The following is a 72089-nucleotide window of genomic DNA, read 5'->3' as shown; positions in this document are numbered from 1 at the left end:
CAAAGATGGAGGAGGAAGACAACCAGATTTGTCTGTATAATTTGCAGGCAAGTGTTATAATTAAGGATGGCCTACCAGGGATTAAACTGTTTTTTTCATAATTTATTAGCTTTAGAATTACCTCACTTATCCAAGAAACTGGTGGAGCACTAAATTAGGTTATTTTAGACCAAAAATTTTTTATTTTTTTCAAAAATAGCGAAACCAAACGAAACGAAACCAAAACCAAAACCAAAACACGCAAGGGCGGTTTGGCAAAACCAAAACCAAAACACGACGGTAATCCAGATCCAAAATCAAAACCAAAACTTGGGGGTCAGTGAGCATCTCTAGTTGTTAGTGTGGATATGAATTACCTGCAATTGCTCTCATTGGTGTAATGTCTGTTTCTGGGCATGGGCAGTGTATAACGCAAGATACATTATGCAAACAGACTTCAATCCGTTACTAAGTTTCATTAAAGAGACTAAATTCTATTGTTTGTTCAATGGTACATAACCTTTTTTTTTAGATGGTGCCCCAAATCGAGCCATAATGTGGGTGATGTCGGACGTTCGACCACCCAGGGCGCATGGCCGAGAGAGGTGTAACGCCCACTATATGCAGCCCCAGATGGTCCCAACAGAGTCTCTGAGCTGTAATTTTTCAGTGACAGGGAACTGGCACAAAGAGAAAGGTGCCAGACTCCCTGCTCCCTGCAGTGTAGCTGCAAATGTGACGTCAGGACATAGAGAAGTCAGCACGGAGACAACAAGCAGGAAGAAGACAGAAGAAGACGACTACAGAGCAAGGAGAAGACAAAGCCAGGCGATTACAGAGCAAGGAGCAGACAGAGCAAGTCGAGGAACCCTAAAGTGAGTATTGCTGTAAGGATAGAGAGAACGGGGGGGCTGTAAAAAATGAGGGTGGAGGGAGGAGGTGGCTTTAAAAATTGAGGTTGGAGAGATAGGGGTCTGTAAAAAATGGGAGTGGGGATAGGAGGGGACTGTAAAGGGGAGGGAAGAGGGGGAGCTGGAGGTTGGAGAGTAGGGGGTTCTTTGGAGTACATAAATATGTACGACATTACTACAATAAAAATATAACACAGGTCTGCAACCAAAAAGCTGTTTTCATAATGTTATCTGATTCTTATGTTTTTTGGTGCGCTGAATTCGAAAATGACCAATGTTTTTTCCTGGGATGTCAGTTTTTTTCACAATCGAAATGTGCCTTGGTCAAACAGGTAGCTGAAAATCGCTAAATTTCAAATTCATCATACTTGGGGAAAAAAAACTGAACATGGAAAAACAAATTTATTTTCACTGCCAGTGCTCCAAAAAACATGAAAATACATGTTTATTGGTCCTGATGGTGATCACTGCATTGTTGAGTGTGCTTGCTAGAGGAGTTGATGGCTTTTCATTGACTCTTCTAAAAGCAGTTTTACTTCTCAATGGTGGCCGTTATGCGTCCATTCCTGTTGCTCATTCCGTGTACTTGAAGGAGACTTATGAGAACTTGGAGTTGGTACTCAAGAAAGTGGGTTATCAAAACCAAAACTGGTAGGTATGTGGGGATTTAAAAGTATTGTGTATGCTGCTGAGACAGCAGGCTGGATACACCAAATACCCTTGTTTTCTATGTTTATGGGACAGTAGAGACCGACAAAATCACTGGAAGCAAAAAAATTGGCCACCAAGAAGTATAGTTGTTGGTGAAAAGAATGTTCTCAGAGATACATTGGTACCCCCTGAGAAGGTTTTATTACCACCACTCCATATAAAATTAGGATTAATGAAGCAATTTGTTAAGGCACTTCCCAAAGATAGCGAATGCTTCAAGTACTTGGGATCCAAGTTTCCAGGTTTAACGGAAGCAAAACTGAAAGAGGGAGTTTTTGTTGGCCCAGATAATAGAAAACTCATATCCGACAAAGACTTCATCAGTTCAATGACTCCAACTCAAAAAGAAGCATGGGTTGCCTTTACTGTGGTCATAAAAAACTTTTTGGGAAACCAAAAGGACCCAAATTACAAGGAAATGGTGGAAACAATGTTGAAAGCGTTCCACAAGCTTGGTTGCTCCATGAGCTTAAAAGTCCATTTTCTCAACTCACACCTTGACTATTTTCCTGAAAATTTGGGAGCAGTGAGTGAAGAGCAGGGAGAACGTTTCCATCAAGATATAAAAGAAATGGAAAGAAGGTATCAAGGGAAATGGAGTGTTACGATGATGGCTGACTACTGCTGGATGTTGTACAGGGATCTTCCGGAAGCCACCTAGAAGAGGAAAAGCTCAAAAAGAAGGTTAGATTTTAAAAAAAGACGATTTCACAAGCAATCTACTTGAGTGTGGTGTTAATTTTGTCATCACCTGTGCAAATGAGTTAATATTTTTCATGTAAATAAACTATTTGCGTTAAGAGATTTTTTTAAACGATGACCACCTGTTTGTTCGAAAACCTGACGTCCCAGAACAAAACTGCTGTCATTTTTGGATTCAGCGCACCAAAAAAACGTAAGAATCAGTTAATTAAACCAAAACAGCTGTCCAAAAAGTTTTTTTTGCAGACCTGTGTAATATGTAATTAATTATATAAAAATAAATAAGTACTATATTCGAAAAGGTGGTGATGTGTTTATTAGTAATAATAATCTCTATTAAATGTGGTGGACATTTCTAAGCCATTAATTTGATTGTGGCGCTGGTGGGGGGTGAAATTAGTCAGTATATTAAATGTGAATTAATTTAATGTCAGGGTTGGGGAGGGGGGATATGTCTGTTTATTAGATGAGAATTCTATTTATTTAATGTCGGGAATGATGAGGGATGAGATTAGTCTGTTAAATAAATGGGAATGCAACTAATTTAATGTTGCAGCTGATGTGGTGGGGGTATATTTAATTTTGGGGATGATGAGGGGTGAAATAGGTCTGTTAATTAAGTGGGAATGTTATTCATTTATTGTTGAAGCTGGTTGGGTGCAAGAAGACCTGTTTATTGAACGAAAACTGCTAATGATTTAATGTCGGACTGGTTGGTGTTAGAGTAGCCTCTTGTTTAGTCAATGCTCGACTTTCTAAGAGGTAAATAATAACTCTTTTCCAAAGAGGCCCCAACTTTGGAGGAACTGGCCAAGCAGAGACTGTGATTAAGACACCGGCAATAGCACTAGGTAAGAATGCTCCCTCTGGTGGTGCGTTCCTGTGAGTTTGCGGGGGGCACCAGTGCTCTGTCTTGCCCAGGGCACTAAAATGTTTCATTACAGCTCTGCCGCAATTGTCAGTGTGCCATTTTTATGGGATCATAAGTTTCAAGGTGCTACTGTTCTGGGACCCCATGTGTTTGGATACCAATGTTTCTGGGACCCCTACTATCAGTGTGCCATTGTTCTGCAACCACATGTATCAGAGTGCCATCGTTCTCGAACACTAATTGTCAGGAAGATAAAATTCTAGGACATTGTTCTATGACCCCAAGTGTCAATGGCCCATTGCTTCGTGACCCCAAGTATCAGTGTGCCATTGTTCAGAAACCCCAAGTGTCAGTGTGCCATTATTCAGGAACACCAACTATTAGTCTGTCGTTTTTTTGGGATCTTTGGTGTCAGTGTGGCTGTTAGGTTTTCATCTGCCTTGTATTCTGCTTATTACTCAGATCTACTATACAGTTCACGTGTGTCTACCTCTGAGTGCTGATTGGAACGCTGCACTTTACAAACACTGACCTGTCCTGTACTATTTGCCAGTGATAGTGTTACACGCTAGCTTCCTGGTTCCTGTATTTGAGTCCTATTCACTTATTACCTTGCAGAGTTTTGTGGTTCCTGATATCTTGTTTTGCATCAGCACGATATTCATATATCTCTGCACAGTATCCTCAGGACTGAAGTAATTATCATTGCTTTCTCTACAGGGCATTCACAGTCATCCACAAAGACTGTATTATATACCTTTTTATGTAACATATGCAGTGCCGAACGATGCTTACACATGAACAATGTGTATGCCTAAGTCCCTATGCAGACTCAGACTCATCTTAGACTTACTATGGTGTATGGACAAGTCCTGTAAGGGCATGGTAACATAATTGTAGAACGTTCAGAGGGGGAAGCACGTGCGTCTGTCAGGAGGCGTACCTGTTGAGGGTGCTTAACCCCTGGTGCCAAAGTGCTTCCAACCCCAGTGCCCGTAGCTTATAGCAGGCTGTTAGTAGCAGTTGCAGGGGGGTCGAACAGCATGGGTGCCCTCTGCAAAAGTCAGTACCAGCACTAGGCCATGTGGGGTTTAGGCGCTATAAGGAACATTAATACAGTGTTCTTCATTCACCTGGCTACATTGGGCCCCGGATCCAATCACAATTACAGTGGTGCTGTCACTGTTTTATTTCCCTGTCTGTACTTTACAAAGCTGATTAACTATGGCTCATAACTCTACAGGGTACCAGACTTATAGTATCATCTTTATTTATCTCTAGTTATTTCTTAATAAACTTGTAGACAAAAATGCTACAGGCAAAATTACACTACCCAAGATATAGCCACATTTTCTGCAAGCTCCAAAGTAAAAAAAATATCCTTCAATTTGCAGACAAAATAACATGTATTGCTGTTGAAATGATCCTACTGAGTAGTCTAAACCTCTTCTAAGCTGATTATTTGTAAAGAATGATTTTCAAAATACTGTATACACTCCAGCAACACAATATCAAATTAATAATGCATAATGTTTCCGCTGCTTCAGCTTGAAAAACAGAAATTTTTCAGCAAAATAACAAAATAATGAAATAAATAATTCAAAGCAGTAGATGAAATGAGAAGATTTTGATGAAAGCGGAACATAGCTGTGAACAGGACAGCGAGAGGAAACAATTACCAGTGGGAGAGAGAAGTTACTGATATTACTGTCAGTAGAATGTTGTGATAAGCACTACTGTAGTCTAGTCAGGACTGCACTGCAGAATAAGAATAGAGTGCGGGCTCTGAAACAGTCAGTGCATGGTGCCTCTATCAGGGGATTGGGGTTGGGTGTTTGACAAAAAATATGTGCTCCCTCCTATAGCCTACTACAGTGTTTCCCAAATCCAGTCCTCAGGGACCCCTAACAGCGCCTGTTTTCCATATCTCTTTGCTGGAGCACAGATGTATTCATTACTGACTGACACATTGTAACACATCCACAGGGGTATAATAATCTCACTTGTCACCTGGAAAACCTGCGCTGTTAGGGGTCCTGAGGACTAGGTTATGGAAACACTGGCCTACTACCGGTAGCTCTTTCTGACACTCCTGGGCTGTGGCAGATAAAGTATAATGAAGATTTGGCTCCTGGAGTGGTAACTTTGCCACCCCAGTAATCCTTGTATAACAGATTAAAACCCCAGTCCATTATAAGGTAAATTAATTTAAAGAGTAAAACCAACTACACTCACACAATTTGGAAATAAACTTTATTTGGATAAAGACTCAACTCCCAAAACCATCCACAACTTTTTTCAAGCAGGTATTCCTCTTTGCCAATCCCAGGAATTTTGCCATGCTCTCCCCCTTCTGATTGGCTGCCTGATAAGGGGGCATTTCAGGGACTCTCATGCTTGTGGCCTCTTTGCATACTGGTAGCCAACCAAGGATATCTAGCACTGGCGCCAGTTGAGAATCACAATAGTCCGCAAATCGAGGAACAGTGATGACCTGCTCCATGCTTCTCTTGGTATTGGGTCTGCCCAACTTCTCCCATCTATCTGTGCAAATTGCTGCTCCCCCGCAAATGCGTCCATATTTGTACGCACACCTATGTGCTCTGGCGGAAATCTAGAAGCACCTGCGCAAATCAAGGTACACGGTGTGGCCAAAGCTATGTAAAAAGGGGTCCAGAATGGCTATGGGATTCTAACACTCATAAAATGTAAAAAAGTTAAATAACTCACAACCAGGCAAACAGGAACAATATTAAATTTCGTTGATTTCAATATCGATTCTGTGATTCGAGTGGATGCATCCCAATCAGGGCTAGGTGAGTTGTTCACTAAAGAAGGCAGTCAGTAGCCTCACTTGTCATGACACCAACACAGATTTGGTACAGGCAGATTGAGAAGAAAATGTTGGCCACATTAGTGGGATGTGAGACTTGCCATGATTACATTCCTGGTTGCAGATCAGGGGTTGAGACAACAGACCACAAACCACTGGAACACGTACTTCAAAAACCCTCACATCAGCTCCACCATTCCAGTAAAGATTGATGGTGATATTCCGAAATACAACTTGTCAGTAAACTAAACCCCAAAGACATCCTAGTGGCAGACACATGGTATAGGACATTCCCACCCAGAAAGGGTTAATAAAAGTGCAGGAATTATAACATAACTCTCAGTGAGAAGCATACAAAAGACAACAAGTGAGGTTGAAGTGCAGAAGCAACAGGCAAGGTATGGGGATGACCTGGAGGAAAGAGACAACATTCCATAACCAAGGACTCCTGGCACCAGTGGAAATTGTTGTGACACAAATGGGTGCATACATATGGGTGACAGGGCTATGATTCCCGAAATATCTACGCATCTCCACGTGCCACAGCCTAAGTTTACTTTGGTCTCCTTATCTTATGTGTCACTTTGTTTAAAGCTATGTCATTGTTGCATCATCGACCCAGTGCTGCCGTAGGCATGTGATTGACCACAGCCTGACAATCTAATAATTATAGTAACATGGAATATGTAGTTTTACTAATTGATCAAATAATCAATATTTAAATGAAAATTACTCACAAGAAAAACCCTAACAATATCATAAGATTAGCAAAATCACAATGTATTAATTATTATTAATTGGTATGTAGGAATTAATGTATAATTGTATTAATTTTGAATGGCTTCCCTCAACATCACGGATTGCAGAGAGGAAGAGGAACAATGGAGTTTCTTGCATTCAAAGGAAAACTAGAGATAATGGGCCTGATATATTAAGGAAAGTAAAGCAAACAAAAGGAGTAACTTTGCATCTGGCAAAACCATGTTACATTGGAGGAGGAAGTAAATTTAAAATGTGGGGAGAGATTTATAATTAAGGGTGGGATATGTCCTAGATCAACCTCAAAATTCAGTGTAAAAATACAAATATCAAGTATTTCTGTGCTACAGGAAAAAGCAGCCAGTATTTAACTTATGAGCAAAATAATAAACTAATTTGCATCCCTTGCATTGTAACATGCTTTGTCCCGGATGTAAAGCAAGGGGCATGGTGTATGGTGTTACAACCCCTTAATCTAATCCATACCTGAACTGCACTTTTTATCCATGTTGTTATCAGGAAGTATCAGTGATGGAACTATACCATTTCCTTGGAAAAGTACTTCAGGGGTGAAGTTCCACCTCCACAGGGAACACTCAGGAGTTGAGTGAATTAAGCTATCATTATTATTTCTGTTTGCTCCCTATTGTCCAGTAGTGAGCTCTACAGACAGCCAGGAGCCAGACCCAGCAGGGAAGACACCTGGGGAGGTAGGGGAGGGGACTGGACAGGGAGAGAAGCCCACCAATCGAGACCTTTTGCAACTCCCCTGGGCAGGCAGTTCCCAAGGTGGGATTATGAGGTGATAAAAGAGGCTATCCTGGGAGGTGAAATTGTATGTGACTGACTGTCACGGGCACTAGGAGTCTTTACCCAGGGATCACCAGGTGATGGACTTACCAGAGCAGTATAGATGGTAATATGGTACTCTGGTAGCGGGGTGATCACGGAACAGGAGACAGCAGATGGTAGAGAATGCTCGTGGAAAGTCTATGACTAGCAGCACTGGTAATATACAGGTAGTAGTACACGAGGAACTGAATGGACAAAGGAAACGTGAGGGTAGTCAGTGGTCTGCGGTAGCAAGTTGTACCACTGCTATAGTGAGGAGGAATGTCCAGCAGCAACGAGCAGGTGATGAGAGTCAGCGGTCTGCGTTTAGCAAGTTGTACCGCTGTCTATGTGAAGGAATGGAATCCAGGTGGAGGTATCCGGGAAGTCAGTGGTCTGCGTTAGCAAGTTGTACCACTGCTATGTGAAAGGATACTGGAAACAGGTGACATGGGAAACAGGGATCAGTGGTCTGCCTCTAGCAAGTTGTACCACTGAATATATATGTGAGGAGGAGCACGGGGAGAGAAATGCTATACAGAGTATACACGGGCACACTGAACTTGATCCCACGATGATATGCACAATATAGTAATGACTGAACAGCACTGCACAATAATACAAAGTCACAGGAACTATCCGGGCAAAAGGTAACACAGTCAAATGATGGCAATAGTCTCAGCAGATAGTAAACTCCAGAGGAGAACAACTCAGTCCAGCAAGATATGCAATACACCAGCACAGTCAATGAGAAGTATGCATACCGTGGTTCAGGAGCAGGCTGTCAGACAGGAGTGCAGAGATACCTGAACGGCTGGAGGCCGGCAGGATGCGAAGTCCCAGGAGGGTAGAAACGGTAATCAAGTAGGTGCAGCGCACAGGTAGGTAGACCAGCAGAGATAGGAACAAATACTCAGGAAGCAGTAGTATATAGAACTGGACACCTGGAGAACACTGAAGTGTAGAGATGGTCTAGACGAGATGAAAGCAGCGAGGCGTTGATCCGATGCAGACAGGCAAGTTGACACTGGCAGGAACACTGTAGAAGCACGGAGAGCGGATCAGCTGGCTGCAGACACGAATAGAACTGAAGGGTAGCGGCAAGCAGGACACTGCAGGTACACGGAGGTAGCGGATAGGAATCAGCAGGTGCAGTCTCGATGAAACACGGGAGAGTTGAGATGAGCTGGAACAGTTGAGCACGGAGGCAGCGGATAGGAATCAGCTGGTGCAGTCTCGATGAAACACAGGGGAGTTGAAGTGAGTTGATAACTGTAGTGCACGGAGGCAGCGGATAGGAATCAGCTGGTGCAGTCTCGATGAAACACAGGGGAGTTGAAGTGAGTTGATAACTGTAGTGCACGGAGGCAGCGGATAGGAATCAGCTAATACAGTCACAATCAAACACAGGAGAGTTGAAGTGAGTTGATAACTGTAGTGCACGGAGGCAGCGGATAGGAATCAGCTAATACAGTCACGATGAAACACAGGAGAGTTGAAGTGAGTTGATAACTGTAGTGCACGGAGGTAGCGGATAGGAATCAGCTAATACAGTCACGATGAAACACAGGAGAGTTGAAGTGGTCTGGAAACCACAGGAGAGTTGAAGTGGTCTGGAAACCACAGGAGAGTTGAAGTGGTCTGGAAACCACAGGAATCAGCAGAGCTGAATACACGAGGAAACACAGGAACACCTTCAGAGGCTCATGGGAATGAGACTCCAAGATCAGGCAACGAGGTATGGAACTCAGGTGCTTTAAATAGGGAGTGTTGCCTGATCAGCCAATTAACTAAAAGGAACATGAACAGAAGGTTTGAAAGGGCTGCACATGCGCAGACCCTCAGGATGGTGGACGGCCACGGTTCCTAAACACACGGGAAGAAGCACTCACAGTCTGGTGAGTGACAGTACCCCCCCTTTTAAAGGTGGGCACAGAACACCTGGAACCGGGCTTGTCCGGATTTTTGGAATAAAACTTCTTAAGAAGAGCTGGAGCGTTGAGATCTTCAGCTTTGATCCATGAACGCTCCTCAGGACCAAAGCCCTTCCAATGAACGAGGAAACGAAGAACTCCTCGCGAAAGTTTTGCATCCAATATATGAGTAATCTCGAAATCTTCCTCCTGATGAACTTGAACTGGCTGAGGTGCTGAAGGAGGGACCGAGAAACGGTTGATGATGAGAGGTTTGAGCAAGGACACATGGAAGGCGTTGGAAATGCAAAGATTCTTAGGAAGTAGAAGTTTGAAACAAACTGGATTTATCACTTGAATGATCCTATATGGACCAATAAAACGGGGAGCGAATTTCATAGATGGGACCTTCAAACGGATATTTTTGGTAGATAACCAGACACGGTCTCCAATTTTCAGTGGTGGAATAGCCCGCCTCTTCTTATCTGCAAAAGACTTATATCTGGCAGATGTCTTCTTTAAACAGGTTTTGACCTGAGACCAAATATTTTTGATGGTCTGACAAACAGTCTCTACAGAAGGAACTTGGGTGGGAGGGAGGGCAGGAAATTCCGGAAAAGACGGATGGTGACCGTAAACCACAGAATGGAGTTTTGGAAGATGACTCATGGTACATGAGCGAATTCAGCCCAAGGAAGCAATTCTACCCAGTTGTCTTGATTGGCTGATGAGAACATCCTTATAAAGGTCTCGAGATCTTGATTGACCCTTTCAGTTTCTCCGTTTGATTGAGGATGGTAGGAAGATGAGAGTGCTAATCGTATGCCCAAAGTCTTACAAAGGGCCCGCCAGAATCTGGAAACGAATTGTACAACTCTATCTGACACAATCTCAGACGGACATCCATGAATACGAAAGATTTCCTTGACGAAATGCTCAGCCAGAGTAGAAGAGGAAGGCAAACCAGACAAAGGGACAAAATGAGCCATCTTCGAAAATCTGTCTACCACTACCCAAATAGTATTACAATTTTTACTAGGCGGAAGATCAGTAACAAAGTCCATACTAATATGGGTCCAAGACTTGGATGGAATGGGTAGTGGTTGAAGCAAACCCGCTGGGGTTCTGCGGGAGCTCTTAAACTGAGAACACAATTCACAAGCAGCTACAAACTCTTTGACGTCTCTCCTCATCGAGGGCCACCAGTAACTTCGAGAGAGAATCTCAAAGGTCTTGCGTTCACCAGCATGTCCAGAAAAACGAGAAGAGTGGAACCACGAAAGGATTTTCCTCCTAAGAGTAGGAGGCACGAGGGTCTTCCCAAATGGTAGCACTTTAGTGGAAGAAGCAGCCAGCGAAATACATTTGGGGTCTAGTATAGAGTGGTTGGAAACCTCTTCAACGTCAGAGGACGTCACAAAAGCTCGGGATAGAGCGTCAGCTTTTTTGTTCTTGACAGCCGGTTTGAAGGTTATGATTAATTCGAAACGAGAAAAGAAAAGAGACCATCTTGCTTGACGAGGATTCAAGCATTGAGCAGACTGTAGATATGACAAGTTCTTATGATCCGTGAAAATCGTCACAGGGTGACGAGCACCCTCCAACAAGTATCTCCACTCTTCTAATGCTACTTTGATAGCCAGCAACTCCTTGTCCCCGATAGTGTAATTCCTCTCCGCAGGCAGGAGACCCCGAGAGTGAAAGGCACAAGGATGGAATTTTTGTTGCTCAGATCGTTGGGAGAGAATGGCTCCTAAGCCAACATTAGAGGCATCTACTTCTAGGAAGAAGGGAAGTGTCACATCAGGCTGTCGAAGAATGGGAGCAGAGGAGAAGGACTCTTTAAGAAATTGAAAGGCTTGGAGAGCCTCAGTTAATTGCTTAGTATTGGCCCCTTTACGAGTCAGGGCCACAATAGGAGATGCAATGGACGAGAAGTCTTGAATGAAGCGTCTATAGTAATTAGCAAAACCTAAAAAACGCTGAATGGCACGAAGAGTAGTTGGCTGAGGCCAATGTAACACAGCATTCACCTTTTCTGGATCCATTTAAAGGCCAACTCCGGAAACAATATACCCCAAAAATGGAATCTGGGGCAACTCGATTGAACATTTTTCTAGTTTGCAGAATAATGAATTTTTCCGGAGTCTGGAAAGGACCTCTGCCACATGATGGTGATGAGAAGGCAGGTCCTGTGAAAAGATCAATATGTCGTCCAGGTAGACAACGACACATACATATAACAAGTCCCGAAAGATCTCATTAATGAAGCCCTGGAAGACAGCGGGGGCATTACATAACCCGAAAGGCATTACTAAATATTCATAAGGCCCATCTCTGGTGTTGAAAGCTGTCTTCCATTCGTCACCGGACCGGATTCTAATTAAATTATAGGCACCACGAAGATCCAACTTGGTAAAGATCCGAGCTCCCTTAATGCGATCAAATAACTCAGTAATCAGAGGAATGGGATACCGATTTTTAATAGTAATGCGTTAAGTCCACGAAAATCTATGCAGGGGCATAGTGATCCATCCTTCTTTTTTACGAAGAAGAACCCGGCTCCAGCGGGAGAGGTGGAAGGTCGAATAAAACCTCGCTGGAGATTCTCTTGGATGTATTCAGATGTAGCTTGAGTTTCAGGTAACGAAAGTGGATACACCCGACCCCTAGGAGGAGTCTTGCCAGGTAGAAGATCGATCGGACAATCCCATGAACGATGAGGAGGAAGACGTTCAGACTGAGCTTTATCAAAAACATCGGCAAATGAAGCATACTGCGGAGGAAGTCCCGGTGAGGAAGATGAGATGGAAGATTGCTGTATTTTAAGAGGAATGACTTGGGAAAGACAACGATGATGACATTCAGCTCCCCAAGACGTAACTTGAGGAGTGCGCCAGTCAATCTGGGGAGAATGACATTGAAGCCATGGAAGGCCTAGAACAATCGGACTTGTAGTAACAGGAAGAATTAAAAACGAAATCTCTTCATAGTGTAGCACACCAATCTGAAGCGTTACTGGAGACGTACTCTGGGTGATGAGACCATTGATGAGACATGATCCTTCTATAGCAGTCACAGTAATCGGTGTTTTCAAAGTAATCACTGGGAGGGACCATTGATTCACTAGGGATTTAGAAATGAAATTTCCTGCTGCTCCAGAATCAATCAGTGCTTGGGACTCAAAGGATTTGGTAGCAAAGGAAATCGTAACATCAAAAGCGCAGACTTTTAATTTCGTAGAACATGGAGAGGACTCCAGGGACCCTAACTTCACCTCTCCAGAACTAGTTAGGGCCTGGCATTTCCCGATTTCTTAGGGCAGGAATTGAGCATATGTGTGGAATCAGCACAATAGATACAGAGTCTATTCTTTACTCTTCGGTTCCTCTCCTCAGAAGTTAATTTGGAACGTCCTATCTCCATGGGGATCACAGGAGATGAAGCTGGACGAAGTTGAGGGGTTGAGCGAAGAGGTGCTTTAACTGAAGTTGTTTTTTCAGATTCCCTTTCACGAAACCTCATGTCTACACGATGGCAGAGGGAAATCAAATCTTCTAATGACGTAGGTAGCTCTTGGGTAGTCAGTGCATCTTTAATTTTATCGGAGAGCCCCTGCCAGAAGGCGACAATTAATGCTTCAGTGTTCCACTGAAGTTCAGAGGCTAATATCCTAAATTGAATGACGTACTGGCCTACTGTACGAGAACCCTGACGTAAATGGAGAATGCTGGAAGCAGCGGAGGTCACAAGACCTGGTTCATCGAACACACTTCGGAACATAGAAATAAATTTGGCACTATCTTGTAATACTGGATCGTTCCTCTACCACAGAGGGGAAGCCCAAGCCAGCGCTTGTCCAGAAAACAATGAAATAAGATAGGCCACTCTGGAACGATGGGTAGAAAATTTTTGAGGTTGGAGCTCAAAATGAACTGAGCATTGGTTGAGAAAACCCCTACAAGATTTGGGGTCTCCATCATACTTTGACGGAGTAGGCAGGTGAAGCGTGGAAGCCGTAGACACCTGGGATGGCACTGGGGAAACGGAGGAAAGCACAGAAGCTTCAACATTAGCTGTAACATTTTGTCCAGATGTTCCTTGGGAGGCTAACGCCTGGTAACATTGTAGTAACAGCTGTTGGCGAGCATCCTGTTGCTCCACACGGGTAACCAGATGCTGCAGCATCTCTTTAGCTGTAGGTTCCGAATCTGGGTCTGTCATTGCCTGATCTTACTGTCACGGGCACTAGGAGTCTTTACCTAGGGATCACCAGGTGATGGACTTACCAGAGCAGTATAGATGGTAATATGGTACTCTGGTAGCGGGGTGATCACGGAACAGGAGACAGCAGATGGTAGAGAATGCTCGTGGAAAGTCTATGACTAGCAGCACTGGTAATATACAGGTAGTAGTACACGAGGAACTGAATGGACAAAGGAAACGTGAGGGTAGTCAGTGGTCTGCGGTAGCAAGTTGTACCACTGCTATAGTGAGGAGGAATGTCCAGCAGCAACGAGGAGGTGATGAGAGTCAGCGGTCTGCATTTAGCAAGTTGTACCGCTGTCTATGTGAAGGAATGGAATCCAGGTGGAGGTATCTGGGAAGTCAGTGGTCTGCGTTAGCAAGTTGTACCACTGCTATGTGAAAGGATACTGGAAACAGGTGACATGGGAAACAGGGATCAGTGGTCTGCCTCTAGCAAGTTGTACCACTGAATATATATGTGAGGAGGAGCACGGGGAGAGAAATGCTATACAGAGTATACACGGGCACACTGAACTTGATCCCACGATGATATGCACAATATAGTAATGACTGAACAGCACTGCACAATAATACAAAGTCACAGGAACTATCCGGGCAAAAGGTAACACAGTCAAATGATGGCAATAGTCTCAGCGGATAGTAAACTCCAGAGGAGAACAACTCAGTCCAGCAAGATATGCAATACACCAGCACAGTCAATGAGAAGTATGCATACCGTGGTTCAGGAGCAGGCTGTCAGACAGGAGTGCAGAGATACCTGAACGGCTGGAGGCCGGCAGGATGCGAAGTCCCAGGAGGGTAGAAGCGGTAATCAAGTAGGTGCAGCGCACAGGTAGGTAGACCAGCAGAGATAGGAACAAATACTCAGGAAGCAGTAGTATATAGAACTGGACACCTGGAGAACACTGAAGTGTAGAGATGGTCTAGACGAGATGAAAGCAGCGAGGCGTTGATCCGATGCAGACAGGCGAGTTGACACTGGCAGGAACACTGTAGAAGCACGGAGAGCGGATCAGCTGGCTGCAGACACGAATAGAACTGAAGGGTAGCGGCAAGCAGGACACTGCAGGTACACGGAGGTAGCGGATAGGAATCAGCAGGTGCAGTCTTAATGAAACACAGGAGAGTTGAGATGAGCTGGAACAGTTGAGCACGTAGGCAGCGGATAGGAATCAGTTGGTGCAGTCTCGATGAAACACAGGGGAGTTGAAGTGAGTTGATAACTGTAGTGCACGGAGGCAGCGGATAGGAATTAGCTGGTGCAGTCTCGATGAAACACAGGGGAGTTGAAGTGAGTTGATAACTGTAGTGCACGGAGGCAGCGGATAGGAATCAGCTAATACAGTCACAATGAAACACAGGAGAGTTGAAGTGAGTTGATAACTGTAGTGCACAGAGGCAGCGGATAGGAATCAGCTAATACAGTCACGATGAAACACAGGAGAGTTGAAGTGAGTTGATAACTGTAGTGCACGGAGGTAGCGGATAGGAATCAGCTAATACAGTCACGATGAAACACAGGAGAGTTGAAGTGGTCTGGAAACCACAGGAGAGTTGAAGTGGTCTGGAAACCACAGGAATCAGCAGAGCTGAATACACGAGGAAACACAGGGACACCTTCAGAGGCTCATGGGAATGAGACTCCAAGATCAGGCAACGAGGTATGGAACTCAGGTGCTTTAAATAGGGAGTGTTGCCTGATCAGCCAATTAACTAAAAGGAACATGAACAGAAGGTTTGAAAGGGCTGCACATGCGCAGACCCTCAGGATGGTGGACGGCCACGGTTCCTAAACACACGGGAAGAAGCACTCACAGTCTGGTGAGTGACACTGACTTTGGTCAAGAGGTGATGCTCTGCCAGAGATCGGCTCTTAACCCTATCTCCCTGGATAAGGAGACTGTGCTATACCTATCCCACTGGATTTATTTAAAATGATTTCCTCACTTGTTGGACCTGCTATCGTTAAGGGACCGTGCTGCATTTAATCCTGTTCTGCAGAATAAAACATCCTTCTATTTTTCCTCTAATACCATGTCTGAGTAATTTGGGAACCACGTATCATCACACCGGAGAAAATGTACTTCTTCTCCTTAATGAATCAGTCTCTCTGTCTTCTGAAGAAATTTACATTGTATAGCAGACAGGACTAAATATGTGTGTGTGTGTGTGTGTGGGGGGGGGGGGGGTGTCCAGATTTATAACATCTGACTTTGATCTAGTAAATGTAATGGAAACTTGTGCTCTCACCCTTACACCCTGCTAACATGACCCATTTTATCAGAGAGGCATTTAACTGGGCCAGTATTTCACATTTATTTATTGACCGAATTAACCTAGGCTCAGTTAATTAAGTGATGTATGACAAGCCATTTTACGTCAATTAATTAACCGATCCCAGGTTAATTCAGAGTTAAAGGGACACTATCAGTAAAACAACACACAAAGATCACATTTTTAATACTACACACAACACTAACTATTGCTTTTCTATATGGATTGTTTGTCCATTTATAGGGAATATTCTACAAAAGTGAAATACCTTTAAATGTTCTTAAAAACAGGTTTACTAAAGCTACTATGCAATTTTAGACTATGTTCTATTTACAGGTCTACTAAAGATGTAAACTTGCCCTTTGCATCTTTTTATATTTCTTAAAAAGTATTTTTTTCAATGCTTTCTTAAGAAAGACGTTTGTAACATGTAGTGCAGATTCAATAGGAAAGAAAGACATGATCAAATGACTGATAACGTACTCTCTAAAAGTGACATAGAGCTCTCACATCAGGGCTGCTTTAAAATAACTACAATAAGACTACCTTGTTTCCCTTCACTGCTAAAGATGTACCAGGTTAACCTGGAAAGGACATGTCAAGTACTAAGAGTTTGAAGAGGAAACAAATTATCTTCTGCTTGTCTGTATGACAAATTTGTAAGTGCAATATATTTGATATATTTTTCAATTAAACGAAAAAATCCCATGTGAGTATCTGTACAGCGCTGCGGAATGAGTGGCGATATATAAATAGCAGATGATGATGATGAACTACAACTTCATTTTACTGCAACAGGTGACTTACATGTAGCAGTGGCAAGAGATTAACCGACAAAAAAACATGGTGTCCACGTGGTTAGCACTTTTGCCCCACAGCACTGGTGTCATGAGTTCAATTCCCGACCATGGCCTTATCTGTGTGGAGTTTGTATATTCTCCCCGTGTTTGCATGGGTTTCCTCCCACATTCCAAAAACATACTAGTGGGTTAATTGGCTGCTATTAAAATTGACCCTAGTCTCTCTCTCTCTCTCTCTCTCTATACATATGTTAGGGAATTTAGACTGTAAGCTCCAATGGGGCTTAGCCTCCCTGCCGGTTATAGCTTCTGTTGCCAGCTTGCTGACCTGCTCTGTGCCTTGTTCTATCCTTTGGATATCGCGTTGGATTACCCGTGTATGACCCCTTGCCTGGATTTGGACCTTGCCCGTGTTTCTCGTGACCCCGACCTCTGGCGTGTTTATCTATCTTCCCGTTTGCTAGTGACCCTTGACCTCGGCTTGTTAATTGGATTTGCTGTCTGCTGCCGGCCCTTGACCCTTGCCTGGACTTCACTTGGCTTGCCTGGGTTCTCCCCAGCCGGTACACACTTCACGACCCTCTGTCAGTCTGCAGCCAAGTCTGTCCCCACCACCAGGGGCTCCAGTGAACACCTGACTGGCGGAGTAGACTCTGGGTTGTGCTGTTTCAGTTAGAGGGGTTCCTAACATTATAACCGGACCAAAAAACAGACGTTCCGGAGACGAAGTTGGGATGGAAGCGGAACCAAATCGTCTCCTTTTCAAGCCCTAGCGGGTCATGTTGAAACCCTATACCAAATGGTCCGGGGTTTGTTCCAGCGTTTGTCCACTCAAGAGGAGGACTCCCGGAATACACTAGTGAATCCCGATCCCGTTGATGAACCCAAGTCAAACTTGCCGGACCGGTTCTCCGGAAATAGAGCCCTGTTTCGGAACTTTAAAGAAAGTTGCAAACTCTACTTTCGGCTGAAACCTCGGTCTTCTGGTTCAGAACAGCAGAGGGTTGGAATTGTCATCTCCCTCCTGCAGGGTGACCCCCAGTCTTGGGCTTTCACCCTGCCACAGTCAAGTCCTGTCATGCAATCATTGGAAGACTTCTTTGATGCATTGGGTCTCCTCTACGATGACCCAGATCGAGTTGCCTCCGCTGAGGCTCACCTACGGGCCCTAAAGCAAGTCCGGCGTTTGGCAGAAGAATACTGCGCTGAATTCCGCAGATGGCCGCCTGACAGTGAATGGAATGACCCAGCGTTAAACAGTCCGTTCCGCCTAGGACTGTCAGAGGAGATTAAGGATTCACTGGTGCAGTATCCTTCCCCCACCTCATTGGAGAGCCTGATGCAACTCGCCATTAAAATTGACAGGAGAATCAAGGAGAGGATAGAAAAAGAGGCGTCTTCTTTTCCGTCTGCATTTATTCCAGCTTCCACGGACATTGAGAAGCTTACGAAGTCAGGGGCGTTTCGCCTCCCTCCTGAGGAAAGAGACAAGCGACGGTCACAAGGCCTATGTCTTTATTGTGGAAATAAAAGCCACTTCTCCTGCTCCTGTCCATACAAACCTGAAAGAGGAGCATGTTTGGGAAAGGTCCACTTAGGTTTGCAAATTGTTTCCCAAAAGAATGCTGTCCTGATTCCCGCACAAGTCACCTTTGGTGCCAGTTTTGTGACTCTGTCAGCCTTCATTGATAGTGGAGCTGCAGGCAACTTCCACGACATCGGGATTGCCCGTTCTGCTAGGATTCCTATGGTGAGGCTTCGTTCTGCAGTCACAGTTTGTGGCCTAAATGGGAGTCCTTTGCCTGGATGCAAAATTGTTTGGGAGACTCCACCACTACAACAGAACATAGGAGTCCTCCATTCAGAATCCATAACCCTCCTCCTTATTGTCCGTCAGTTCCGCTGATTCTAGGTCATCTGTGGCTATCCCGTCATAACCCTGTTGTGGACTGGGAGAAAGGAGAGATTATCCAGTGGAGCTCTTTTTGTTCACAGTCCTGTTTGACAGTGCCTCTGCGAATAATCCAGTCCATTCTGGAGCAACTTCCCTCACAATATCATGAGTTCTGGGATGTGTTCTCCAAAAAGTCTGCTGAAACCTTACCACCTCATCGTGACTTTGACTGTACTATTGAGCTTTTTCCTGGTTCCAAATTGCCCAAGGGACGCTTATACTCTCTCTCTGGTCCAGAGACCAAATCCATGCAGGAATACATTGATGAAAATTTGGAGAAAGGCTTCATCAGGCCATCCAAATCTCCCATGGGTGCTGGATGCTTTTTTGTATCAAAAAAAGACGGAGGACTAAGACCCTGTATTGATAACGTGGATTGAATCTCATTACAGTTAAAAACACTTATCCCCTTCCTCTCATCTCCGTATTATTTGATCAATTAAGAGGTGCTACAGTCTTCACCAAAATTGATCTTTGTGGTGCGTATAACCTCATCCGTATCAAAGAAGGAGATGAATGGAAGACGGCATTCAATATGCATTCAGGCCACTACGAGTATCTGGTCATGCCGTTTGGTCTTAGCAACGCGCCTGCCGTGTTTCAAGATCTGATTAACGAAGTACTACGGGAGTTCCTTGATCATTTCGTGGTCGTCTATTTAGATGATATCCTTATATATTCAAAATCCTTACCTGCACATCGGGGTCATGTCAGACAAGTTCTACAGAAATTATGAGAACACCACCTCTATGCCAAATTAGAAAAATGCGAGTTTGAGGTGCAGAAGGTATCTTTCCTAGGTTATGTTATCTCTTCTGAGGGATTTTCCATGGATCCATCCAAGGTCCAAGCTATCCTGGATTGGGTACAACTGAATAATCTCAAGGCAGTACAGAGGTTCTTGGGCTTTGCCAATTATTACAGAAGATTCATTCGCGGCTTTGCTGATATTGTGGCTCCTATTGTCACCCTGACTCGCAAAGGAATGGATCCAAACAACTGGTCATCCCAGGCAGTCACCGCATTTGAGACCCTAAAGAAAGCGTTTGTATCTGCTCAGGTCCTTAGACACCCTGATCCCGAAGTACCGTTTGTTCTTGAAGTCGATGCCTCCAACGTCGGTGCTGGCGCCAGCTTATCTCAAAAGGATCCCCACACTCACCATCTACACCCATGTGCCTACTTTTCTCATAAGTTCTCTTCGGCAGAAGCCAACAATGATGTGGGTAACCGAGAACTATTGGCAATTAAATGGGCCTTTGAGGAGTGGCGCCATTGGCTGGAGGGTGCTACTCATCAGATTTCCGTCATTACGGATCATAAAAACCTACAATATATTCAGTCGTCCAAACGTCTGAACCCCAGACAGGCCCGTTGGTCGCTATTTTTCACTCGATTCGACTTTGTGATCACCTATCGACCAGGTTCTAAGAATGTCCGAGCATATGCTCTGTCCAGAAGCTTCTTGGCAAATTATGTTCCAGTTACAAATCCGGAACCTTTCATTCCCTCTTCCATAATCCACACTGGGCTGACCCAAGGCCTGAGCATTTCACTTCAAAGGTTTCAAAGGTTAGCCCCTGATAATACCCCGGAGGGATGTTTATTTGTTCCGATTCATTTAAGGAAGGCGGTTCTTGCAGAAGCTCACAATAGTAAGACTGCTGGACATCCTGGAATCCGGAAAACGTTGGAAATCTTATCCCGTACTGTATGGTGGCCATCGTTACCTACTGATGTCAGGAGTTATTTTCTCTCTTGCGAGGGTTGTGCCATGAATAAAGTTCCCAGGAATCGTCTGGTAGGTCAGTTGATTCCATTGCCCGTTCCTTCAAAACCCTGGACTCACTTGTCCATGGACTTTATAGTCGATCTGCCACTCTCTGCAGGACATAACTCCATATGGGTTGTAGTAGATCGATTCAGCAAGATGTCTCACTTGATACCACTAACCAGGCTCCCTAGTGCTTGAAATCTGGCTGTCCTGTTCATCCAGCATATATTCCGTCTCCATGGACTTCCTTTTGACATTGTTTCGGATCGTGGGTCCCAATTCATAGCACAAATCTGGAAATCCTTCTGTTCCCTTCTTGGCATCAAGATCAGTCTTTCATCTGCATAACACCCTCAGTCTAATGGGCAAACTGAAAGGGTGAACCAGTCCTTAGAGCAGTTCCTGCGTTGTTACACTTCAGAATTTCACGACAACTGGTCCTCCTTGTTACCCTGGACAGAGTTTGCCTATAATAATTCGTGTCATGCATCCACTCAAATCTCTCCATTTTTCTGCAATTTTGGTTATCATCCCAGATCCAATTCCTTGTGCTCTCTCAAGTCCGCTGGTATTCCGGAAAATCGTTCCACAGCCAGGGATCTCAAGGTCATCTGGAGAAAAGTACAGTCATCATTGAGATGAGCCTCATTCTTTGCAAAAAAAAAATTCGGACCGTCACCGTACCACCTGCTCCCTCAAAGCGGGCCAGAAAGTGTGGCTGTCCACACGTGATATTAGGCTCCGAAAGCCTTGCAGGAAACTGGGGCCTAAATTCATCGGTCCTTTCCCCATTATCAAGCAGATATATGTTGTAGCTTTCAGATTGAAAATTCCTGCTTCATTGAGGATCCCCAACACGATCCATTGCTCCCTCCTTAAGCCTGTGTTATACTTTAATCTATCCCAGTTGTCAAGTTCGCCTGTGCAGAATAGGAACAAACTGCAGAGTTACACCATTCAGAAGATTCTCGATTTTAAGAGAGTACATGGGCAGGTGCACTTCCTAGTTCAATGGAAGAATCGTGGTTTGGAAGAGCAGTACTGGATTCCACGAAGACGGCTTCATGCTGCCAAACATTTAAAAGAATTTTTCAAAAAATTCCCTGGAAAACCTGATTGTCGGGGTTCCTTGACCCCTCCTCAAGGGGGGGGGGGTACTGTTATGAGCCGCGGCGGTGCCTCAGGCTGCCGCGACTCTCTCTGCCCAACAGGCAGTGTCCCGGCCGTCTCCATGACGACCGGGACGCGCTGTGGATGTAGCGCCGCGTCCCAGCATTAGGGGCAGCCGGGCGCATGCGCAGAGCATAAGGAACAGAGTATTATAATTATTCTCCTCCTGGGGCTGATCAGCTGCTAGTTCCTCTGCTTGCCAGTGGTAGTATATAGGGCAGGGAGGGCTTAGCCTCCCTGCCGGTTATAGCATCTGTTGCCAGCTTGCTGACCTGCTCTGTGCCTTGTTCTGTCCTTTGGATATCGTGTTGGATTACCCATGTATGACCCCTTGCCTGGATTTGGACCTTGCCCGTGTTTCTCGTGACCCCGACCTCTGGCGTGTTTATCTATCTTCCTGTTTGCTAGTGACCCTTGACCTCGGCTTGTTAATTGGATTTGCTGTCTGCTGCCGGCCCTTGACCCTTGCCTGGACTTCACTTGGCTTGCCTGGGTTCTCCCCAGCCGGTACACACTTCACGACCCTCTGTCAGTCTGCAGCCAAGTCTGTCCCCACCACCAGGAGCTCCAGTGAACACCTGACTGGCGGAGTAGACTCCGGGTTGTGCTGTATCGGTTAGAGGGGTTCCTAATAGCAGGGAGCCTGTTCTGTGCCATCCACTGGATGGATTTGGATGATATTTAATATGAAAACAAAAATGACACTGGGCAGCCACCTCATGGGTGTGTTGGAAGAGCTGCTAAAGCTGCTAATTATATTTAAAATGTTGACAGCTACATTCAACTCATTGATAACTTAATAACTTGAAGATTTAAACCCGGGTAACACCGGATACTTCAGCTAGTTCATAATATGTCTCATTAGGATCACAAGTCAATTGTCAACTTGGCAAGAAATAAATTGTTCAACTATTTGCATAAAATATATCAACTTGGAGAGTGAACACATTTCAGTTTATAAACTAAAACCATATCATATAACAATGTGAATTGAGAAATACATTTCAAAAGAAATGAATTATATCAGCATATTGTGTGTCTTTAAACTCCACGGTATCCACACTTTTTTATGAATTACAACATAAGCTTGTTTAAAGCCTGCTTCAAATGAAGTCACTAGAAATTATTTACTCAACACAACTGTGCTGCCATATATAATCTCATCAATATGTCTACACAATGAAATCCAATTACTTTGAGCTAACAAACATCTGAAATGAAAGGTTGGAATAGCTGACTCATTGATTAGTCAGTGTTATGAAAAGCCACATTCCGGTTTTTTTCCCACCATAACCAAACACGTGTTTCATATTTATAGCAATAATATTATTGGTGGTGAGAGAGGAGCAGTTTTGGTAAGTGGATAGATGTTATGCTAGAGTACAGTTTTTGCAGATTAATATAAAATACAAAATTGAGTTTCCTTAGACATAACATTGGAGTTGGCTACATTTGCCCTGAGAAAAAATACCAACATCCGAGGGACTGCAGCAGCAGTCCACGTTTACAATCACAGTCTGTTTTAAGAAGGTATGAGCTGGTAGCTGTAAGTGCTCTTCTGTACCACCATGCCAGACCTCCACTGCACATACATATGTAGTTTAGTATAAAATCGTGTTTCAATGGGCCTTAGCTGAAAATATTAGGCCTTTGACATCATAATTAAAGGAGACTCTTTAATTTCCACTTAGGGGTAGATTTACTAAAGCTTTTAAAAGGAAAAGTGGAGGTGTTGTCCATAGCAACCAATCAGATTCTTTTTGTATAATGTATTACATAAATGATAACTAGATTCTGATTGGTTGCTATAGGCAACACCTCCGCTTTACCTTTTTAGAACCTTCAGTAAATATACCCTTTGGTCTGTCATCTGTTCTGTTCACCTGACATTGTATGAAGTAGAAACCGTTCAAGTCCCATCAATGGTGCATCTCTGGGGTAGTATTCCTGCTGTTATAGCGGGTGAATAGGACACGGGCAAAACAGAATGCATGGAGAAATGCATAACAAAATAAATGGAAAATTAAATTAAATTAATGACTATATTCCACTATAATCATAAAAGCAACATTGTATTGTAATAATTTGAACCCACAATGAAACCACAATGGTATCCCCATGGAGTTCATCTTGAAACTTTTCTGTAACAATCCAATTGATTCCATCTTAATTTTCCTATTTTCTCATCCTTAGATTTGTAAAATAAAATTTTATATTTTTAATGTCAATCTTTAAATAAATAATAAATGTGATATTTCATCCTTATAAGGTTCGGAGCCATTATCATCTCATTACCTGTCACACCAGTTTTGATTTAAAACATTATAGATCTGTACTACAGAGTGCTCCAGCATTAGAGAGGCGCCTCATTCAAAAAGTTACTGGTTTGCAAAAAAAACAAAAAAGAAAAATTTGTACCATATTTCATGATGATGATAAATCATCATCATCATCATCATTTATTTATATAGCGCCACTAATTCTGCAGCGCTGTACAGAGAACTCATTCACATCAGTCCCTGCCCCATTGGAGCTTACAGTCTAAATTCCCTACTATAGACCACACACTCACAGACAGACAGACAGAGAGGGAGGGACTAGGGTCAATTTTTGATTGCAGCCAATTAACCTGCCAGTATGTTTTTTTTCGCAGTGTGGGAGGAAACCGGAGCACCTGGAGGAAACCCACGCAAACACAGGGAGAACATACAAACTCCACACAGATAAGGCCATGGTCGGGAATTGAACTCATGACCCCAGTGCTGTGAGGCAGACGTGCTAACCACTAGGCCACTGTGCTGCCCAAATAACAATATAGAAGCTCCTGTTGTCACTGATTCGTCAGGGCCGTAACTAGGGCTGTGCGACAGGGACGACCGCCCAGGGCGCAACGCTGAAGGGGGCGCAATTTAGGAATATTTTAGGTTCATTTGGTTAAAATTGAGGGCTAGGGGGGCGGCATTTGTCTTTCTCGTCCCAGGCGCTAGAATTCTAAGTTACGGCTCTGCCTGTCGTATATATAATTAAATGCAGTTATTCAGAGAAAAAATGTTCTCTCTGCAGTTCAGTTCATATTCTGCTAAACATTTACTGAACAATAAGCCTAAATAACCCTCTGTGTAAATGGTGAGATCATTTCTTCCATATACTATATAATTTGGAAAATGCTCTTATCAATGGCCATAAAGTTAATGTGACAGGATACAGTTATATGGCCCTAACTAATCACTCAACTTTTCAGTGGAAAAACCAAATCATCGTTTCTCTGTGTTTCAAGTAATAAAAGTTGTGCTAAAAATGCTGTATCTGCTGAAGTGTGTGCCTGTGAGTTATCATCATTTGCTTTTAGAATGACATGTTACACTCCAAAGGTTACCTACAAAACTGAATGTAGGACAGTCAGTCTATACTGGTAACTGTGTAAAATTAGTATTATAAAGTACAACTAAAAATGCACTTACAGTGGGTGGGGATCAAACTCCTTTCCTGGTATATTTTAAGTATTTGAAAAAAATCAACCGGCACATACCTGGTCACAATTTAGAGTTGAAAAACATAGCGGAAATATTGACATTGATATCTACATTATCACCTCTCTCTCCCGTGCTGCTCCCCACTTATGGAATTCCCTACCACTCCCATTCAGGATTTCCCACAGCCTTCAAATCTTTAGACGATCTCTGAAAACCCATCTCTTTTTTTAGAGGTGACCTTATTCCCGATAACACTCTTCACACTAATACACCCTCACAACTGTCCCAATCTCCACTTTGAGCATCACTCACTCCTCTTGTTTCAGCTGTGCCCTCTTCCCTTTAGAATGTAAGCTCTCTTATGAGCAGGGTCCTTCATACCCTTTGTTTTCATGTCTGCGCTTATTTTGTCTACCTTGTATGTCCCTGTTTTATGCACGTCCTGGTTTTCCTACTGTATGGCGCTGCAGAGCACTTACGAATCTACAATAATAATAATAATAATAATAAAAAAAATAGCTTGTGGAATGATCTACATGTGAGTGTGGTTCAGCCCTAGGATGAACAATTTTTTTATATGAAACATAATTAATTAGAAACATAAATACAAAGTACAAATGAAATTACATACAATCATCCGTTGTTTTGCCCTTTGAAAATCAAATGGGAATATTCTTTCCTGCAGTAGCCCAAATAGAAATGTCAATTAAATAATACGAATAGACGGCAAAAATTTCATATAATATAGCGGCATGCTAATGATTTAAGTACCATCAGTTGGAGGGGTCTACATGCAATCAGCCAATCAGAAGCAGATATATAATTCTGCCGCTAGTTATCATCTCAGTCATCCCACATAACGTTTGTAATAATTCCATGGAAGACTGTAGCTACGGACCATTACCGTTTATCCTTGACATGTGACTTTCATATCCTTTACATTTGACAGATCATTATATTGTGATGTCACTCACTTATAGGAAGTGATTTCAGTGTCACTCACCGGACTGTGAGTGCCATTTCTCCTGTGTTCAGGAACCGTGGCCGTCCGCCATCCTGAGGGTCTGCGCATGTGCAGCCCTTATGAAACCTTCAGTACCTGTTGCTTTTAATTAATTGGATGATCAGGCAACCCTCCCTATTTAAACCACCTGTGATCATTACCTAGTTGCCTGATCTTGGAGTCTCATTCCCCATGAGCCTCTGAAGGTGTTCCTGTGTTTCCTCGTGTATTCAGCTCCAGCTGATTCCTGTCTACTACGATTGTGGATTCCAGACCGCCTCAACTCTCCTGTGTTCAGCGTGTCTGCTCTCAGCTGCCTCCGTTACTACTGCCGGGTTCCAGACCGTCTCAACTCTCCTGTGTTCATCGTGTCAGCTCTCCACTGATTCCTATCTGCTACTGCTGCCGGATTCCAGACCGTCTCTACTCTCCTGTGTTCAGCGTGTCTCCCCTCCGCTGCCTTCGCTACTACTGCCGGATTCCAGACCGCCTCTACTCTCCTGTATTCAGCGTGTCTCCCCTCCGCTGCCTCCGCTACTACTGCCGGATACCAGACAGCCTCAACTCTTCCGTGTTCATCATGTTTCCAGTTGTACTTACTACTGCTTCCTGAGTATTGCTCCTTTGATTACCGGTTACCTTTCGTGCGCTGCACCAACCTGATTACCGCTTCCATCCTCCAGTGGTCTCTCCTCCTGCCGGCGTTCAGCCGTTCAGGTATCCCTGCACTGCTCCTTGACAGCCTGCTCTTCTGAACCGCGGTATGCATACTTTCCATTGACTTTGCTATTGTGTTGCATATCCGTCTGGACTGTGTTGTGTTCATCTTCCATCTACTGAAGCTATTGTTACTATTGACTTTGTTTCCTATTACCTGGATCTCTATAGTGACTTTGTATACTTCAAGCAGCGCTTGTCAGTTATTATTGTATTGTGGTTATCATCGTGGGATCAAGTTCCGTGTGCCGCCCGTGTATCCTCTGTATTCCATTCATCTCCTCGTGCCCCTCCTCACATATATATAGTAGTGGTACAACTTGCTGAATGCAGACCACTGACTCCTGTTTCCCATTGGCACCAGTTTCAAGTATCCTCTCACATAAGCAGTGGTACAACTTGCTGTACGCAGACCACTGACTTCCCCGTTACCTACTTGCACCTGGAACCCATTCCTTCACTATAGACAGTGGTACAACTTGCTATACGCAGACCACTGACTCTCACTACCTCCTCGCTACTCCTGGACATTCCTCCTCACTATAGCAGTGGTACAACTTGCTGTACGCAGACCACTGACTCTCCTCACGTTTACTTGTCCATCTGGTTCCTCGTGTACATTCATCTACTCATTACCAGTTGCTGCTAGTCATAGACTTTCTTTGAGCATTCTCTCACCATCTGCTGATTCTCCTGTTCCGTTGTCACCCTGCTACCAGAGGACCATAGTACCAGCTATATTACTCTGGTAAGTCCATCATCTGGTGATATCCTGGGCAAAGACTCCTAGTGCCCGTGACAGTCAGTAATGATGAGATGTGTACATATTCACTATGATCTATTGTTTATATGACTGATGAACCCAGATTCTACACCATTAAGTTAAGAAAATTAAATTATTTTCAGTTTGTTGATGGGAGAATTAAATCACTGACAAAGCCTCTTAATGGAGAACAGTGGTAACAAGACTTTCAAATCATGTCCTTTAAAAAGATGTAACCCTAGACAACATGTACTGCACTATGTACTGTTCTTCTCAATGTAGTAAATTACAAAGATCAATCTTTTTGAATTTTAGACAAGATATACATTTTTATGGTACAGTGGTTAAGTGGTTAGCACTTCTGCCTCACAGCACTGAGGTCATGAGTTCAATTCCCGACTATGGCCTTATCTGTGTGGAGTTTGTATGTTCTCCCCGTGTTTGCGTGGGTTTCCTCCGGGTGCTCCGGTTTCCTCCCACATTCCAAAAACATACTAGTAGTTTAAATTGGCTGCTATCAAAATTGACCCTAGTCTGTCTCTCTCTCTGTCTGTGCGTGTGTGTATGTTAGGGAATTTAGACTGTAAGCTCCAACGGGGCAGGGACTGATGTGAGTGAGTTCTCTGTACAGCGCTGCGCAATAAGTGGCGCTATATAAATAAATGGTGATGATGATGATGATGGTGTTTTCAATTAAGAAGACACTGACTGTAACATCCTGCAAAATGTGTCTGTCTTTCCCCCACCGTTTACTAAGGTGAGGAGCCATTGAGTAGTGCACCAAATATCCTAATTACCCAACTGGGTAATGTTGTGCCTCTCCAAGGCTGCCTCCTCACCTACTCTATGTCAGTGCTAGCATCCCATTCCTAGAGCGTGGCGTAAGGTAGGGGGCAGCAGTGCTGAGGCCAGGCCCGGCGCTCCCATTAGGCAAGGTTAGGCAATTGCCTAGGGCGCCGGGCTCTGCAGGGCGCCTCAAAATTAAAAAAAAATGACCATGGTCATTTAAAACTGTCCGGAAATCCACGGGGAGGAGAGGGGGGAAGGGGCTATGAATCTTACCTGCATGAAGCTGCTCCTCTCTGCTCTGTCTCCTCCCCTCCGCTCACTGAGAGTGACAGGCCATGATGATGACATCATCACGGCCCGACAGTGTCTGTGAGGGGAGGGGAGAAGACAGAGCAGAGAGGAGCAGCTTCATGCAGGTAAGATAAAGAAAGACATGGGGAGGGGAGCTGAGGGGAGGGAAGCGCAGCGCCAATTTTGACAGAGTACCCACGGCGGGGGGGGGGGGGCGCCGATTTTTAAAGGGGAGGGGCACCGATTTTCACACTGTGTCTAGGGCGCCAAGGACCCTAGCACCGGTGCTGGCTGAGGCAGCAATAAATGTCTACTTAATTTAAAAAACAACTACCACCCCAAATAGAACTTAAAATGTTATAAAGTAAAATGTTTATGCTGAGACCTAAACAATATAGAATTGTTAGCATGAGCTACATGTGGAGGTCTTTGTTGTGAGATCTTTCCAGACGTCTAAATTATTTCCTTGCAGTCCTGTAATGATTGATATAGCCGCAATTATGAAAGATGCCTCCAACCTTCAGCACTTGAATCAATTCTGCCGGCATTGTTCTACAATATATAATGTCATAATATAAAGAGAGAATTATTTCAGCTTCTCCTGTAAATCAGCTTAAAACATCAATCATCCTCAGGATGTCTAAACCGTGGCATACATTCGCTGAAAATATTGATCGCTTAATTCCATTTGTCCTGCTTAATGTCATTCTTAAAGCTGATGTCTAACTTCTAGAGATTACTTGTTTTAGTATGTATGTTAAATTATTGAAAACATGTACACTATACGTTATCTTATTCTTTATATAGGATAAAATGCTTTTCATCTATTATATTCTTGTTCTTCTGAAGTTAATAGAAGTGTATAGAAATTAATAAAGACAATGGGAATATCTATGAAATTATTCCACAGGTAACTATGTAGAAAAGATGGCATTGTCCATAGCAACCAATTAGCTGTTTTCTTTCATTTTCTAAACTATAATTTAAACATGACCATTAGAAGCTGATGGTAGGGATGCATACCTCTCAAAAATTCCAATTTAATAATGAGGACAAGCCCATCTCATACACACACAATCATCTCTGAAACATACATTCACTGTCCACCCAGGAGTATAGTTTGCCTTGAAATATCCCAAAATTTCTGGGTCACACTTATGTTTTTCTTGGAGAAGTGGATTACTGTTGGCAAGTGATGGGACTGTAATGCCTGGCCCGCACAAATGTTTGTGACATATAATTGCTCTGGGATATTTTTTTGTTTAAGGGTTGGTATAAAAATGAACAGGTTCTGACTTACCCGCTAGTGCCTCAGTGACAACTGGGGATGTCGTGCGTTGGTGTGGCACTAATGCAGGTTGCACCAAAGTCTCTGGATGTATGATGGTGATGGCAGCAGTCCAACTGAGGTATAACCGCACATTTGATGGTCACACAACAGCTCGAAAAACATACTTGCTGGCAGCCAGTGACACATCTAAATTCACACCATTCTCCTTATAGAGCCAAGAAGTCTTGAGCTCCATCTTTATGGACTCTAATACATTTCATATATTTGAATGTTTCTATCATATCATCTCTGTCCTAACTCGCTTCTTAACTGTCCATGTTCAGCTGTTGAAGTCTTTCAAGTGTGTAAGATGGGCACCACGGATGAATGCTTGGTCACTGAACTCCAATTCTCGCTTCCATATTCCAACCTCAATTGATAGCCATTTTTTTACTTTCTTGGGCCATGAGTCAAAGCATCTCCATCCAGGATCCACAACAGGCGAGTGTCATGTATGCATTGCTCTGTTCTTTGCTATTACCCAGCCCTGTACTCATTGGCCCATTGCTTACCTCATTTGTGGACATTCATCTGGTTCTCCCTACCTACTCCACTCTTAGTTGATGGTTACCCTATGACAGGGTCTTTTTTCCCTGGATGTCTTGCTCTCTGCCTGCAAACAGAGCTTCCTGCTTTCCCATCTGATTTGCAGGCATCCACTGACTGGGCTTAGAATTAAAATTGTCTCCTTCCCACTCCCAATAGTGATGCCCCCTGTCCTTGTCCTCTCATGGCACATCTGCTCCTTCATCATCCGGTTGCTAGTACTGTATCTTTGGCAGTAAAACTTCTCCTTGAACCAAATCAATGTAAGAGCTGGATTGGCCTGCTTCTATGAGTCCATCCCTGCAGCCATCTCTACTGCTTCATCTTGACCCTGTCTGTCTGTTTTGACAGGCCTGGATTCTGGGTAAAGTGAGCAATAAGACCTCCCTGCATCCTGCTGGTTGTAAAGTGGTGTTCTACTTCAAGAAGGCTAATTCAAGGTCAACATCTGGTTCCAAGTTCGGGACTCCTTTGCTTTAAGCACCTGCTCCTGTAAGGCTTGGTTTCCTCAACTTGTCCTAGAGCCTCCAACACCAAAATCACTTGAAACTTTCATGCACTGGCGCCTCCATGAATACCTGGCCTCCTGATCTTTCTAATAGGTTATATCTTGGTCTGGCTCAGCAAACATGATACTTTCACCTAGGCCTGGCTCCTCCTCCTGATCTGTTGCTGCTATTTATCACTGGTGCCTCATTACTGTCAAGTGAACAATTTTGAATGATGCATTCATTAAGTCACTTGACTCAACTCCCAGAATTTCTAATTTTATTTATTCACTACATTAGAAGCACTACAATTAAATCTATTGCCTCTCTACCCTGTCTAGAACCACCCTTCTACAGCCTTCTACAGCCCAACTTTGGTTTCCCACTTGACGCTACTTCCACTAATATTACCAGCTATTACCCTTCGCCACTCCATGCCACACCAGTTCATCATGTCTCTGCATTCTACTCTCTTTCTAGAATGTAATTTCTAAGAGTACCCTCTCTCTCATCTGTCTGATATGTGTACCTCTTTGTCCACCCAGTTTCCAGATGTCCTGTTTTTTGTATGATCCTTCTTAATTTATATTTTATTTCCATGAATTATGCATATTTTGCTGTTATACCCAATGTATTGCACATGCAGGATTTTAATTTTGTGATCATGGTCATGCTATCTTATAGTTCATGCATCATTTTAATCATTTTCTATTTCATTAATGTCTTCTTGGAGATCGGCCTTTAGAACTGTACTTGTGATGAGTGCTTGTCAGTAGATAATAAAGTGACAATATAACCTCCCTTTTCCTGCTACTACTGCCTTTTCCTATTCAACCACTACTGATTTTTCCAAATGCTTGAATACACAACTTTCTTGCCTTACATAGCAGCTCTGTAACTATAAATTTAAGATACTTTTCCTCAGTTTTTGTTAACATCATAATATATGTTTTATTCTACTTTTGGGGTTTTGTGTAGCACATGCATTCATTTTGATGTTTTACATTTAAGAATCCATACGTTAGTAAATTCCTCTAATTTCAATAAATTACTACCTATTTGTGTGACTCCTTCTGGGGCATCAACTCTGTTACAAATGTTTGTGTCATCTATAAAAAGACATAGGGCTAGATTTACTAAAGGGCGGTTTGCTAGATTTACTAAAGCCCAAACCGCCGTCAAAGTGGCCAGAAATGACATTTTCAAAACCACTCCGCCAGACCGATTTTAACAATGATGAACATATAATCAGCCGGATTTACTAAGCTGGGGTTTTCAAAACCGCCCCAAAACAGCCATCCAAACGGCCAAAATGAAAGAGGTGGTTGTGAGTGGTGAGATTGCTCAAACTGCTGCTGTTTGATCTATTTTGCCATTCAGAGCATAAGAGAAAGCCCCATTGACATTTAAAATATTTGGAAAATCATTATTTATTGATAACGGGACAAAATGAATTTAATATTAACTTATGGGGGATTTTTTTTATATATATTTTTTTAAAGGGACACTATTATTGCATTATATTATGTGGGAAATGTGAATATATAATATTATTAACTGATTGTTAATTTATATTGCACAATTTGTCATTACTTATTGTCCGATTAATATAATAATTAAATAATTTTATCCCCTTAATATAATATGATGATTTTTTTTTCCCCTTATGAGTTATTATTTAATTCATTTTGCCCCTTAATCAATAAATAATGATTGCCAACCTAATTTACATGTCAATGGTGCTTTTCTTATGTTCTGAACGTAGTAAAAAAATAGGCAAAATAGTTCAAACAGCATGTTTAAGCTATCCAGCCATTCTGAAGCAGGTATTAAAACTGTCCTGTCCAGTCTTTTGGATGGCGGTTTGATGGCGGTTTCATCAGAACCGCCGGCGGTTTAGCTTTTTCAATCCGCTATACATCACCAGTCATTTTAAATTGAAGCCTCAAGCCGCCCTATAGTAAATGTGGCGGTTTGGACCAGTAAACCACCAGCGATGGGTGGTGGTTTCAAACCGCCACCAAACTCGATTCTTAGTAAATCTAGCCCTTAGCTTCTATTGTAGACCACAACTACTAAGGAATACATTAAACAAGACAGGACCCAAAACTGAACTACCAGCCCTTTCTCTGAGCTTACACCATTGACTACAACATTCTGCCTTCTGTCCTTTAGCCAAACTTTTATCCATTCCACTATCTCTCACAGTTTCTGAATTTAATATATTATGGGATACTACATTTAATGCTTTGCTAACCCTTGTCTGTCACTATAGTTAGTAAACCAAATCCACTATATATGATTAATTTGGATCTCGAGCGGTTGTCAGTGGAGCTGTTTGGACAGCTATCACCGCTTGTCATGTTATCAGCATTGACAACCTTGAAATATAACTTATGGCATGCACTTTCTCTAGGTTTGTATCCCTAGACAAATAAGCATTATTGACACTGATAACTCCCAGAACAAAAAGAGAAAGCAGAACTAATTTGAATTACATGCATTCTGAGCTGGTATAGTGCAATGATAGCTAACCTGTGACACTCCAGGTGTTGCAAAACTACAAGTCCCAGTATGCTCTGCCAGCTATTAGCTAGTTATCTACTGGCAAAGCATGCTGGGGCTTGTAGTTTCACAACACCTGGAGTGTTACAGGTTAGCCATCACTGTTATAGTGCATCTCTGGGCCCATAGCAAAATTTGGGTAAGGTGCCGGCAATGCCCCTGTAGCCTCCTAGGCCCCTGCTCTGCTCTAAATAGAGCACAGAGGGGGCCGGCTCAGAGCATGTGCAGGCATACTTGCCTACTTTCTTATAGCTCTTTCCGGAAGAGGGGCGTGACTGGAGGGTGGGAGGGGGCGGGGCGCGGCCAAACGCTTCATTATGGCCTCGTCCCCCGAGATGAAAATGCAGTTTTGTCGTGGGGGGTGGGGCCAAAATTACGCGATTCACCGCGAATCGCGTCATTTTGGGGTGCCAGTAGCGGGATGCGGGAGATTTGCCAGCTCTCCCGGGAGTCTGTGAGAACGACCTGAATTTTGGGAGTCTACCGGACATTCCGGGAGAGTTGGCAAGTATGTGTGCAGGTTTATTGCATGCGCAGTAATGCCCCCAAGTGGACACCTCGGGGGTAGCGGAGGCCTTGGAGGGTGGTGTGTGTGCGGCATTTGAACACTGAAATTTTATTTTTGTAAAATTGTGTACTGTTTAAATCTAATCATTTGTACCAATGGAAATGCAAAATGTTTTTGTCGTGAAATACTCTCTTGCACTCTTACAATGTTTTATCAAAGAATATGGGCACCAGCTAATCTAGATTTTGCCTTGGGCTATTTAGTGCTGGAGCAAGTATATTGACACTTGCACATTCCCTTTCTGGCGTAGACCTTGACATTATGAAATGATGAGCGGTAATGAATTATGGGGTATGTCTACCAATCAGCTACACGTATACATCCCTGTCCCTGTCATTCACAGGCACAAATATGCTTTGTGTGTAATAATCAACAGATAAGAAAACAAAAAGAATGAAAATGGAGAAATGTTCCCATTATGCTGGTAACAATCAGCAGGGGATCGCTGATGGGGAACTGAGGGGGAACAGAGGGTAGAGACTAACATAAATGGTCAGGATGGGTAGTTTGGGGGATGTATAGATGAATTATAACTTTTTTAGAATGTCATAGCAAAACAGGTAGGGTAACCAAGAGAAAGAGTCACAACAAAAGAACTGTCAGTAAGGTCAATGTTTGGAGCTGGCAGTCATACAGCAAAGGATCAAAACCCAAACAATATAGTCAGGCTGGTAGCGGCCAATATCAGGCATCAAATGACATAACACAGCAAAGTATATCTGACAAGGCTGAAGCAGAAATAGCACAAGGATAGAGAGTCAAGTTCCCACTCACACCACGATCTTGTGCCTATAGCAGCCGCCTTTCCCTTAAGAACAGTCCTCAGTTACTCAGATGTCCCCAGGATTTGTATGACAAATTGAACTTCAGAAAAGTAACAGGGCAAACTGAGGGTGACAGGACCAAAACAGAAAGACAAGGGAAGGCAGCAACAATAACATAAGAAACGCAGATACAGGCTAAATAAACAAGGCCAGGCCAACCTGTGGCTCTCCCAGTATGCCCTTCCAGCTATCGCCTGGCATTCTACTGGCAAAGTATGCTGTGCTTGTAGTTCCACAACACTTGGAGAGCCACAGGCTGGCCGTGCCTGGGCTAAACCATGGGACAGGGAAAACAGGATACACAAATCACAGATAAATACAAAACAGAAGACACAATAACACAGGCTATGTCTAAGACTAAAACACAGCAAGAGATCCAAAGAAACAAAAAAAGATGCAAATATAGACACGAAGTGCTGGAAACAGAGATAGGTCATATCCTTCTGCCCTTCACTGCTAGTAATAAAATAAGTGAAGTGTGTATGTATATATATATATATATATATATATATATATATATATATATATATATATATATATATATACTATGTATTGGAGATATGTACATATTTACTTACAGTTTAATGCACCTGTAGTAAACAGTGGGTATATTTACTGATCTACAGGTTTAAAAAAGTGGAGATGTTGCCTGTAGCAACCAATCAGATTCTAGTTATCATTTATTTAGTACATTCTACAAAATGACAGCTAAAATCTGATTGGTTGCTATAGGCAACATCTCCATTTTTATTAAACTTGCAGATTAATAAATATACCCCCAGGAGTCCATGATGTATTAGAGAATACCTTGCTAAATCCAGCCCTTTTATTAGCACTAATAGACCAAGTGTAATTCGAGTCTAATAACAATGATCCTGCTGGATATATCTTGACTAATTATTTACAATACATGTTAGAAGTCCTACATAGCTTGAGAGATGATCTAAGATTACCAGGCTAAGCAGTGGTTGCTGGTAATAGCTGCAGCAGACTGAGAAATGAATCATACAAGGGGCAGGTGGGCGTGTGGGGGAAGGGCTTGGAGAATAATGTCACTAAGCCCTGCCCCTAAACGATCATCACCATTTTGTCCTATACCAGCAGGGGGTGGGGCCACAATGACGCGTGAAACATGTCACTAAGCCCCATCCCCTCCATTTAACTTAGCAAACTGCCCGGGATTCGGGAGGTTGCCCTGCTCTCCCGGGAGATTCCCAGAAATGTGGGAGTCTCCCAGACATTCCGGGAGAGTAGGCAACTATGAAGTTAATGCTGGAGCAGTATACTCACTAGGGAGTATATTTATTAAACTGCAGGTTTAAAAAAAGCAAAAACAAATCAAAACTCTTTGCTGCAATAATAATAAAATTAGAAATGTACAATGTATACAAATGTAATAATCATAATTAAAAAATCTTAAAATGTTTTCTTTATTCTTATATTGCATGTTTAACCACCAATAGTTTCTGATTTACACTATGCTTACATATTGTAAGTTTGATGTTATGACGCTGGGCCTGATTCATTCAGGAAAGTTAAGTAAAAAATTGAGTAAGTAGTCTCCTGGAGAAAACCATGCAAGGGGTGCAACTTAGTTTTCTATTTTGCACATAAGTTAAATACTGTCTGTTTTTTCATGTAGCACATAAATACTTGATAACTTATTTGTACACTGAAATTTAAAGTTGATATTTGTGTACTATATGAAAAAAACAGACAGTATTTAACTAAATACGCCCATGCCTACCGTAAACCTTGTACCTATGTTACAGATGTCAAGCTGCACTCGTCTTGAGACATGTTCGACTCAGCATATGGGCTGAAGTACGTTCTTTTTGTGTGTGGATTTTTGGCCCTTAAATTGCGCCCAATTTCAATTTGCATTCCACTCTGCATTGATCATATAAAAGGTAAATAAAACAAGCAATGTTACTTTAATACCTTACAACACATTTTAAACTGCCCAACTCTCTCCAAAGTCTTCTCTATCTGAACAGTTCCAGCATTACACCGAAATGAATTCAATCAAAGTGTCAACACAATTATTGGTATACTTTTTACAAATGGATTGATTCTTACTGGCACACAGCTTTTCCAATCAAGTATTTCCCAAGCAATTGCAGCTTTTGTTGGACACCAAGGGTGTCATCTGATTATAGTGGGAGGGGAACCAAAATAACAGCTTACTCACCAACTCCATATTAAACATCTTACATATAGAGCCACTTTGCTCCAAAAGCAGTACTGCGATGGTTCAGAGGCTATATATAGGTTAATAAGTTAGTCCACAGAGTTCATAGTTCTCAAAACAATCATTGATACGGAATTTAGAACCATGAGTGGAATTCCACCATCCTCCTCCTCATCTTCATCGGCTATTTATATAGCGCTACTAATTCCGCAGCGCTGTACAGAGAACTCACTCACATCAGTCCCTGCCCCATAGGAGCTTACAATGATATATAAATGAAAAAATGTGCAGAACAACTGTACAGTAACATATTAATAATTTTCTTAGTATAGCTCACAAATGACATTGTACAATAATGTATTTTTAAATGTACATAGCGACTAAGTCAAATTAATATGAGCTAAATTTATTTTAATTTGTTTTAAAGTTCTTCTTCTAAAGAGAATTGGCTGATGGAGAATTTAATGACGGCAAGACAAAGAGCTTCCAATCAAGCTGGGTATGTTTATGATTGGCTTTTGTTAACAGCGCCCGTTAATACTGTAAAAGAGGGCAACAAAATACTTAACACAGCTTGATGTCAATAGGCTGGTTTCATTGTAATCAATATTTAATGTCTTCCATAATTTGTGGTTCCTGGAGCTTTCTTTAGGATGTAAATTATTGGAAAACTGCAACTTAACTGTGACATTCATATCCTGTGTATAATCCTCTAGAAAACATGTCCACAAGGTGTCCCGCAGAACAAGATTAATTTGTCAGTCATAGTGCTGTCCTCATGCTGGATGGACACAGACCTCTAACTTTTAGAAGGACACTGACATTCCCATGCAATGGGAAACTCAGAATTGATTAAGAGCAAGGAGAGTTTCTGGCATGTTAACACTGATGTATTTATTTCTATATATAATATGTGCCATAGAAACAGACAAGCTACATAGCGCAACTACATAACAAGGTCATTAACAACATACATGTGTGCTATAGAAATAGACAAGCTACATACATGCTATATAACAAGCTACATTACAACATACAGATCAAACCAAGGGAAATAACTTGAACTGTGAATTTTGTTTCTCACTACGTTCATCCGCTCCTTCCTACCTCCTTTCCAGCACTGAGTGGGGATATAGTTAAAGTGTATAAGTATGTAGAGCAATGTATAGTCATAGTACTGTAGTATATTTCTTCCATGCTGTCATGAAGCACAATTATTTACAGGAATAATAGTTCACATTCAGTTAGTTAACCCCCACAATACGTTTTATAGTCTCTCTACATTTACATTCAGTTGCTCACACTTAATAACCATTAGTGTCTACTCAAAACTCCAGAAAAATAAACTGAACCTACTTGAGGGTTCTATTTCTCATCCATATCACAAACCCACATTGCCAACCATTGCCTAACACAACGTTCTAGTGACATTGATAGACTTATTCCCCAGTTCCTTTGTATAGTATGTCATGCCATACACATTGCTAAAACCACACATTTAGTTCTTGCGAATAGTTTATTGCCAGGCAAATTGCTCAAGCCATATCTCCAGTGCCATTGCCAAAGACCCATGCCAGACATATTGCACCAATCGACGCCCAGCCAAATTTTCAGTCCCATAGCACAGCACCTTGCCAGCCACATTTCTAAGAGGTATTGCATAGGTACATTGTCCCAGTCACATTACCCAAAACATTTACCTGCTCAGAAGAGAGAGTGGTTCCCGATCCCGCACTTGACAGTGGGGTCCACTTTGTACATTATTGCATAAAGCCCTGAATTTCCTTGAAACCTCTAGGGACATCTTCAGAGACCACTACAGGGAATACTGGGACCTGGATCCCTGAGCATAGTAGGCAGAGTGACTGCAAAATAAATGTACATGACAAATTAATAGGTTTACGGTGACTCATCATAATCATCATCATCATCTATTTACATAGCGCCACTAATTGCGCAGCTCTGTACTCACATCAGTTCCTGCCCCATTGAAGCTTACAGTTTAAATTCCATAACATACACACTCAGACAGACTGACTACAGTCAATTTGATAGCAGCCAATTAACCTACTCATATATTTTTGGAGTGTGGGAGGAAACCCACGCAAACACATTATCTCATTATTATCAGCATCAGTTTCATTTATATTCCTTTTTTGCATTCACTTTATTCAATTATCATTTATCTACTGTACTCTCATATGCTAGTATTTATTGACTACCACCAGCTTCCATACAACTCAAACGTACAAGAGTTTGTACAATGATGCGCAGTATTCTGTCGTACAAGGTACAAGCTAAACATCAGAAAATATATGAAAAATTCCTGATAAAACACATATACTATATATAATTGAGTAAATTCAAAATAGTTCCATAAAATCTTCAGAACAATCTCATTTCATATATCTTAAACGTGTGAGTATTCTGTGATCCCCCTTGGGTGTTATGCTTACATCAACAGGCAGATGAGAATCAACTTCCCATATGGGATGTAGTATGATTTTAATATTCCTTAAGTTTGTTTTATGCGGCTGAGAGGAGAAAATCTGGTAGGAAGATTGGCTGTTATCAATAATACCTTTTATTGGATGTAATATGATTTTTAAATGTATTTGATAATAAAGGGCCTGATTCATTAAGGTTCTTAACTTAAAAAAAAAAGGTCCTATTTAAGTTTCCTGGACAAAACCATGTTACAATGCAAGGGGTGCAAATTAGTATTCTGTTTTGCACATAAGTTAAATACTGACAGTTTTTTCATGTAACACACAAATACTTGATAGCTTATTTGTACACTGAAATTTAAAGTTGATATTTGTGTGCTACATGGAAAAACAGTCAGTATTTAACTTATGTGCAAAACTGAATAGTAATTTGCACCCCTTGCATTGTAACATGGTTTTGTCCAGGAGACTTAAATAAGAAGTTTCTTAAGTTAAGATCCTTAATGAATCAGGCCCAAAGTTTTAAAAAGGGTAATCCGCCTAGATCCAGCTTTTGTTCTCTTTGTTCCATATTCCATGAATGATTATTTGGGAGTAAAAAGAAAGAGGATATATAAGAGAAGGAAGAACGAAAAGACCCTTATGGAAGTTGATTTTCTATTATATATGGTATATGTGTTTTATCAGGAATTTTCCATATATTTTTTGATGTTTAGCTTGTAACTTGTCCGACAGAATACTGAGCGCCATTGTACAAACTCTTGTATGTTTGAATTGATTTAATGGTTTGGTGGTATTCCACTTAGTTTGTTCACGGCTGCTCTGGTAATTAAAGTACCCTAGATCCATTCTGTTGTGTAGCTCCCATACAACTTTTTGGAATTGTAAAACAACTTTAGCCTGTATCCCTTTAATTTTGTAATATTTCCTTGCATCATTCATAGTCCTATGTTGTCTCTTTTCTCTATCAAAATAATTATTTCAACTAATATGCTATACAGCATTTTTTGTAATAATAGCAGTGGATAATTTGATGTTATCTCTTTGTAAAATCAGATTAGGAAACTCTCTTTTGGATGTAAACTTAAAGTCATTGTTAAAATTATTGTTATGAATAAAAGCAGTGCTTTTTTTGTAAGATAAAAGGTGCCGGAACGCACATCATGTAGTGAATTACTGTACACACACCCACACACGTCAGTTGTGCAACGAAAAATAACGGTCGCCGCCCGCGGTAAGCTCTCAGCGCGCAACCACACGACCAATCACAAGCTGAGCAGCGCCACAAGCCGAGCAGTGCCATCACAACCAGCGCGGACAAAGTTTGCATGCATCGGACTCAACACACAAGCAGCCCGCATGCACCGTTTTAATGATTTTGACGCCAACCTGCCACGCTCGACAAGGCAATTCCAGTCCACGTGGACCAAACATCAAATGTTCAAAAGCTACTTTTAAAACTTGGAAAATCCGTTGAAAAAAGGTGCCGGAACTCAGTTCTGTGAGTTCTATGACAAAAAAAGCACTGCATAAAAGTAATACAATCACCAATCTGTTCCGCGCTACCTTACCAAACCATTAAAATATTGCTGGCATACCTCAGAGGGATTATTGTTTAAAATATATTGTGATCCCCATACCCTCAGTTGTCAATGTGGGCTGGTATATGGTGGTGTGTCATACGGCTACTTCTCCTGTTGTTTTGATTGCAAAAGAAATTCCATTCACTTACATTTTCCATACAGCCAATTGAATTTCCACTTTGACCACTGCATACCATCACTTATAAATTTGCATAAGTAAGGCCAAAGACATTCCCCATTGCTGCACCACACATGTGGAGTTAGACCCATTCCAAATATGTAAAATAATTATGTGTTAATATAAAATGTACTAAATATAAAGTCGGCATGGGCTCTATTCATTTCATTCATTACATACTTCTATACCTATATACTTCTATAAACAATGTTGTATTGAGATGTAAAGAGATTGGGCATCAATAGTAAACCAATGATAGTCCTCATGGCATATAAAGTCCTTTTACAGATTTAAGATAGAGGTATTATCCTTCAAACAGGCTTTTAAGGAACGCTTATGTAGAAAGTACAATACTGGGATTGCTGGATGGACTTGATATACATATTGGAATTCATCTCTTTTATAAGGGGCTCATTTTTATCCACTTTTATTAGCTACAGGGCACTTGGTATTTGTAGCTGGGTCAAGGATGCGCACTGATCCAATTCCCCTATGTAACGACTCTGCCTATGTTTTGTATGTGTCAGCAGTACCTTTAATCCACCAGAGGTGCTGCTGTTCTGCCCCTGGACTATCCACCATGCCTGAAGGAGTTTATCCTCCTTCCTTGATTAGAACTGCACCTGGCTCAGAGCTTCTAATACCTGCCTCAACCTATGCTCAGTGCAGTTCATCGTTTGTACTTGGCTGCTACTGATCTCCTGTTGATCCCTGCTCCAGTGTTTGCTTTGCTGCCGTTTGACCTCCTGTTGTGACCCTCGGCTTGATTCCTGGACCCTGCTTGTTTGCCTGTTACCCTGACCTTCGGCTTGACTTCTGGACTATGCTTATTCGCTTGTGACCCTGATCTCTGCCTGGCTATTGGATTCTGTTTAACCTGATCTCTGCTTGATCCCTGGACTCTGTCTGCTTCCCTGGGCAGCCTCGTGCCTCCTGGACTGGGGTAACTTAGAATACTTGTCCTGCCATTTAACTGTACAGTCACAATTTGGAATCTGCTGCTCTGTGATCTCACCTGTTCATATCTGTGGATTTAAGTTATTCTTGTTTATACTGCAACCTGGAAATCTGCATATCCCACGTTCTGAATGCTTGTTTATGTGTTTGCCTGAATAAAGACATTTGCTTTATTATACTTCCGTTGCTGCTTTGTGAATGCACTAGGATTCATAACACCCTATATTGATTTCACTCACATTGAACAATTCAGCTATATCTGAAACGAGACTCACAAGAATTTTATATGCGCAGATGTGACCAGGCTTCTGTAACCGGGAATAGCACTTCATCTTTATAGCATTCAGTTGCACCATTGGCAACCAGAATCCAGCTTGTGGACCAGGTATCACGGCATTGCCACTGATTCAATCTGGCCTTGTTGCCGGGGTTCAAATCTTTTATTCAGGACACTAGTGGCCCAGTCCCCTAGCATTAGGTGTGAACCTCACGCTTTATTTTTAACTTTAATCTAGGTTAGATGATCCAAGACTAGTTGATATTCACTTCCTGTTTCAATGGACCTATCCACTTTCAACCACTATAGCACCATTTTTCTTTTCTTCCTATTATTGGTATTAGGCTAGTAATATATTCTCATGGTAATTTAGACCACAAAGTCTCCAAGTATTATTTTATTTGTTGTCCAAACATGTTCTGTAACACCCATTAATTGTCTATTGATTAGCCGTTACAAACTACACTATATACAATTTGCAGTACTGCTTTGAGCACACCCCCTTATGAAGTCTCTTGACAAAGTGCATATGGGGGAGTATTGCCATTATCATGTATACTCACCATTGGCTATATTGCCCTTTTTGTGGAAAGCACTTTTATAAGTGACATTTTGGGCAAGAAAATGGTCATTTTTAGGAGTGTCCAAATTGGACAAGTACCAAATAATAGATATCCCATTGTCTTCTCATTTTATGTACGCATTTTTAAACTGGTTTAATAAACTTTATTTTATTTTAGAAAATACGACACTATTACGTGTTATTTGCTTTATCCCTTATAAATCTTATATAATATTATGCTCACTATTATATGAAACCTCTAGTTTCTGGCGTTTCAAGAACCTGTGTAAATCCTCAAGAACCACATCAGCGCCAACACAACAGAGGGTTACATTGGCAGATGTATTTTCTATATAGTATTAAGGAAGACCTTTCTACATTGGGCAATTATCAATTGCCATATCCAGCACATGATTTGTCTGTCTTTCATACAAATCATCATAGGGAGCCTCCTTTTTTCCCCCTCCTACTGCATAATTGTTTTGTGTGTTATAATAAATACAAAAAAAACTATTTTTTTTTTTAAAGAAAATACGCACGCAATAGAACACAGAGATACATTTTCCACAGAACCTACTAAATTAGACTAGCGGCTAAGGAGCAGGCACAGAAGCAAAGAGATTCTGGGCTCAAACCAAAGCAGATCGTTACCATTCAGCCCATTACTACTCCTAATAAGCCCCTAAAATGTACATATCTACCAATTCTAATACTATGCATTTGTGATATGTGCACATTTACGTACAGTTTAATGCACCTGTAGAGTCCAGCAAACCCCAATGCATCAGAAAATAACCTTTTAATCCCCACCCTTAATCACTTAATTAATATCAAGTGTTATCTCAGCCCAATAACAGCTATCTGGCCCAATATATCTTGACTAATTATTCACAATATATGTTACAAGTCCTACCTAGCTTTGTGAGGTAAGCGTAGACATTGTGACATCTGGTGACATACCTAGCAACAACTAACTCTGACAAGGCCAGATAAAATATAAAAAACAGCCACTACAGGGTAAATAAAACTTCTTCACAAACAAAAATCATCAGATCAGTTTCACACTGGTCACTAAAATAACTTAACAAATCAATCAATCAATCAATCAATCATTTCAATTCTTTAGTTGCTCATGTAAACTCCATTCAACAAGCCCATTTACAAGGCAGACCTGCATTAAGTAAAAAAACAAGTAACAATATTTTTATAAACAGACAAATAAATAGTAAATGGAAGAGTAAACATTTGAGGTAATGCATTACTTGCAATAGACATGATAAATAAAAATAAATTTCAATTCGGGTAAAACGTAGTAAGTGGAATATATATAACAACAGGGTAGTAAGACATTAAGATTTAGTAAACACATTGTAATCCAACTAAGAGATTTGTTAAAGTAGGCGGTATAAATAAAGTTATGTATAGCTAGTTTAAAAGAAACCCTACTGTATCATGGGGAGACATGTGCCAGGAGAGAGGACAACCAGTTGAGAAGAGGGGTCTGAAACTGTTACAATACTAGGAATGAAGGAGACACAGGGAAATGTTTTGCAGTGATCAGAGAAGAAAGGAGTATGGAGGAAAACAGGGAGGTTGAGTAAGGGAAGTGGAATATGCTGGGATCATTGGAAACAATTGTAGGCTTACGTAATGTATTAAAGTATAAACTCATAAACTAGACCTGTCTGTACTGCAGTCCATTGGAGTAACAAAAATTCAATTGTATCCTACATGCCTTTAAATATGACCTGCTATAAAAAATGATCAATAATATCCTCAGAGTTTAGGGGTAAAGCAAAGAGAGGCCTTGGATTTGGGTCATCATCTATATGTAGCCTCCGGACATTAAATTCCGTAAGTAGTCATAATATTTGAGAAGTTTGCGTTGCTTTATTTTTAACTCGTTTATTTCTGGAGGTGTTTTCAAGCCCAATAGCCCCATAGTATGGCCTTATCTGTGTGGAGTTTGTATGTTCTCCCCGTGTTTGTGTGGGTTTCCTTCCGGGTGCTCCGGTTTCCTCCCACACTCCAAAAACATACTAGTAGGTTAATTGGCTGCTATCAAATTGACCCTGGTCTGTGTGTGTCTGTGTGTTAGGGAATTTATACTGTAAGCTCCAATTGGGCAGGGACTGATCTGAGTTCTCTGTACAGCGCTGCGGAATTAGTGGTGCTATATAAATAACTAGTCAAGATGATGATGATAGTTATGTTTAGTAGTAAGTGTTGCTTAATGTTGTCAATCCTAGTTACCTTATTACAGACGGTCTGAGACTCCAGGCTGAGCAGTGGTAGCCGGTAATAGCTGCAGCAGACTGAGAAATGAATGCTGAGTCGGTTACACTTACACTTGATAGGTCTCTGTGAGGTAGGCGTTGGCATTGTGACATCATGTGTGGTAATGCATACGTCATGTGATGTACCTAGCAATATGCTGATAAATATAAAAACAGCCCCTATAGGGTAAGTTAAACCTCTTCACAGACAGAAACCATCAGACGTGTATCACACTGGACACTAAAATAACATAGATCAATGCTTGTTCAGGCGGACACCATTGAACAGGTTCATTTACAAGGTAGAGCTGCAAAAAAGAAGTTTCAATAGACTAAACAAATAGAATGCTATTACTTATTATTTTGTGGCACCATAAGAATTCACTCTGAACATGCCCAGCAAGTGGGTGCTGTCTTCTTTTTTGCTTTCTGCTCTTTCTGTGCATATTTAAGCAAAACTTTTTTTTTTGTACGTGAGATGGGGAATTGTTTTATTGATGCCTAACAGGGAATGCGTTTGTTCCACATAAAACATGGGTGTAAGTTTTACGTAAGTGTATGTAAGTTTTACAAGTTTTTCAGTGACTTGTCCATGGCGTGAGCCAAGTGCACATTACTGGTGCAGACGCGCATTTTTTTGTGCAATTTACTCCCATCTTGTGCCGAAATTAGCATCAGGCCCGTAGTGCTCACTACAATTCCACATATTAGAAACACAAATTGGGCCGCCATACTCACTGTAAGTTTATTAATTAACAATGGAACCTTTTAGATGCTATATGGCTACTTTAAAATTCTCTCTGTGCAGAGATGTTCCTCCCATTAGGCAAGCTGACAGCGGATGAGGTATACTTGTAAATATTCCCTCTATCTTGCCACTTATCCACTCACCATGCCAGTTACTGCTCTCCTAACGCAGTGAGCAAACCATAACCAGAGAATTGGGAGGGCAGGGTGGGGGCATACAGCAATACAAGTAAAAGATGGCCCTTAACTCTAAATTAAAAACAGGGAATGCTAGTTCAATAGATTGAGATATATTTTAAGTTGGCCAACTCGTGTCAAAGTCTTCCCTCTCTGGCCAGTTCCTATAATACACCAAAATTTATGCAATCAGAGGTTCAACACAATTATTTGATTCTTACCTTGATAAAGCTAAGCGAAACGCGCGTCGGGCGTTTCTCTGTGTGCTTGCTTGTACTTCTCACTAAATACAATATGACCTTAGTTATGCAGGGCTATTAGAAATATTAGCATCCTAGAGTGCAGGGAATTATAGAACCGAGGGGTTAAAATAAGGAGATAAGCACTGCAACGATAGTACAGCTATAAACCAAATGTTATCTGAATGGACTCTATATAGGTAGAACTTTTCACTCTCCATAGGAGATCCTATATTCAGTTGTTAGTATTGTCATTTAGGTACATATAAAGGTATTAAGTAATCCCAATTTATAAGCTATTATCATTAAGAGTCTCAGGGAATTATTCTTCTGACTCTCTATAGATGTTACAAGAAATCCCTGTCATCAATATTCAATTGGTGAGGGATATAGTAAACACAGCCTAATTTTGATGAATTATATACTTACCATATTTACAAAACTGCATAGGTCATTAATTAACTCAGAGAAGTTTTTGCGCACCCAGAGTTTTAACTCACATATTCACTAAATCACTTTCAATTTCGCGCTATTTTAAGAAGACTATTTTATATAAAATATTAATAAAGGTTATATTTTAATCAATGTTGTGTCATAATAAATGAAATATGGGAAACCTTGTGCACCATAAATAACCTCTAGCTTTCCTTTTTGTTTGAACTATGATAAATATGTTATTGGTAGCACCCCTCCAGATGAGATAGGAATTTTCATAAGATTTTTATATTGGAGGGTCATTCCCTAATCAGTGCGACAGTAACCTCCCCCTTTTTTCTTTTGAAGACTGCACACAGGTTTTCCCAGCAAGTATTCCCCAAACAATAGTATCCTTTATTGCACTCCAAGGATATCATCTGACAATAGCTGGAGGAGAGCTGCAGTAGGAGTTTGTTCACCAAATGCATATTTAGCAGATAAAGGATATATAGGGTGTTTAAGTACTAAGGCAAATATGAGTTGGCAACACACTATAACGCACACCCCTGCCCACCTTTGTACGGCAAAATCCTTAGCCACATCAGAGGTGGCGGAGGTCAGCCCTGCTCCATTTTTGGCGCGGAGATATGCTATATGTAAGAAGAACATTTTAAATATGGAGCCACTCTGCTCCAAAATATGCACAGCGGTGGCTCAGGGGCTCAATGTACATTAGCGAGTTAGTTCATAGAGTTCATTGTTCTCAGAACACCCATTAAAACAAACCTTGGTGCCATAAGTGGGATTCCACATTTTCTTTTCAAATGCCATATTGTATTTTTTTTATAAAAACAAGTATATAAATGGAAAATGTACAAAGCAATTGTATAGTAATATATTAATCATTCCCTAATACAGTATACAAATTACATTGTACAACGAATAAGGTTGTAATAGGAAAACTCTGGTCTGGCATTTGCTTCTTATAAGTGACATTGCAGGATTCTTTTTCTTTTCTTATTTTTTTATATCCTTATAAGGACAAAATCAGTTTCACATGCAATAGATTTTTTGGTTCTTTTAAATGTATTTTTTTTTATAGAGAATTGGATGATGGAAAATTAAATGGTAGAAGGCAAAGCAGTTCCAATTAGTCTGTGAGTGTTTATGATTGTCTTTTGATAAAGTATATGTTAATACTATAAGATTGTGCAAAAGTGCTTAACACAGCTTGAGACTAATAGGCCAGTTTCATTGTAATCAATATTTAATGTCTTTTGTAAATTTGTAGTTCCTAGAGAATTCTTTAGGATGTAAATTATTGGAAAATTGTAACTTAACTGTGACATTTATAACCTGTGCATAATCCTCTAGAAAACATGTCCACAAGGTGACCTGCAGAACAAGATTAATTTGTCAGTCATAGTGCTGTCCTCATGCTGGGTGGACACAGACCTCTAACTTTTAGAAGGTCACTGCTATCCCCCATACAATGTCTAAGTCAGAATCGATCAAGAGCAAGGAGAGTGTCCGGCTTGTTAAATCTGATGTATTTTTTTCTATATAACATACGTGCCATAGAAGCAGACAGGCAGCTGTCAAAGCCACATAACGACATATACAGGACAAGGGAAAGGGACATAACTTACCGTTACCGGGCAGTTTTAAAGTGACCTTTGTTGCAATTGTTGAAGAACCAGTTAATTGGGTGCGAAAGTGTCTTCTCACTTGTCACTCTTTTTTCCTCTTCTTTTTCTCCTATGTGGTGCTCATTTCTCTTGGCTGCCCCATGGCCCTCATCACCACGGTTCTACCTGCTGGGATCAAAACTTGGTTACTGTTTGTTAGTCATTCTCATTGAGAGCATAATACAAGCAGAGATAAGTGAAGACTGATTGGGGACCTAAGTAGGTTACCAGGTTTAGGTGTGTGTAGGACTATGTATATTCATACTATCATAGCATATACCTTCCATGATGTCAAGAAGCAGACCTGTCAGGAATGACATACAGGAATCATTCTCTTAAAAGCTCACCTTCAGTTAATTTACCCCTATGATGCTTAATAGTCTTTCTCCTCTTATCTTCAACCACACACCCAGTAAGTCCTTTATCACAGCCCATTGACAGACACATCTCCCAGGGATAATGGACAGTGTATTGTCCCAGGCACATTCCCTGGATGCCCAAGCATAGTAGGCAGAGTGGTTGCAGAATGAATAATCATGAATAGGTTTAGTATGTATTGGCCTGTATTGCATTATACGCTCCCAGCGCTCCAAGCCTATAGATGACACCTACATTGTCTGTAATACAGCACTGGCAATTGGCTGTTTGCTGGTGGCAGGAAAGAGTGGTATATTTTCAGCATGGAGCAAAAGTTACTATGAACAGAAGTTGAAGTGATCATTTTTGTTTTCCACTATTGACCATAGCAACAGGAAATATATTAAACATACTAAAAGTCATGAAGTTACCAGGGGGTACTCTGAGAGGACTCGGTTTATGTAGGTGGCCACCCCTATCATGTTTAACACAAGACAATGGGGAAAGACAATTTCTGTTTGTTTTTGAAACCCATTAACTAAACTTAAAGTTTGGACCTGTTACATTTCCTGCTGAACCCTCGAAACTTTAGACCTACAGTCAGCATCACAAGCAACGTAATTGTCATGCCATTGCACTTGCTTGTGTTTAAGATATAATATGTATAAACATTATATATACATATTTAAGAGAGTGTATGAATGGCAATAAATTGATAAAAATAGGAATCAATATCAGATTGAAAGAATCCATTGAGGAAGGCACAAATTAGTGGTAAAATGTATTTGGAAAGTAAGAAGCTACCACTACATAAGTTTGCACATGATATTTAAGTATTTTAATATTTTATTTCCATCATTTCTTTAAGTTTATTACCAATTTTTATATATCCATCCATTAAACCATCTCATTATTAATTCATTATTATCAAAATCAATTTCATATACTCTTCATATTTTACATTCACTTTATTCTATTATTCACGCTCTGGGATTGCCTTCAATGAATATTTCCCATATATTATATTCCTGTTTACAAGTTCTATTGATTTATTACTATTCATCTATCATACTCTTGTACGCTGATTTGTATTGACCAACACTGGCTTCTATATAACATTTTAGAATGAAAAAACAACTTTTATCTCATATGTCTGTAAAATCATACTCACTTAAACTAAGCAGCATGATGGCCTAGGGGTTAGAACTTCTGCCTCACAGCATTTGGGTCAGAAGTTTGATTCCTTACCATGTTCTCCCCATGTTTGTGTGGGTTTCCTCCAACACTCTAAAGAAAAAGGTAAATTGGCTGCTGATAAAATTAATATGAGTATGTTATGGAATTTAGACTGTAAGCTACATTGGGGCAGGGACTGATGTCAATGAGTTTTCTGTACAGCGCTGTGGAATTTATAGAGCTATATAGATAAACTATAATGATTTAATCATTGTTATTCAGTGATCTTTTATCATCTTTACTTTTGTAATATTTCCATGCATGATTCTTAGTCCTATGTTTTCTCTTTTTCTATATGTAATTATTATGGTTTATTAACTAATAAGGTATTTTCATACTTTTTAATTGTTTATATGCTTTTTTAGTACTTAATATTTTTACAGTCTACGCTCTATTCTTCGGCCACCACGGGCTTCCAATGCACGTCTGGAACAACTTTCTTGCCACATCACTCCTGACAATTAATTAAATCAGTGAAGTCATGTGACTCCACACAACTAGCAGATAAGTATAGCTAGCCGCTTGTGATTGGCTAGCGCATGAAAAATGGATTATGATCTGGTATCCAGTGAAGGCCTGTCTGGGTCAATTCAGTTCAGTCATTCTGAGGTTGACCCCACTGTCATTACCCCCCTGCTATAGTGGGAATTTGGAAGACGGTACTCTGCCCATATTTATTTAACAAGCTTTACCAATCGTTTCAATGGCCATGGTTTCAGGGGCAGCACGGTGGCTCAGTGGTTAGCACTTCTACCTTACAGCACTGGAGTCATGAGTTCAATTCCCAACCATGTCCTTATCTGTGAGGAGTTTGTATCTCCTCCCCGTGTTTGCGTGGGTTTCCTCCGGGTGCTCCGGTTTCCTCCCACACTCCAAAAACATATTGGTAGGTTAATTAGCTGCAAACAAATTGACCCTAGTCTCTCTCTCTCTGTCTGTGTGTCTACGTGTGTGTATGTTAGGGAATTTAGACTGTAAGCTCCAATGGGGCAGGGACCGATGTGAGTGAGTTCTCTGTACAGCGCTGCGGAATTAGTGGCGCTATATAAATAAATGGTAATAATAATAATACATGTATAAAACATTTATTTGTCACTCATCTCATCGGTTTTCATGTATTCTCAAAGATCTGAAACCAGTGAGTTTATTTTTGGAGATGTCTGTGGCAAATTCAATCACCCTTTACTAGACTTCATTGTTCTATACTTTACACAGCAGAAGTTCACGATTTCTGAGATTTTTAGATTTCTAGCAGGTTCTTCTTATTTGATCTGAAAAAGTGGCGACTTCCCAATGAAATCACTGGAGCATATTGATTGACAGGATGATTTCTGCAAGTCTCTCTTTACTTGATCTCCTACATAAAGCATTATCTTAGAAAGTAAAGAGCAGCTTCTAGAACATATAGGTTTAAATGTTACGTAATACCTACAAGAAAGAAAATCATTCTAGCCCCCCCTGAGTGTCATGTAGGATTTCGGTTTAACATGGATTAAGCCCATAAACACAACGCACAATTTACTCCGCAATCTAAATGGGGGGAAAAAAAATGTTGTTGCAAGCTAATGCAAAATGTAGTCTACTCTCATTAACAAACAGAAAAGGAAGTTCTTCCTCTGTGGTCACGATTAAACAGTAATTTGTCGCAGTCTGTCTCTGCTGTGGTACTGAAAACACTGTGCCCTTAGGGCTGACACCCCTGCATGTCTGTTACATACTCTAATATGTTCCCATTACCACTGAGTGCATAGTCCCAGCTTTCTGTACATTTTCTCTCATAAACTTATTTGTATGCAGCCCGCTGCAGCATGCGGATGTAGGGGAAGGGAGGTAGCACAGCGATAAAACACATTTGACTGAAGACGATGGGATAGAGTACGCTGCTGCTTTTGAAGAGGAGCATAACAACGACTTCTATTTTGTGCTAGAGGACGTGGACCTGTACACAGGCATGTTCCTATTTGTTAAATCATTTTTACTTCTACTAGCTGAATAATAAAGAAGTATATTAGTATCATTGTCACAATAACTGCAATAACAATCACAGTATTCTTCATATATTTGTGCGCTGCAAAACAGATTATGTAGCGCAATACTATAGGGAAGATATAAAATAACAAACTGACACAAAAAACAGTCAATGCTGAAAATAAAGCTTGCCGTCCAGAGCGATGCATTGTGGGTAATAATGAGGCTATGCTGCAGGTGACACCAATTTTTATGTAAGCTTCTGTGGGCATCATTTATGAAGGGTACAGAACAAAAGAAGTATTATGAAACTAGACTGAGGGAACCTGCAATTAAATTATGCACAAATCAAAATGTTTCTACAGAAGAGGAAATTTTACAGCTGTGCGGATTTTCGAATAGATAATTGTCATGATCCGCTTTCGCCAATCTCCAGTGGTATTCAGCACTGTTGGTGTAGGACTAGGAATTTCGGATGGAACAAAAATGATAGGGAGAATTCCACACGGAACCTTTGAGGCCACAATCCTGACAATGGAACATGTGACCTCTGCAGCCAAATAAGGCAAATGTTCTGTGGGACAGTTTGAAAATATATGAAACTGTTCATGACTAGAGAAAACGCCAAATACTTAGGAATTTCTTCTAACAGAGAAGTGGTACTGTGCTCATGTCCGCAAATAAAGAATCAGAAAAGAACCTGAGCATTTTCCTTGGCAGCTGTGTTGTGTTAATTCGGGTGGATGGCTGGTCAAAACTGTATGCAATTTTCCATGCAAAAAAATAAAATAAAAAATAGATTACAACCAGAACATAACCTTGTCTATTAAAAGATGACACCACAAACAAACATTCATTCTGCCATGTACTCGCCATTCCCTGCATCTGCAGAGGGAAAGGGTCGGCTAAATACACAGCGATGTCACGTGCGGAGTGAAGAAACTAGGCTGAGATACGGACAAGTCGTGTCTGGCAAAAGACATAAATTGCCAGGTTTTGGGTATGTCTATAAGCAGAAAGTAAAATTGCTTCTCTTTATAATTTATACACCTAGATACCTCGAGTGACAGTAAGGAAGAGAGTAAGGTATCTGAGCCCAAAAATAAATACCGATAGCAGATTTATATTTATGACGGGGCTGATTAAAGTAAAATCTATCCTACTGTATACCACGAGTGCTGTCGGCTCCCCTATTCACCATGTGACATAAAAGCCCATGTTTACAAAAATATACAGCAATGGTATCTTGGGCCTGATTTAACATGGCACGTATCTCACAATTTTGTATGCAGAGTACGCAAAATCACTCTGCATATGCCCAAAATTGGCAGAAACGTCAGTGACCGCAGCCTGTTCCGTCCGCCAGCGAGCGCAAAAGGTCACTTTCTACAGCCTACGATTTTGTGGAGTGAACTGGGCAAGGAAGGGGTTGCTTTGCCATACTGAATGTACATTATGGGCGTGCCAAACTCAAGCACACACAGCCACATCCGAAGCAAGAGCTGGACATCTCAAAATTACTTTTTCAGGGGCAGGTTGGGTTGTGCTGAGGCTGTGCTGGGAGGCATCTGCCCCCTGGGCCGGTTCCATAGTAAGATACCTTGGGCTGAGTCACTGGGCCACCTGCATTTTTTCCCTTTAAAATAGGCTGCTGAGTCGAGTCTTGCCCCCTGGGCTAAACTTGGCCAGCCCCCCCTGCTTGTTTTTCTGCCGTATCTCTTGCACCAGCTAAAGGGCTTGTCTATGTCCTGATCAGTAGTGATAACAGTCTTATATGCATGCTATAACATGTGTTTGCAATCACGAGCAACTGTAAAAATGTATTTTATGTTCAGTAGACATTAACAACATTCTAATAAATAAATGTATTTTATGGGGGGGAATTAAAAAAAGACACTTTTATCATTTTATCATGAATGCCTTTATTATTACCAGGTGACATTAATTAAATGTTTTTATTATTTACATATGCATTCTTCTGCAAATTTATAATCCACACGGGTATTAGACATATCCTGCAGTGTCTTGTGTAGTAGAACACAGTAGACCGACACCTGTATTCAACAGCGCACGTATTTTGAGAGCCTTGCTGAATTCGTGAGCATGCAAAACAAACCTAAATATGTGCGTATAATACTGAACACGGGTTGCACTCAGACTACGTGCCTTGTTGAACCAGGCCCCTTATGTTTAAAAAATGATGGCAAATATAAATGACTGTAAATGGTTATGGAAGGTCAGGATAGGGCTTGTTCACTGGCATTAGTAGCAGAAAATGAAGAGTTATGGGGTATTTAGGTAAACAGTGAGTTAGCGCATGTTGCAGCTTTTCAATGTTTAATGACCCTCATAACTCACATAATTCAGTAGAAAGTGAGCACCATACAAAGCAGTTCTTCACCTCTGTGTGACCTCCAGTTATCTCTTTTTAAAGGGAACATGAAGACTCCAAGAAATTGTCCTCTTTGAGCTGTCAATATCGGATCCCCTTGGGATCTTTCTCAGATAATGTACCATAGAATTACCTATCTGAAGTCATAACGTGAACACCTCCCCCTTCCCTTCACTACAGGTGACAACTCTGTCTAAATGCTTCCAAGTATTAATTAATCAAAGAATATATTTATTAAAGCCTAGTAAAGCTATGGAAGATTTGTGAGCTGATGATGATGATAAGGATGATATCTATGAATCACCAACAAGCCCCACCACCAGGAGATGCAATATCAGACATGAACAAGTTACACAGTGGAGAAAAATCAGGACAAAATAAAGGCAAAATTACAGGATAATTTTAAATTTAGAGCCGTAAACAATGGTTGATGCAGCAGCCCAGAAGTAATCAAGGCAGAGAACACTCAGTTAAACAATACCACTTTCAAAACCTGGTATCTCTCAGTATTACTCATCTAATGGATAGAGAATGCTAGATATATGTATGTACTCTCCTTCAGCCTAAGTTTACATCCTGTGATTTCCGTTCTATTTCCAATCATTGGTTTCGTTATGTCTCAATACACATGGATTCCTTCAACCCAGTGCTGCAAAATCTTCATTGAAGTTTGATAAGACAAAAAATGTAAGTAATGTAAGTCTGAAAGCGTGTTCCTCCTATAGCATATGAGCCAAAAACGTGCATGGATCTACTTGTCCAGGTGTCGGTGTCTACTGTGGGGTATTAGAATTTTAGCATCTACTGAAGTGCGTAGCTGGACAATTCAGCACACTCTTAATGCACCTACAGGCACAGCTATGCTTTTGTTGTTTTTTTCACTGTGTTGGAGGGAATATTTAAGTGAGACTTAAGAGATGGTAAGGATGCATTCATAGCGCTGTTCTCTGGTTAGCGGGTGGCTGCATGTACTCTTCCCCTCCGTAAAAATGAATTCCTTAATGGTTGTAGGAAGTATTGGTAGCATTGAGACATCCTATACTTTCAATGGCATGGCTTTTGTACCATTCAGGCATATATATGCTTTAAAAGCTCCTGAATTGCAGTAAATATCAGGGTTGTATTCTGTTAGACGTCTGAGTCCTCGTTATTTTTGCAGCTACAGAGTAATTTCGGTGTAAAGGTATTTTATTTGAGTTTGACTGCACGGAGCTGCAACCTCAATCAGCCATCTCATGTGGGTGATGCCATGTTCCCTAATATTTGTTAATATGACTCATTATAAGATGTAATAATCAGCTTCAATTGTCTTTGGTAAAATTATCCTAAATGGCATTAAGTGTTTTCACATTGTCAAATTTTTACACTGTCAACAATTACAACTGATGGATCTCACAGCTCCAAAAAGAGGAAAAACAGCATCAAAATCTTCTATGATATTTCAGAGCATTCGGAAGCCGGTGATGACTTCTTGAGTGCCATATCTGTTAATAACATGTCACATCCAGTTTGAAGGGCATTCGCCAGGGTTGATTCAATTACCCATCTCTTATTTGGAGCTAGGTATCACCTTACAAATTCCTTCTTTGAGGAGGTTTCTCTGAATGGAGTCTATGATGTGGCTTACTCTCACGATGGCTATGATGAGTTGGAAGACTACAAATTTCCGGTCTTGAGATCTCTTGAGGCTTTTTTACATCTTGGGTTGTAAAGAAGTCTTCTAAACAGCTTTATTTTACACAACATCTGTGCGCTGGAGAATATTGTTTCTTCTAAAGATTCCTGACTTGGAAAACCTACCGATTCCATCCAGAGAAATGATTTCTTGAGTGAATCCATACCCTAGAATGATTATGAAGAGAGGAGGCATGTAATATATCTACTTTGTCAATGTTTTCAACATGTTCATTCTCCTTTTTGTTTTGTACATGTAGCATGACAGTTTTAAAAGTATTTGAAAGGGAAATTGAGATTCTGGGAATGTTTGTGCTATTCCCCAAATATTACTTTGTTTGACTATTGTTATGTTTTTCTTGGTTACTGCATCGTTCAAATGTGTTGGCTGGATCAGCCCAAGTTGTCATCCTGTAAAGTTGTATCTTGCCATGATATAAATGTTTGCCTGTTACTTGTCACACGTCGGACCTGTGGACCCAATTCCCAGGGTTCAGCGAACTCACCTGCCCACACTCCCTGAGCATCCTGCCAGCTCAGTGGCACGGCATCTTCCCTGACACTAGCTGATTTCCTGGACTGCGCATGTGCAATCCCAGCTTTTATCACCTCCTCCTCCCATTCATTTGGAGCTAACCACAGTGGTCTCCATACCTGATGCAGACTATGGCTCATTGTCTCCAGCAACTAACCACAGTGGTCTCCATACCTGACGCAGACTATCGCTCATTGTCTCCAGCAACTCTGCAGCTAACCACAGTGGTATCCATACTGACACAGACTATCGCACCTTGTCTCCAGCAACTCTGCAGCTAATCATAGTGGTGTCCATACCTTCCGCAGACTATTGCTCTTTGCTTTCAGCAACTCTGCAGACCACCAGGCCTTCCTCAGTCTATTGGATTATCATTTTTTCCGAGCCTGTGGGTTCTCTCTACTGGTCTTGTCTGGCATTCACTCAGAGGACCACGACCTGCGGGGTAGAGGCCGCAAACTCCATACCTCCTTTGCTGGGGTCCATGGTGAAAACCGTCTGCCTCGTTAGACTCTGCATCTTTGGGCTGAGTAGCTCCTAGTCAGACAGGCTACAAAAATCTGTGTCATTACTTGACATGGATTGTTGTCCATAATGACACTGGCTATTGTCTGACATTTCTATCTTGTGTGGTTATACTATCAAAATGCATTAACAGAACCTGACTTCCTCATGTGACAAGTCCCATTCTCGTAACTTCACCACAGCCCATGGTGTTTTCAGCAGCATTCTTCTTACTTAAAGGGATCAGTGTTGTCCAAGGATCTTGTCAAATCAAAACTGAACCATAGATGGTCCAGTTAGCATTCGTCAGGTCAGAGGTTATTTTTATCTACATTAAAGTCAGTTTATATTTATTTTTCACAGCGGGCCAGCAAATACAATTACAGAAAGTAATGGTCGTATCTAGTCAGCTATTAAAAAATCCTTAGAAGATCTTCAGCAGAGACCTTATTGGTGATGTACAGGTTACAATAAACCAGCTTTCCTTGCCAACCTCCTGCTTCTTTAGTGCTAATCTTCCATCGTCTCCTCTGGGTCAACAAAACAGTAGTTGCAAGAGCATATGGGAAATCACTGCTGTCTATAAGATATTTGTAACAGGTTACAAAACCAGAAGATAAATTGAAAAAAATTGCCTTGGTCCACTCTCTTCACTGACATGTCCTAAAAATGAACCTGGCAACACTCTAAGCTAGAATCTCACTAATTATTGTATTAATTCATATTAGCAATTAGACATAATAACTAATCTTGTGTATATATTTCATCAATGTATTAAACTAACTGTTGCTAGATGGTGGTCCTTTTCCATAGAGCAAATACATTTTCCAGGTAAGGAATTCCAACTTTTTTTTACATTTCTTCAACAACAGATCTTAGTCTACACACTATTTATTTAAAGCAGTACTAAAGAACCTCCTAAAGTTTCTCCCAAACTTTCTCTCTTTCAATTTTTTTTCTCTGCAATTGGTATTTACATCAGACATGTTGGGCTCAAGTCACTAAGGCACGCATACTGAGCGCAATGTGCGCTTGTTTTAGAATGCCCATAAGTCTGGTCATCAAGAAAGGGATCAGAAGATACGTGTGATGACTACGGGTGCAGGATTACTCTGCTCTACTAGACAGCACACTGCAGTATACATACAATACCTTTGTAGAATATAAACTCACAAAAGAACGCACAGAAAAAAATAAATATTCAATTAATGTTACCTGTTAGTAATATAGTCATTAATGAGAAAACGTGTAAATTAAAATAAACTTTTTTTTTTTTTACATATTTTATTCATGAAAAACAATTCTTATGCTTTTCTTAATGTGTACTGTACATAAGATACATTTTTACAGATGCTTCTGATTGCCTACGCATGTTTTAGCATCCATGCTCAGCCATCATAACTAGTATTCGGACTGTAGCTGGAGCAAAAGATACAGAAGAAAAACATCTTGCTTCTGCGTGCGCTGGAGGTTGACTTGGACATTGCTGCACAGGAATGTCCTTACGGTACATCGCCCATTCCTCTCTTCGTTCCCTCCCTGAAATCGTATGGTGTAGTAAGTGGCATTTATGCTCCAAAATTACTTGGATGAGGCGGCTTTCCTTGGCGTTGTCAGGATTCTTAGCATTAATGCCAAAGGTTAGTCCACAGCAACAACAGGTTCCAGGATGCGAAGGTTTTACTGCAGAAAAAGGTAACAGGCTTAGGTGCTGGTACAGGATGGATGTATGTAATGCCAGCAGTGGTCTGTGTGGAGATGGTGCCGTAGAGCAACACAGTGCAAGGGATGGATCAGAAGCCAGATTGAACTGTAAATGTAGATGATGAAACACAGTGAACACAGGTGAGTCCATGGAGCAGACAGCGGGCACCTTGAACCTGAGGCTGGGAAGGTGGTATCACAAATGATAGGCAGAGTCAAAACACCAGATGAAGGGTCAGTTCAGGCAGCAATATACGTAGTCAGGGTAATAAGCAATAGAGTAAATCCAGGCAGCAAACAGGGATGGTCAGGTCATAGGCAGAGGTCAAAATCAAGTACTTGAGCAGAATATACACAGGGATGACAGACAACAGCAGCATGCAAAGACATATGATGAACTGCCACATCTTACTGGAACAGGCAGTCTTATAAAGGCAGTGAAATAGGTGCAAGTGCTGATTAGGGAAGAAGGTTAACTCCTGCTGGCAAAGTGAAAAGTTCAGTGGTAAGACAGCAGCACCTCTGGTGGTAAAAAGGTGCTGCAAGCCAGATACATATAATGGCAAAGTCAAACATAGTTCTATGCAGACGGGAGCTTCAGAAGGCAAAGCAGCATCCCCATAGAAGATGCTGCAGTGCAGACGGAGGCAGATCGCGAAAGCCGTTTAGTCTGGTTCCCATGCATGCATGGGAATGAATGTGCAGACAATATGCGCAATATTTGCAGATATGCTCCTTAATGATTCAGACCCATCATCTCTAGTGTTTATTCCTTTTTAATTTATAAATGTTTAAGTTACTTCCATGTTACAAAAGAAATTCTGAATGCTTTCATAAAAGTTTATAAATATTTTAATTAGTCATGCCATATGTATCATACTAAAAAAAGGTGTATATTAGCAAAATATATATTAATCATGAGGATTTACTTAATACACCCTGTCAGTCACAGTTATTTTCCATTTACACATATCTTCAGGGTAAATTCAGTAAACCTATATTGCCTGGATTACCACGTACAAAATCTTCTATTTACAATCCAATGTGGGGGTAGAACAAACAAGATATTTTTTCACTGACCATAGGCCGATAATGACTAAAGGTTATGTTTTTCCTCTGGAGATATAAAATCCTTACTTCTCTGTAAACACGAGTCTACGCCAGTATGTGATATATCCCACATCAAGAGAAGATGCCGCTAGGTATATTTTACAATTCTGTTCTGAATCTCTTCTCTGTCCATCATCTGGGACTCGCAGTGTATTCATTTATTTTGCCAATGATATTTTGTTCCTCCATAATATTACCAATGCAATTTTGCTTGAAGATTACATTAGGTAAATTGATTTAAATTAATGGAATTTTGTAGCACAGAATGAAAAGGCAGAAAGAGAGAAGAGCAGATGTAAAGTTTATGAAATTCTTGGTGACTGCTCCGGAGATGTTGTAAATATTAATTAAATTTGGTTTGCTTTTCAGAGTGGAAAAAAAGTAAAGTCTTGAACACAACTTAGTGCTCTTTTATTGGATGCAGGGAACTTCTAGCTGGAAAACGTATTTTATTAATACATATTATACTCCTATTTTCTCTCCAGCATCCTATATTTCCCTCCCTCATCATCACTTTTATCCTTTTTAGTCTACACCCAAGTACTAATTTATTTCCCGCACCCTCCTCACTTACTGACCTCACACTCCTAAATCCTCCTCCCATATCCTCTTTCCCATATGCTCTTTCACGCCCTGCTACTTCTCGTAACTGCTGCCCACATCTCACTAAACCCAGAGCCCCATGCAATGCCCACTATCTGCTCATGTTCCTCGTCCTACCTCAAAACTTCCCATCCACCTCCTGGTTACCATCCCTCCAACCTTATCCAAATCTCTTCCCTTTTACTATGCACTCTTGCATTCATCCATAGTCTATTCATTTCAAAATACCTCAACCTCCAAGTCATTACAGAAACCTGGCTTACCTCCTCCTACACTACATCCCTTGCTGCACTCTCCTATTGGAGAGGATTCTCCATTCTCCAAGCTGCACCTTCAGAGTCATACCCTTGGAAATTTTCCTTCTCTTTCTTTTGCTATGAAGTCCACTCCATTCCTCTTATTCTTATCACAGCTCCACCTTTGTGTAGCTATCATTTACCACCCATTTTACCCCAGCTCTTTTTTCCCAATTACATAACAACTTTGCTGCCTGGCTCACTTATTATGTATCATTTAATTTAGTCTTATACTAGATGACGTCAACATTCACGTTGACAATCCCACAGTCTCTGCTGCTACAAAACGTCTTTTGTTTATTTCCTTATTTGGTCTCTCTCAGTGGACTTCATTCCCCACCCATTGTGATGGACAATCCCTTGACATGCTTATCCTCTATGTTTAATTTCTCAAGCTTGCACTTCCCACTCTCCAACCACAACATTTTTTTCCGACAGTCTTACATTACCTCATGCTCCCCTCTGGCCCCCAAATTCACTTGAACACAGCTATACCTAAATGATATAGACCCAATGTATTTCTCTTCTTCACTTAAACTACTTCTCTCTCCTATAACTACTTTTGTCTCTTTCTACAACAACACACTCACTTAAGCAATAGCCAATGCAGCTCCACCCAACCACATAGAGTCTCTGATGATCCAAACCTCAACTACTGCACAATAAACCTTACAAATACCTGCAAAAGGCTGCTGACCACCACTGGAGGAAATATTGATACAACGCAGACGTCCTTTACTATAAATTGCTTATTTTATCTTACAACATTGCACTTTCAGTTGTCTTGCAAACCTACTTCACTTATCCACCCAGACCTCGAGCACCGAGCACCACTTCTCTGCCCATCGGCTACTCTGCCAGCATGGACCACATTCCCCTTCCTCTCTCACAGGCCATGACTTTATCATCTACTTAAAAGCAAAAATTGACACCATTCCACAAGATATTCCTTTCTGCCAGACCCCACACTCCTTACCCATGTTCTGCAACACTCCCCAATCCACCCTCATTCTCCCCAGTAAACGAGTGCAAAGTCTCCTCACTCACGTCATTATCTCACTGTATATCATACCCGCTCAAACTTATTCCCTCACAATTTCTCTCCTCCCTGTTACAAAATTGCCAGACCTGGCTTGTAAAGATTAGGTTAACCCTGACCCTAACCTTAACTCCTAACCCTAACTCTTAACCCTAACCCTAACCCCTAAAATAAAACTTATATTGGATGAATGGCACCCGGGTCCGTCCATCGGCTCTTTAACAGGAGTCGCGTTTTGATGTGACGTCATTTTCCTCATTCGGAAACACATCGGGTCGTCACATCGCTTCATCTGTGTCAAAGTTGTTGTTTTTTCTAGGTCGGGGTAGTAGTCTTCGGAATTGTCATGTCGTTGAAGTTGCTGTCGGGGTAGTCAGTATCGTTAAATGGCACTACACCCGAGAATAGACATGGTGATAAGTGATAGTGGTGTTATAGGGGTTACTACAAGAAGGATCCTGTCTGCTAAAGAGCTTTCTGAGAAGAAGAGAAACCATTAATTAGCCACATTCAAGGAGATTGTACATGTGACTATTTTTAGTAGTGTTTTTGGTAAGTTATAGGTCAAGGTAAAATATGCTGTTAGGGTGAAAGGGACATGGATTTGCGTGTTATGAGTAGAATTGTATAAGACCCAGAAATGCTATTCACTTTAATTCGGCTGCACACTGTACAGTTTTGGTTAGTCAATTTGGACAGCTCAACCATATTGATCAACTATTATACAGGACCTTCTTGGCCCAACCTAGATCTGATTTAATTGAATTACATTTGACTACTTAGTGGACAAAATGGATCTTATGATGACCAATTATTAGTTTAGATAATGTAATCAGAAATAAATCCCCAAATCACCCAAAATATAGTTGAGATAAAGTAATCAAGAAATCAATTTCTTATCATCAAACATACTGTTTTCAATTTTTCTGATGATTTCAAGAACTTTGATGATATCGGATGAGGACTGAATGACATCTAAAGTACTTGGTTGTTCTTTCAAATGTTTCTAGATTGTCTTCAACTAATTTCGTCGAACATTTTAAATTTCTTGACATTGTGGGATCAATGCTAGAACGGACAAAGAGTTACTATCGGGTTTTATGGTGTGAAAGCCGATCAATGAGATCAAGGACATTTAGCCATCCATGAACTGCTCGCATTACTGGCTTTTCGGTGGTCCCAATAAACAACCATATTGCCATATATGTGAGGAGCATTCGCATAAAAGGCTGAGTCATTAAGGAGAGCAAAGCATAAGCAAACAATAAGAGTAACTTTGCACCTGGGCAAAACCATGTTGCATTGGAGGGAGAGGTAACTTTATAATGTGGGGACAGATTGATAGTTGGGATAGGACATGTTCTAGATCAACTTTAAATTTCAGTGTAAAAATAAAGTTATGAAGTATTTCTGTGCTAGATGAATAAACAGCCAGTATTTAACTTATGTGTAAAATAATAAACTAATTTGCACCCCTTGCATTGTAATGTTTGTCCCGCAAACCATTACTCTTTTTTTTGCCTTACTTTCCTTAATGACTCAAACCTAAAGTGTTTAGTGGCACATATGTAGAGTTTTAAAACATGGATGTGGAAATAAATATATCACAAAAATGCACTCATTATTTTAGCATTAGAAGTAGATATTTTCCATAAATCTACATGTAACTACTATAACTAGATAGATAGATAGATAGATAGATAGATAGATAGATAGACAGACAGACAGATATAGATAGTAAAGCTAGGTACACACTACACGGTTTTCGTCCAATAATTGGCTCAATCAGCCGACATACGACCACTCGTTCAAAAGTCGGGTCAGTGTGTGTAGTGACACGATGGTCAAAAGTCTGCCCAAATGGACAATTTTCGCCTTATTGGGTTGGTCGGACCGTTTAATATTTTCGTTCCAATCTCGTTTCCGTTGTTTAGTGTGTATAAACTTCCGACCGATGTGTACGAAATTGCAATCATTGCTCACGACAACATGGCTGTAGAAAGTCGCTAAAGGGACGTGCGCTCTTCCCTTTATCTTCTAAAACAAGGCTAGTGTGTATGCAGTCCATGGACCGAGCGATCGGACCATCGATCGCATGTAAAATTGGCATAAAAATTTGGTGGAAAATTCTGTAGTGTGTACCCAGCTTTAGATATATAGGGTGGTCCATAATCCAATGTCTACAAATATCATCTGAGTGTGGTGGAAAACTTTTTAGGGTTGGTTTGTGGCCAGTATAGCAGCCTTCTTCAAGACGGTCATCTTGGATGCAACTCAACTTTTTAAATTTTTTAAAAGGCTGTTTCCACACTTATGGACCACCTTATATATATATTATAATACATAGCGGACGACTTGGATCCTGTGAAACGAATTGGAAGGAACAAGCCAAATTTAAATCCAGTAATACTTAAAGTTTTCCCATGAATATAAACTGTCTAAGTATGATAAACATGCGTCTCAAAATTGGGTTTAACTTATTTCTGCTTTTGAAAGGCATATAAACCTAACAATTATCTGCAAAGATTGCAAAAATGATTTATTAAGGCATTTTATTACCCTGACCTTTACATCCCACATCCAGAGCCATTTAAACGAATATAATCAATATCTTATTTTAAATCACAAGCTGCCTTGTCCTCTGTTTCTATGGGGAACTCTGCATGGCAGCATGACATTTGAGAATTTTCAGCGCTATTGTTTTCACAAAAGGAACGACTTTTTAAGAATATTGACAGCACATTTATACTTTGTCAGCTAAAAACTTTCAAAAACTTCCAAAATTCCAATCGGCTTAAAAATTATTATTACTTTTGTTCTTATCATTTCATAGCATTCTGTGTCTTACAAGACAAACCACAAACCAGAACTGGCATTATGCCGGCATGATGGCTTTGTAAAGAGTGCCACACTAGGGAATTAATACATTTTAATTTACTTTTGTATACCTGATTATACCTGGCAAGGTGCAAGGGTGACATTATAATGTTAGGTGGCATAATAGGGAACAATTTAACATTAGTATTTATTTTTATTTACATTTTCAAACATTCAGTATTTGCATTCACTAATATTATGGAAACAATTGCCATATTGATTGCATATATGTGTTTTCTGCAGAAAATAGAACAATTGCATGAATTGTCCAAATGATAAGAAAAATTGTTTATTTTATTTATGTACATTTAATTATACATTGCCAGCATACTCAGCAGTGCTTTACAACTGTGAACAATAAACAAGAATGGATATTAACCGACAAACAATGAGGTAAGACAACCCTGCTCGCAAGCTTACAATCTATAGCAGGGGTAGGCAACCTGCGGCTCTCCAGGTGTTGTAAAACTACAAGTCCCAGCATGCTTTGCCAATAGATAACCAGCAGATAGGTGACAAGGCATGCTGGGATTTGTAGTTTTGCAACACCTGGAGAGCCGCAGGTTGCCTACCCCTGATCTATAGGAACAAGCGTTTATAGGAGCAAGCTATATATATTATTGATTGCTTGGCAGTACTATAGACTGTTGTGCATTACAGTTGGTATGAAGCATGTCTCCCATACGGGAATGGCGTTGAGATCTAGATCTCTGCCTCTGACAGGAAAGGGATGATCGATCCCTGGTGTACTGACTTTGCCTGATCTACCTCTCCAGGTCTTGGGGAGCTGTGTGTCCGCCAAAAGGACATGACAGTGACTCAGGACCACTGCCTTGCTGCTAGCCTCAAAGGAGAGAGGGGCAGAAGCTTGGATGGATAGACAGCAGTCCCTGAAAGTTACTAGGATACTGGTGGGGTGTTTTATACCCTGTACGTTGTCTGTGCCAGACTGTAGTGTTATTGGTTGCAAGTTATTATTTAAATATAGTTATTGCTGTTTGGTGCTACCATTTTGTTAAATAAATCTATTTATTTTATTTATGATATTTACCTGGGTGATTTTGAACCTTGGATAGGTACCGTGTAGACCAGCTGTCCTGTGCAGAGGGTTACATTAAACCCAGTATCATCACAGTATCTAAGGAGATGGAGCATTTCTGACAATCTTGTCTGTGATTGTCCAATGTGGGGCTTCCATGTTCTACCTCTACAGACGCAAAGAGGTGCAACTGAGGGATACCCTATAGATTGTAATCTTGCTGGAAGGGCCCTCTTACCTCTTTGTCTGTATTGACCAGTATTGTTTATTACTGTGTTTGTCCCCAGTTGTAAAGCGCTTCAAAATGATCTGGCACTATATAAATAAATGTTGATGATGACGATACTCAAACACTGTAATTTGGACATATGAATACGCATTTTTCTGTGCACATAAACAAAATGTGTTTTATACTTTTGAAAAGTAATTTCAGGCAAGTTGTGCAAGTAGTACCTTGTATGCACAGCACACTGGGGGAGGACGTGTGTCCTGCTCTGAATGAGGGGTTTGTCTAGAGCCACCCATGGTTGTATCTTGTGCCACCAGGGGAGTGTCCAGCACCACCAGATTAATATTCTGTGTGCAGGACAATCTCACTGGCCAGTTATCCTAAAGAAACGTAGCAACTTATCCACAATAGTGTACTGGAGATCGATGGCCATTTGCTTGTAGTACAGATCTATTTCCTACCATGTTTTCACATTGGAAAAACGAGAGGGGGATATTTTGTAGTAACTGTATAAAAACACATGTCCCTGTTTATGTTGAGCTGTGGCCATTTTTTTGTAGTACCTAAGACACAGCAGGCAGGAGATTAACCTAACTCCCCAGTGATGCGGGAGATCTCCCAATATTCAGAGAGAATAGGTATATTTTACTTTTAGAAATGGGGCCTTTCTCCCTACTCAAAATGAGACCCTCAATATTTACAATTTCATTGTCTTAAAAAAAAGGACATCATTTTTACCATAGCATGAAATTATTTTAAACTGCAAAAGGTATATAATTTTTCACCAAACCATGCGTATCAGCAATACCGTATTTATTTTATTATCATTTGGTTTTATTTTTGCTAATAAAATCATAATGAAAAATTTCAGAAGCAGTTTCCAGCCTGCATTAACAGATTACCTGTGTGTGTGTGCAGTGCGTGCCATATATAATTTTAGTTGTAACTCCATGATGATTTAACTGTTTGGTACTAAATTAAAACATTAATTTCATGGCCGGTGATGCTAAATGCACCCTTTAGTTCCATTCACCAAGCTAAGTTATTCTTGACAATTAAACTATAATAGTTTTTAAAAATTTAGCAGGTCTGCCAGTGTTTTACTACTGGATGAGTACTGCAATAAGCCCTGGCTTAGCACCACTGCATCTGGAAGGTAAGTTCAGCACACATCAAGGTGCACTGTGTTTAAATGTAAATGTCACATTTATGGCTTCCTAGCACTTTACAGCCAGTCCTTTCATTACATTAAGCACATTTGTTTTTCTTGTTAAATACTGCTCAGCCTGTCTTAATTTATGGCTTATATTAATCATGAGAGTAACGGAACATTGGAATTGTTTCTATGATATTTATCACTTTTTTATGTGCAAAGGTTTTCATGACATTATTCAGAGTGCACTCAGAAATGCCTTTATCAGCCGAAGTGCAACATTAAGCAATGCCGTAACTAAACATTAGTGTCCTGGGCAAGACAGAGCACTAGGCCCCCCTCTCCCCTTTCCCGCACACACTCGTGGGAACGCATAACCAGAGGAGACATTCATACCTCGTGCTGCTGCTGATGTCTTAAACGCAGTTTCTGCTTGGCCGGATCCTGGAATGTTGGGACCCATATTAAAGTAATTCTATCGTTTTAAAATAAGTATTGCCCAATCAATTGTATGTGTTTCCAAAGCACAAAGTATTTTATTTTAACAGATGTAAATAGTCAACAATTCGATACATTATTATATTATGATAAAGTACAGTACAGCACATCCAATACCAAAAGATAAATACATACCAATGCAATCGCATGCGCTCGCTGCGCACCCACGGGACCCGGTGGACAGTATATCTGTTAGAATACTGTGTCAGAGTTGACTGAGAGCCAAGGTGTGTGCAGCAATGATTATATACAGTACAGTGTTACACTTGAACAATAGAGATGACGTAGATTGTTTCTATAGGTCCAGACATTGGGTGGGTCCAGGGTAAACAGATCATAGGTTGATTTAATCTAAGGAATCCAAAGGTGGGGGTCGTCTCTCCAGGGGGTCTGCTCCTTTCATAGCCAGCATCATACAAAGGATTATTCCCTAATAACAATAACTAATGTATGCAATGTGCGATCTCTTCGCCGACTGCACCGGACAGCTGCTGATGATTAGGGGATCAATATGATATCAGGCATGACACCTTTCCTATAACCTAAACCTTTAAAAACACTAAAATGTACATATAATCACTATATATATATATATATATATATATATATATATATATATATATATAGACTAATAATAAACCAAATACTATCTGCTCCTGAATTACAGTGTAACGGAACCAATATGAAATTATATAAATAACTAAATGTTGTAATGCGAGTGTGTGCGTGCGTATTTTACTGTGCGAACGCACCACGCCACGTGTTACGTGGCGTACGGATCGCATTTGCATGGCTAAACAATATTAAACCAATATACTTTCGTTTATCCAATTATAAGACTTCAACACCCAGTTCGGAAAAGAGATAGGTACTATTCACTTCCTGGAAAGTCAAGCAATGACTAAATCAGAGCCGTAACTAGACATTTTAGTACCCTGGGCAAGAGAGAATACTGGCACCCCTCCCTTCATCCTTGGCGGGAGTAGATGCTGACACTTAACGGTGGTGCTCCACCATAAGAGGATCGGTCATTCTGTGATGGGGAAGTGCCCAGCTCTTTACAAACACAAGATCATTCTCCTACACTGTGCTTCCCTCTCCTACCTGTTCTTGCAGCTTTGAATACCTGCTGATGCTGCTGGTGTCTTAATTTAGTTGCTGCTTGGCCAGATCCTGTTGGGGCCCTCATTGGAAAAGAAATAGTTACTATAGTTACTAATCACGTCCAGGACAGCTGAGCAGTGAACAATTCAAACCTCCCTCCCCCACTACCAGCCTGCCTATCAGTAGCTTTTATGTCTAATAAACAGGCCTACTTCCACCCAATCAGCCCCAGTATTAATCTAACAGCATAAACATTTACTAAATATACTAATTGTCCCACATACAGCCCTGAAATTAAATTAACAGCACCCACGTTTAATAATTAATGGTTATGTTTAATAAATAAGCCTCCATCCACCCAATATTAAATGAAGAACATTCCCATCAAATACAATGCACATTTCCCCCACCAGACTCAAAATCAAATTAATAGCTTAGAATACAAACAATTATTGCTAATAAAGACATCATTGCTTTTTGAATATCTTACGTAGTTTTTTATAATTATATTTAATTACTGATAATGTTTTATAGTATTTACATAGCATATATTATACCATAAAGAAAATCCCAACCCCTCTCCCCCAGTGGCCGCGCCAGCAGCACCACCCTGCACATTGGTGGAAAGTAAATTAAGATACTTTGAGTTTTGAGACTATTCTCCAGTGTTTAATCTATAATCGGCTAAGGCCACAGTGACTTTTTTTATATTCAGGGGTTCTGACTTTGCCTGGTAGATGAGAAATGAGGGGCAACAACTCTCCCCATTACAGCAATCTGCTATACATCCCATGCACCACCCCTCACTACAACAATAATACCAGCACCACCCCTGCACTACAGCAATACCATCAGGCCCCACCCCCGCACTACAGTAATACCACCAGCACCACCCCCACACTACAGCAATACCACCAGCACCACCCCCGCACTACAGCAATACCACCAGCACCTCCCCCGCACTACAGCAATACCACTAGCACCACCCCCGCTCTACAGCATTCCCATTTAATTAACAGACATATTTCATCCCCATCAGTCACAATATTAAATTATTAGCATTCCCAGTTAGTAACCCCATCACCACATCAGATGCAACATTAAATTAGATGCATTCCCATTTACTTAGCAGACTTATTTTAGCCTTCATCATCCCCAACATTAGACTATTAAATTAATACCCCCCCAGCATTAAATTAATAACATTCACAATTAATAAACCGACCAATTTTACCCTCACCAGCCCCAGCATTAATAGCATTGTCATTTAATACAAAGGCCTATTTCCTCCATGCGCCCCACAATCAAATTAATGGTTTGCAAGTTTCCACAACACGTAATAGAGATTATTATTAACACATCACTACCTTTTGGAATTTTTTTTAACTACTTATAATTTTTTTATTAAATTAATGTAGTATATATTTATGTAATCCACAGAACCCCCCTCCTCTCCAACCCCCTCCCCTCCTTTCTTTCCAGCTCCCCCTCCTCCAGTTCTTTACAGCCTCCTATCCCCCCATTTTTTTACAGCCTTCTCTTTCCCCCCTTGTTCTTTACAGCCCCTTCTTGAACCCCCATTTTAAACAGTCCCCTCTCCCCATACCAGTTTTTCAGTCTCCTCTCTGCCCCCCCCTATTCTTTACAGCCCCCTCTCTCCTCTCCCATTTTTTTAAGCCCCCTTTTTCCTCCCTGTTTTTTGCAGCCCTCTCTTTCCCCTCTCCCTCTTTTTTACAGCGCCCCCTCTCCCCCCACCCATGATTTTTACAGCTCCCTTACAGCAATATACATTAGGTCTCCTCAGCTTCTCTTGCTTCTACATCCTGCTTCTTCTTGTTCTGGCTTTTCCTTGCTCTGTAATCTTCTTGCTCTGTCTGCTCTTTGCTCTGTTGTCTTCTTCTTCTGTCTGTCTTCTTCCTCCTTCTTGTCTCTATGCAGGGTCCTCTATGCAGCCTCCTGACGTCACATGTGCACATCAGGTACACTGCAGAGAGCAGGACGCAGGGAGCGGGCCGGCGTTCTCATTGTTCCTGTCACTCAAAAATGGCATCCCTGTCGTAAGTGCATAGGACCATCTGAGGGCTACATATAGCAGGCGGGCGTTGCACACCCTTGGCCTTGCGCCCTAGGAGGTCGCTCCGCCCTCTTTATAGCTCTGACATTAAGGCGCAAAGTGGGGCAGTCTTCAGGAAATCCGAAGACTACCAGCTTGGAGCTGATGCAAAATCTAAGTGCTAAGTGAAAATGGACATGTCCCCTCTGAACATTCACCCTCCCTTTGACCTGTGTAAACTTCTGTTTTTTTGCAAATGCTGTCACCTTGCCGTATACCTGAGCAGGTCAAGGTGCACAGCAGGACCAAAGCTGATTTTGTGTTGCTCCTCAGCTCCTCACCCTACTGTAGTATAGTCACATGGAAAATGTTTTAATGTTTCACAGTTCGATAACTCTACCAACTTGTTTTCACAGTGTGCTGATGTCTTTTCTACTGATCACAATGGCTGTCTGGAAACAAAGGATTTGACGGAAGAAAAGAAACACTGCATACAAATAGGGGCGCTGAGAGGGGGGGGGTACTAATTTACCAAGCATGCCAGGTTGCCCGGGGCCCGTTCTGCAGACCAGAGCCCTTTTTATGTGCTTCATAAAAAAAAATCCACTTTTTTTACATCTCTCAGGGAGGGAGAGGTCAGGTTGCCAGGTTTGAAGAGGGTGGAGCTGGAAGCCTGTAATTGGGCAGTGGGCGGGGCTTGTTGACCAAGCAGGGAGTGTGACTTAGCTGGAAGGGGCGATGCTTGTACTTGCCAATCTAGTGCTGTTATTTACCAGCCATACAACTCTTTTGGATTATATAGACAAAACAAGTGAATAGCTTCAAATGGGTTACATTTGCTGCCTCCCTGCAGAATTGTAAGTTTTACTAC

General features: G+C 41.1%; 1 long non-coding RNA gene across 1 annotated transcript; it reads right to left on the bottom strand.

Annotated features, from left to right (window-relative positions):
- Positions 1-29227: 29227 nt before the first annotated feature.
- Positions 29228-45609, bottom strand: LOC142142631 (uncharacterized). Its single transcript, XR_012689250.1, has 3 exons — positions 45557-45609; positions 39000-39164; positions 29228-29339 (listed from the first exon to the last, which is right to left on the bottom strand). It is a non-coding gene; the product is annotated as an uncharacterized LOC142142631 (long non-coding RNA).
- Positions 45610-72089: the final 26480 nt, after the last annotated feature.

The sequence above is a fragment of the Mixophyes fleayi genome, chromosome 3, assembly GCF_038048845.1.
Source record: "Mixophyes fleayi isolate aMixFle1 chromosome 3, aMixFle1.hap1, whole genome shotgun sequence".
In the NCBI taxonomy this organism is placed as follows: Eukaryota; Metazoa; Chordata; class Amphibia; order Anura; family Limnodynastidae; genus Mixophyes; species Mixophyes fleayi.
Note: the sequence above shows the minus strand (reverse complement) of the source record. Positions and strands in the feature narration are given on the sequence as shown.